The 72,089-nt window shown below is 45.3% G+C and overlaps 1 protein-coding gene across 1 annotated transcript; it reads left to right on the top strand.

Annotated features, from left to right (window-relative positions):
- The first annotated feature begins 42,362 nt into the window (after positions 1-42,362).
- LOC126547144 (uncharacterized) lies at positions 42,363-71,723 on the top strand. Its single transcript, XM_050195022.3, has 5 exons — positions 42,363-43,619; positions 50,633-50,857; positions 54,255-54,390; positions 70,611-70,740; positions 71,447-71,723. The coding sequence occupies exons 1-5, from the start codon at positions 43,132-43,134 to the stop codon at positions 71,530-71,532; spliced, it is 1,065 nt and encodes a 354-aa protein (XP_050050979.3). The 5' UTR covers positions 42,363-43,131; the 3' UTR covers positions 71,533-71,723.
- Positions 71,724-72,089: the final 366 nt, after the last annotated feature.

Below are 72,089 nucleotides of genomic sequence, written 5' to 3'. Positions count from 1 at the left end.
TCCGATCTTCTTCCTCTCTCTTCTCTCATCCTTCCGTAACAGGACCCCCGGGTAGCGAAGCGCTGTCTCGGCGCATGGCAGGCGAAGAATTGCGTGCGAAGTATGCCTTCAGCCACGAAACGTGCAGGATGTCGACAGGCGTCTGACTTGAGGATGCATCAAAGTGTAGCGGCGAAATCTCGTAATTGAGGTCGTTAATTTGGCGTAGGGCTTCATAAGGCCATGTGTAGCGAGAGAGAAGCTTCTGGGAGAGGCCAACCCGACGATATGGTGACCAGAGGAGCACCCAAGCACCTGCTGCCAACTTAACATCGCGATGGCAGTGGTCGTAATGCTCTTTGTGTATATGCTGTGAGGCTAATGAACGAGATTGGGCGACTTGACGTGCCATGTACGCGTGATCGACGAGTTCGCGAGCGTACTCAGTTGCAACACGTGGTACAGAAGGGAGGATGGTGTCAAACGGCAGTATGGGGTCGCGACCATACAAGAGATAAAAGGGTGAATATCCTGCTGTGTCATGTCCGGACGAGTTATACGCGAACGTCACGTAAGCCAGCCGGACGTCCCAGTCGCGGTGATCGTTGGAGACATACATCGACAGCATCTCTGTGATTGTTCGGTTGAGACGTTCCGTGAGACCGTTCGTCTGTGGGTGGTAGGCGGTGGAAAGGTTCTGCGCAGTGGCACAAGAGCTGAGGAGGTCGTCGACAACTCGAGACAAAAACGAGCGGCCGCAGTCTGTAAGTAACTGTCTAGGTGCACCGTGCTGGAGAATGGCGTTTGTGGAGGAGAAAATCGGCGACGTCAGTTGCGCAACTAGTCGGCAACGCCTTTGTTATCGCGTAGCGTGTCGCGTAATCAGTAGCGACGGCGATCCACTTGTTCCCTCTAGTCGTTGTCGGAAAAGGGCCAAGCAGGTCAAGGCGTACGCGAAAGAACGATTCAGAGGGAACTTCAATGGGATGGAGTCGTCCGACAGGTGCCAAGGGAGGTTTCTTCCGGCGCTGACACAAGTCGCAAGTTGGGACATAACTACGCACAGAGCGGTAGAGACCCGGCCAGATGAACCGCCGTCGTACGCGGTCGTATGTACGCAAAACTCCAAGGTGTCCCACCGTCGGTGCATCGTGAAGTTGTTCGAGAACGACGGGTCGCGGATGACGAGTAAGGACAAGCAGTAACTCAGGGCCGTCAGGGTTGATATTGCGGCGGTAGAGGATGCCGTCATGCAGCACGAACATGCCGCACGTGCCGTCGATGCTGCCAGATTGCACTCTGGAGATGATGGACTGTAAGGATGGGTCGCGTTGTTGTTCAGCGCGCACGTCGGTCATGTCAGTCAAAGCCATCACGCAGGTCACCGGATCATGCGCAACAGGATCGGAAGGATCCACAGGGTGACGCGAGAGGTAGTCAGCGTACTTGTGGAGGCGTCCAGTCTTGTAATGGACGCTAAGTGAAAATTCCTGGAGCCGCAAAGCCCAGCGACCAAGCCGTCCAGTCAGGTCCCGGAGTGAAGACAGCCAGCAGAGTGCGTGGTGGTCTGTGACGACCGAAAACGTGCGGCCGTACAAATATGGTCGGAACTTGGCGACAGCCCAAACTAAAGCCACTTACTCCCGCTCGGGGATGGAGTAATTTCTCTCGGCAGGTAACAGCAGGCGGCTGGCGTAAGCTATCACGCACTCGGTACCATTCTCGTGTTGGGCGAGAACAGCGCCGATGCCGTAGTGTGGACTTCGGTCGGTGCCGACGGATCAAAGTGGGCAAGTGGGCAAGAAACCCGATGAGAGCGGCGAACGCCTGAGGCTGCTCCGGGCCCCATGAGAATGGCGTGTTCTTCTTTAGAAGATCTGTCAAAGGCCGAGCAACGTCGGCGAAGTTTTTGGCGACACGGCGAAAGTAAGAACACAGGCCTACAAAGCAACGCACGTCAGAGGCAGAACGTGGCAAAGGGAAACTGCGTACGGCGCGAACTTCTCTCAGATCTGGTCGGGCACCGGATGCGTCAACGAAGTGTCCCAACACGGTGATCTGACGGCGCCGGAATTGACACTTCGTGGAGTTCAGTTGAAGGCCGGCTTTTCGGAAGACCGCAAGAATTGCAGCGAGTCGGGTAAGGTGACTGCCGAACGTGTGAGAAAAAACAACAACGTCATCGAGGTAACAAAGACAGGTGGTCCATTTGTAGCCCCGGAGAAGAGAGTCCCTCATACGTTCAAATGTCGCAGGAGCATTGCATAGGCCAAAGAGTATGATAAACTGATATAAGCCATCCGGCGTGATGAGGTCGTCTTCTCGCTGTCCATTTCATCAACTGAAATCTGCCAGTAGCCGGATCGAAGATCGATGGACGAGAAGTATTTAACTCCTTGCAAGCAGTCCAAGGCGTCATCGATGCGTGGTAGTGGGTACACGTCTTTTCGCGTGATCTCGTTCAAGTGGAGATAATCGACGCAATAACGCCAGGTACCATCTTTCTTTTTCAAAAGGACGACAGGCGAAGCCCAAGGGCTGGCTGATGGCTCGATGACCCCTTCGCGGAGCATTTTGTCCCGTTCTAATTGGATGACTCGATGTTGAGCATGCGTTACACGATAGGGACGTCGACGAATAAGATTCATATATCCAGTGTTTATATGGTGGTGAACAACAGATGTTTGGCCTAATGGCCTGTCGCCGAAATCAAAGATGTCACTGTACGATTCAAGCAGGAGTCGTATGTCCGTGGCCTGTGCAGAGGTGAGGTCAGGTGCAATCATTTTCGCGAAGTCATCCGATAAGGAACCAGTGCTGTGAGCTGCAATTGCGACTAATAAGCCAGTCTCGGCATTCAGACCCTCAATATCAAATTCGCGACCACTAGAAACGCTGGCCAAGAACATGCCGGCCGGAAGCACTTGAGGGCACAGGCTGAAATTAAGAAGCGGTAGAACGACGTTGTTATTTGTAACCGTGACCAACGTATGTGGAACAGCAACTGTCCGGTTCAAAAGCACGTCGACGATGGGGTGAAACACATTCACCGTCAGGAACCTGTGGCTGGGCGGTCAAAGTGACGTAAGTAACTGCTTCGGGTGACAGATGCACATCTTGAAGCGAGCACAAGCGCGGTGGGGCGGTACTCGGAGCATTGGCGAGTTGAGGCAGTTCTAACTGAAGAACGCCGGTCGCGCAGTCGATGGGAGCAGAATGAGTGGATAAAAAGTCCACTCCAAGGATAACGTCGTGAGGGCAGTTGTCGATCACAACAAAGAGAACAGAAGTAGGGCGGCCGGCTATAAATAAACGCGCTGGCCAGGTCAGTGAATTACACATTCTATGAACAACCAGCACGCCGCCGTCGGCCACAGGAAGCACTCGGGCAGTTGCTGGGGTGAGGACCTTCTTGAAACGTCTACATAGGCTAGCACTCATCACAGATACGGGGGCTCCAGTGTCGACGAGTGCTTGGACAGGTACGCCGTCTATTTTGACGTCAGTTACACTTCTCCCTGTGGGCACAGAAGATTTGCTGCAGTAGTCGGCAATGCAGCACCACCTCCGAAGGCTGCATTTCCTAGTTTTCCGAAAGGGTGCGGCCTAAAGCCACGGGGGACGAAAGGCGACGTGGCTGCGGCGAACGGGAAGATGGGCGACATGTTTGCGGTGAACGAGACTGGTGTCCGCGCGGCGACGGTGAGCGGCTGTACCACGTGTTCCAAGCAGAGTTGGCGGCGCTGTTAGACTCGGTGGTGGGCGAAACTTTGTGGCTATTTCCAACAAAACGCCTCTGGTTGGTCGGCGTGCGAGGTGTTGAGAGCCACGAGTTGCGACAGTATCGGGCGACAGGACCAATGCGGCGACAGGTGAAACATATCGGCTGGTCGCCCGCAGTTCTCCACTCAGTCGGGTTGCGATAACGTGGACAGACAGACAGACAGACAGACAGACAGACAGACAGACAGACACAGACAGACAGACAGACAGACAGACAGACAGACAGACAGACACAGACAGACAGACAGACAGACAGACAGACAGACAGACAGACAGACAGACAGACAGACAGACAGACAGACAGACAGACAGACAGACAGACGGACGGACGGACGGACGGACGGACGGACGGACGGACGGACGGACGGACGGACGGACAGGACTCCGTGGCGGGCGCCATCGCATTCAGTTCACGTCTAACGCTTCGCACCCCGTTCTCTGCTGCTGTGCGGGTTGATCTGCACACGTCGACGTTGCGGCAGTATTGGGAAGTCTGGCGAATGGTTGCAAGGCGCGTCGGCTTTTGGTCTGCTCGAATTGTCGGCACTCTTTAATGAGTGCGTCAACTGTAGAGCAGCTCTTGCACATGAGCAGATTAAACGTGTCGTCAGCAATGCCCTTAAGCACGTGCCCGATCTTCTCAGCTTCTGTTATGTCGTGGTCGGCTTTACGACAATGTGCCAGCACGTCCTGGATGTACGAGACGTAGGACTCCGTGGGGGATTGGGCACGGGAGGCCAGTTCCTCCTGGTTTGCGGCAATTTTACGGCCGGCTGGTTCGCCAAACAACTCTGTCAATTTTTCTTTGCATTGGTCCCAGCTGGTCAGCTCCTCTTCGTTGTTTTCGAACCAAACCTATGCCTGGCATCTTAGGTAGAACAACAGGTTAGCTAGCATAAGCGTAGAGTCCCATCCGTTGATTTCACTCACGCGTTCCTACATGGCCACCCACTCTTCAACGTCGGCCCCATCGGTCCCGCAGAATGTTCCGGGATCCTTGGGTTACACAACCACAACCGAAGGGGACAGCGACGTGGCAGCCGATGGTGATGTTGGAGGCGGCAACGACGTTGATCCCGCGTGCTCACCGTCATTCATGGGGTGGACGGTGATGCGACGTCCACTGCGGAGCTCCGTTTCCAGCCGTGGTACTCCGCACCTCTCGCCAATATGTTACGGGGATGTTGCGAGTATATAAAAACTATATATATATATATATATATATATATATATATATATATATATATATATATATATATATATATATATATATATATATATATATATATATGTAATAGAATTTATTGGCAGGAAAGACAGAGAGGTCGACCTGAGCTAGTGCGCTCTAGTCTGCTACTCTGCACTAGGGAAGAGGGAAGGGGAATGAAAGTACTGTGATGAATGATTATGATAAGAGAAGTGGTCAGTGCTTATGTATATGAGACAGTTGCCTTGCTAGAGCCACTCGTCAAGCTTGGTGTCCTGCAGAAGCTTCAACAACACTTTAGTTGCATGCACTGAAGTTGCAGTGTCAGGCCATGGGCCGAGGATAGCTTCCTCCGACAGTGGTTGCCTGCCAACGCTGGCTAGGAAACTAACGTCTTTCGCTCCAGCATATATGCTGGGCGATTGCACAGTATGTGTTCCAGTGTTTCAGGCACCTTGCAGTGTTCACATTCAGGGCTGTTCGATTTGCCGGTGAGGTGCGCGTAGCGACGGGTGAAAGCAACGCCCAGCAGACTTTTGTGTAGCAATGACGTTTTGCTCCGCGTAACCTTCGGGGGCAAACAGAATTTACCGTCTGGGTCGATCACGTGTAGACGTCTGTGTGTGTTGTTAACCTGGACTCTGTATGCCTCTGTAAGGTCCTGAATGAGTGCCTTGATATCATATATATATATATATATATATATATATATATATATATATATATATATATATATATATATATATATACACACATATATCACACAGTAGTGGTCAAGAAGCAACGCACGCAGCAGTGGGACACATTGTCTGGGCTGCAGGAGCGAGCGCAAATCGTGAGCTGTTGACGCCGGCTGAAACTGTATTTGCTGTGCCCATCGTGCGGTCCTTCCACCGGCCGTCCAACCTTAAGAGGAAGCTTTAGCTCGGGTGCTCCTATCTAAATATATGCAAAAGGATAATTCGTTTTTCTCGGCAACCACTGTACCAAATTTGACGAGATTTGTTGCATTTAAAAGAAAAACATCAAATGTAGTGACTGTTGGTTTCGAATTTTTGAGTTAGGTCGTCAATTTTTTAGTAAAAATTGGCAAAATTAAAAATTTCCAAAAAACAAAAATATCAGGTTTACAACTCTGTAACTCAACAAAGAATAATAATACAAGACTGTGAATTTTATCTAATAGTACATCCAAAGCGAACAAAATTGATATGTTACACATGAATATAAAAAAAAAATTTTAATATAGAAATGCAGCTTTTGCAGAACCCTTGTAACCAACGTAATAAATTCACGCAGTATGTAAAATGACATCGAATTTGTCCGCATTGAGTAGTCTAATGGATGCCGTTTACAGAACCGCGATATCTGTTCTTGATGTAGAGCTATGAATTTGTAAACTTCGTGCCTCTATTTTTTTTTCAAACTTCTGAATTTTTGAAAATCTTTTTAACAAAATTCAAGCGCTGAATAGAAATTCCGCTTCCGACAATCACCACAATTTAACTTTCTCTCTCGAATGCAACAAATTTAATTAAAATTGGTCCTGGGGTTATCTCAGAAAAACTTTTTGCGTTTTACATGTATTTGAATAGGCCGCGTCGGAATTTGGCCCGAGCTAAAGCTTCCTCTTAATAAACCCCCTTTAAATCTGCGTGTGTGCGTGTGTGCGTGTGTGCGTGTGTGCGTGTGTGCGTGTGTGCGTGCGTGCGTGTGTGCGTATGTGCGTGTGTGTGCGTATGTGCGTGTGTGTGCGTGTGCGCGTGTGTGTGTGTGTGCGCGTGTGTGTGTGCGCGTGTGTGTGTGCGCGCGTGTGTGTGTGTGTGTGTGTGTAGAATTGTTCACTGAAGAGGCGGTCTTAAGTAAGTATATACAAGGCCGCATAGTAGGAGACAGTTAAATTTCACAGCGGGATTCCCCTCACGCTACCAAGAGAGTGACCTCTCTTGGATAAGCCATGCGCCAAGCGAATTCAGTTAAACACCTTAGGGAGAAAGGTTCTATTTTCGGTTCCCACCTGCGGCAAGTTATTTTTTCATCCACTTTAATTTCCATTAATTTATCGTTTCTTTGTTTCATTTATTCGGCACAAGTAATTTCCCCTATGTTGTCCTTGGTGTCAGTGTTTGTCGGCTTCTTATGATATGACTAATAAAGATCGGGCCTCTCGGTTAACACCCTTTCTTCTCGTTTATTACATAACGGGGGTCTCGAATCCGGCAACATTGATGCCTTCAGATAGCATATGTGGGTTTTTTTACCAGTTGCCTTCACCCAAAAGATCACGTTCTCGTGACGCTTGCGGCAAAAAGGACGTTCCACGACCGCCGCCAAGGTCTGTGAGTGGTGGCGCTGGCTAACGCTCCCAGGCTTCTATATACTAGGACACATAAATACTCAAGAAAGTGGGTGGGAAATCGACGCCGTGGTAGCTCAATTAGAAGAGCATCGCACGCGAAATGCGAAGGTTGTGGGTTCGGTTCCCACCTGCGGCAAGTTGTGTTTTATCCACTTTAATTTCCATTAATTTATCGTTTCTTTGTTTCATTTATTAGGCACAAGTAATTTCCCCTATGTTGTCCTTGGTGTCAGTGTTCATTGGCTTCTTATGATATGAGAGAGATATACGTATTTTGTGCGTATTAAGTCGCCCTGCTGTAGCTATTAGCCCTGCCGAAGTGGCGAATGACTGCGCCGCTGACGCTTGCGCGGCCCGTGTGCCGTATCTAATTGTTGGTAATCATTGGTGCGTGCAATGATGAAGGCCGAGCAGGGATGGCTTCTAAATTCATGCGCGCTGTCTTCCTTCCCGGGCTGTCTTTCCGCGCCCCTCGTTTGTAGATCGCGTAGTCTAACAGACCGGCGTCATGACAGAGGCCGTCGTGTAGTGGACATCAAAATGGATAGATGGCGAGGATGAACCTAATCTTCGGAGTCGTGGTGACTCGTGCGGCTGTGCGAAGCGTTCGCTCCCGCGTTCTTCATAATGCTAGCGTTGTGACCGTGAGCGCTCGTTGTCATCCAGTGGGATATTTACAGGTTTACATGGTCCGTGCATTACACGGTGCTTATTATTTGAATTAGTAAGTGAATGGTTGCTACAATTTATATGGTCGATATACCTAACGTATGGACTCGTGTAAGGGCCGCACTTTCATGTCACCATTTTGACGAGCCTTACATGGGACCGGGACATTTGATCTAATTTTGCCAAATACGAGTATGAAATCCGCCGTAAACCTTTCGCGATTTCCGCGATCGCCTCCTCTCGCCATCTTGTAGCGATGCGCGAAAGTAGGCAGCGCTCGCAGATTCGCTGTTAAGCGTGATCGGAATCAGCGCTCCGAACTCGATTGCTTGTCGGTTGGATTAAAAAAAAAAAAATGGCTATCAAGTTGAGGGTGGGGCCTTTACACGCGTGCGGCCCTTACACGGATATATACCGTAAGAATCTTCCTTCGTGTAATTGTGTTATGCTTCGCTATCACTAATTATGCTCCGCCTTTCCGGCGAAACTGCAGCGTTTTTTTTTTAATCCGTGTATAAGTGTTGCTGCGTATCACTACTATTGATTCTGATTTTGAATAAATCATACTTGGCCTCATTTCGGTTATGGGGTGAATTAGATATATTTATGACCTAAGCATGCAAGTGGCGATGTTTAATTGTATCCTTAATAAATGTAACTTATTAGAACAGTTTTTTTTTCATGAGTTGTTAGCGTTATCTAGTGTAAAGAGAAGTAATACTGAGGCATATAATTCACGTGCATTTCACATGTCGTTGATAAAAGGCTGCCGAAGGGGTCACTGAAGTCACTGAAGGTAAAAAAAAGCACACAAAGCAATTTGAACCGAAGTGAATATAAAACATATCCATCCCCTAGGCATAAGCTATCCATGCAATTAGAAATAATTGGTAGTTTAATTGCAACTTGGCTGCCTCCTTCTCTTTAAAAAATGCAATAAACTTTGTATTGTGTATATATTTCAATATATTGTGTGTGCATGGTGTTTACAGTTCACAAAAAATACGTTGAAATGAAAACATGCGGATGTGGTAGCCACCGCTGGTGCTTTTAATGCGCTTGTCCTCCTGTTGTCAGGATTTCCAAAAATAAATCGAAAGCATGAATGAGATGCCGGGCACGTCCATACCAACAGTGATGCAGTAAGATTCTAGCCACAATAAAATTTTAAGTGACAAGGTAGGAGCAACTTGAAGGAAACCTCACAAATGATGGGGGTAATAAACTCTGGTAATGACACATAGGGGTGAGGGGGGTAGGCATCAGAGAGGGCTCGGGCTCCGGAGACCGCCCTCGCCCCCCCCCCCCCCCCAATAGTCGGCGTCTATGGCACTGTACTTTGTAAATTACCCCTGTATACCTTCAGCTTTCCAATAAATATTTTATTCGAACCGGCTGTTGCATTGCATGCACTTCATCTGCCGAAAATGCTTTGAAGTGCCCGATCCATGCCTTGTGCGTACGAAACCACGGCAGGGTTCTGTTTTTCTAATTGTACCGATTCAGGGTTAGTAACGGAAGAGCAGAGTTCTTGTGTTCCCAGTTTTTTTTTCTTTCTTTTTTATTATTACTACAGCGGGGAGCTATCGCCTACGTTCCAAGTTTGGAGCAAATGCGGAACGCGCGGGAGAAGTGTGCGGATATGACGGGGCGCTTGGTTGCGCAGAGTCAAAATAAACGGAACTCACTCACTCACTCACAAAATATATTTTTTGCTTTGCCGTCATTCAGACTCGCACTCACCGAAATCCTACTCAGCCAAACTCACTCGTACTCACTCACCCGAATCAGACTCAGGCAGGCGCCACTTAGGCTCACGGACATAAACTCATTCGGGCTCTTTCGGACTCACGTAATTACGGACACACTCATAAAAGAATGGCCGTTTAGGCCCGAAGAGTGACACACTGACTGCGGTAGCAAGGCTCAGCGTTGCGCTTGAACTTCTCGGAAGATGCTCTCACTATACGCGGGCCCGACTAATGCGGACGCGACATGCACATGTGCGACTAAATTCCTTGCACTCTTAAAAGGTTTAACACGCTGTGTAGGGCCTATAATGACATCGCGCAGGCGCCACTACATTGTCCGTAAAGAGCCGCGCCAGTAAAATTACATCACTTTCAGGTTTGAGCACTTATATTGTTTTACGCTTTCAATATTCAATAATCTGCGCAGGTGCAAGATAAAAGGCAGGCGCCGTGTATGCTATGTTTCATGACATTTGTTTGTGGGCTGCCACTCTAGAAATTCTTCGTGAAAATTTAGCCAGGAACGTAAGACCCGGTTTAAGCAACTTTAGTGGCTGAATAGTGTAGCAAAATTTATCTATTTATTTGCACAATAGTGCAGGCAGCAATGCCGCCCAAGCAGGAGAGGGTTTACAAAATATGGTTTTTCAATAGTTTTTTCAAAGGAAACATACGAAGTGCATTCAACAACAGGTTCCGGTAAATATCCCATTCTTCGCTCATAAACGAAAAAAAATGTTTTCTAAAACTATTTGTACCGCCAAAGTATGATTGAACTTGCTTTATAACGAAAAATACCCAATGACCTGTGTGGAGCCCGAGTAATACTTGTGGTATTTGCTAAATCTACTTGGGTGTGAAACGAGCAAAAAAGTTTGGTCTGGTGATTTTACGGCGAATGTGGAGCGGATCCAGTCCGAGTTTGCCTAACATACCAGAAAGTGATGATAACATTTCGTAATCTGGGCAACTAAACCATGCAGCCAGGCGCCGAATTCACTCTTGTTTGGCCCGTATAAGTGGCATGGATGAGCATTGAGCATACATATACCTAAAAAAAGTTGCAGTCACCTCACAGGCGAAGCATGAATTGCGATAGCAAATTATTAGACAGCTATACGAAGTAAGGATAGTAGATTTATCGAGCTTATACCTAGTAAACATTCGCTTACTAATAAATTAACAAGCACGATGTCACGCGCGCACACGCAAACTTGAACAAATCTCACTCGATAACTGCGAACAGTCGCTGTCAAAACGCTGGCGTGAGGAAGCGCTGCAGCAGCCGCCAGCGAATTGGCATGCGTTCTGCCTCTCGCTGCCACGCAAACTAAATGGCGAGAACATAGCGCACACGAAGCTATCAGCACTCGACGCACTCTGTTCCCCTCGCAGATCGCTTTCGAAATAGGGCCCGCGTTGCCGCGCATTGCGCAGCCGCCGCCGCAGTAGCACCCCTCCACCTCCCTGGTGCCTTGCGCGCGATGGAAGACGGCGCGCTTCCTCCCCGCCTTCCTTCCTTACGCGCGCGAGATCGACCCATCACCGTCGGCTAACCCTCGCGCACACTTTCACTCGCACATTAAGCATACGGCGCGTGGCCACGATTTTACCGCACTTGGGCTCTATGCGGAACATCACGGCCGCACCAACGGTGACGACGACGACGGAAATGGGCCTGGAGTGTCAACATCATTGCTATCGCAATAATATATGTGGAGCTGTACAGCGATGATAACGACGACGCCAAAAATTCGATTGGAGTGTGCCTATAATTGTTATTGCAATAATAACGGAATCATGGAATCAGACTCTATTAAATCTCATGGAATCGCCCACTTATTTGACTCTCACTCGCAGGCTTATCATTTATGCGAACTGCCAGCTTACTGAAAAATCACTGATACTGAGCAAGATCAAAGCTCGCCTCAAAGTCACGTTCGCACTCACGCCTACAAGCATGCACTGCCACGTACTCACTAGCACATTCTTCTGCTCACACTCGCACGTACTCATTCACGCTTATAATGATGTCCATTCACACTCATCAGCGATTGCTATTAATTAAACGAGGGTGTCAAACAGAAAATAAAAATATCTGGTCTGGTTCAACGCGCTCTCAATTTTTTTTTCCGGTTCAGTTCAAGTTCCACCAAAAATATAACTGTTCGCGAACCGGTTCGTCATAGTCCACTTTATCTAGCCTCATGGCGACCGGTTGCTCATTGCTGTAGACTTGTCCGCGTGGCACAGGCGCAAGTTATGTCAGGAGGAGGCAGAAATGAACTACCTGGTACATGGGAGAAAGCAAATGACATTTTTACGCGAATGTAAATTAATGACATTTAATTTGATACAGCCACTGGAGACTCAAGCGTGGAGGCAGTCATCTCAGAAGCCAATGAGTGTGCGGTGCTAGATCTAGAGTGTGCGGCACGCGGTTTGGCCCCTCGACGCGTGCATCTCTGCGCTCCCTCTTTCACGTGTTTGCTTTTTATTGTCATACGCGCGAACCGTGCAAAATAACTTTCCAGACGTATAAGCGCTCTCATTTAAGTATGTGTAAAGGGAAAATCTCACGGTCACAGCCGAATTATAAGGTCTTTCATTCATAAATATCACGTTGTAATTAAGAAATTGTCGTGAATGTACGCAACAATTAAAAAAAAACATTCTTAAGTCTGATATAGAGCATATGCATAGGAATAACAAACGATAAATCTTGAAGAAACGTGACGTAAACATATGTAGTATTGAATATGCAACGAAGCACTTTATTTTCTGTGTATCACAATGTACACAAATCGATTATGAAAAAAAAAATGAGAATACAATCAGCATGCAGCGTTGTCATCAAAAGCACACCTCAAAGTACGTCACAGAAAAATGAAATTTAGCTGAAAAGATCTGAAAAGCAATTAAAGTAACACTATTAGAATACTAACTATTCACTCGAATAACAACGCTTTTGCTGACGTTTTGAGGCATGCTCGGCAAGATATCATCGTATGAGAAATTGCAGGCGTCATACGTTCAGTGTAAAAAGGCCTAAAGTAACATGATGTCTGACCTAACTACGTCACACGAGAGCACTGCAGGAAATCTGACTCACCTCACCATTCTGTAAGTGCTAATCACGACACACCTTGCACAGAAACGTAAATGTGCACGTAGCACGGCCAGTGCACAACCGTGTGTCACCGACATTTGCTCACAGTCGCGCTCAACGCAAGCGCCGCATCCGCACAAGGCAACAACGCCGACACTCAGTGTAAGCAGAATGCGCGCGCCTTATAGAGAAAGAAAGTCGAGCATTTGCTGAAGAGGAACGCTCAACGGCCTTAACTTAACCGCCCAAAATTGGCGCTCGGCGTCGATCACGCTCGCTTCTTTCGACGGCGCCATAGGGCCTCTTCGCAAAGGTGAAGGGCGAAAGCGAAAGTAACGCTCGCATAGCGCCGAATGCTTTAAATTCCCCTGCGGGGCTTCCCACGTTTCCTTTTCAAGCTTCCTCCATCGGGCCGCGGAGGCGCAATGAGCAGACACAGTTTTAGGAGCCAAACGAGAAGCACCGGGCAGAAATGGGGATGGAAGCAGGCACTGAAGTTTAGACTGAGCATCGGTGGCGCAGCGATGGCTCCGGACTGACGATACAGGAGCGTTGGTAAAGCTTGTATATGCGAATGAGTTTGTGAGGGAATAGCAAAGTGCCGTGACCTTGAGCACGCAGCGTAGACCCTGGGCGGCCACGCGGTTCCGTGCTGGCTCTTTTTTATTGCAATAGCAGTTATATGGACACTTCTGGTGCATTTCTGCCGTCGCCGACGCCGTGATGTTCCGTATAAAGTCCAAGGGTGATAAGATTATCGCCGCGCGCCGTATGGTGTATAGCATACGGCATATAGGGCTACATTACTACTTGTATGTATCGTAAAAATTGAGTTCAGGTAGATGGCAACTAGTACACACACCGCACAGTTAAATCACCTTTTAAGCCGTACTTTTGGATGCGAGGGGAAACATAGTTTCATTGATATCCGAGTGCTTGGCGGTGTAAGAGGAATCAGAGCTCCGGATTGATTTTAGACGCAGCACTTCTTCCAGCATGTACTTCATCGAGCTCGCTGGCATTTTCGCGATGTGCGATCACAGAGCCATGAAGAGGGAACGCAACAACTGGTGGCAGTCCTCCTGCGGTGTTTTGACATTACACATGCGAGGTCGCTTCAACGCAAATAGATATGTCGTTGTTTCGGTACCTCATATGTTTTCTTGTCTATTGGGTAACTGGTGAGATGCTTGCTTTTGGCGGATTAGTATGATGCGATGCCGCTACGTTATGAGCTCCTGAAGTGGGTTTTAGATTGGGGAAAGCAGTCAAACAAGAGAGGCTGCGTGGATATCACCTGACTCCTCGCAACTCTGTCTCTTCCTTCTCCTTGTGCGATTTGAACACTGGCGTCATAGGTACGCGGATAAACGCATCCTTCGAATTCAGAACCGTTGCCCGCATAGCGCAGTTTCTATAAGTAGTTAACTAGTTACAGTACTCATGCAAAATGTTTTCGTGTTGCGCGCATGCTTTGAAGTCAAATGTATTCTTCCACACTTTTTACTCCATTGCTTCCGAAGCAATACTTGAAAAATGTCACTCACATTTGATGCGTAGTGCCAGCATATCTACATAGTTTGAAGCTTTCTTGTCTTGTGAATCTCTAGTTGATCGTGCCGGGACGATCAATACTTGAAGGGAACTTCAGGACCGCAGTGTCAAACGTCCGTGTGCCAGGACTCGTACTTCGGATTAAGAAGCGTGGGTGCGGCGAGTTGCTCTGCTAAAGTGATTAACGCCTATCGGTCTCGCAGACCCGCGTTATTGATATACACTTCCGACAACATAAGTGCTCTTTAGGTGCGAATTAGACATTGTGCAGAGACTGCAATCCCTTAACCACCTTGAAATTGAGAATGGCGTTGACTTAGGCTACTTCGTCTCGGAGCAGGCGGAAGTGGCAACAACTTGACAAAATCCGCCCGCCTAGGCGGCGAAACGAACTAAAAACCAGGTGGCGAGCCCGATCGGTCTCGGACCGATTTTTTTCGCCACGCCGAAACGGAAAGCCATTCCGCTTCACCGGAAGCTGCACTAGCATGTAAACATCCTGGCGTAAAATTTAACATCTTCCGTTGTTTACTGTCCATTTTTAGGAAGAACAACTAGCTAAAAGTATCAAAACTATGTCTTCTTCCTCTTCCATGGAAGGTAATGACGACATGCGCAGTTGCGCGGAATGATAGCTTTTAATAACTGATGGGTCAATGAATGAACGTATGTCTTGAAGGATGGATGGATGGATGGATGTGGATGGATGTGGATGGATGTTATGGGCGTCCCCTTTGGAATGGGGTGGTGGTTTGCACCACCAAGCTCTTGCTATTATACTGCCTAATGTCCTACCTAGGTTAAACAATAAAAAAAGAAAAAGAAAGCACTATGAAATCCCACAACCAAATTTGCTGATCCCCTATTGCGAACTGTGCTTTTGTACGTCTCCGTTTTTTGTCGTTTCCCTACTTTTCTTCCACCAATCCTCCAATCGCCTCTTACTCATGCTTACTGCGGACATGTTTACTTTTCCACTGCTCTCTCTGAACCCAAGGGCTTCAAGGAGGCCAGTGGTGCCTAAATCCACCGCTGGGTAGACGTCTTCAGATTCTAATAAAACATCAAGTAGTGTGCTGAACAGCGCCACCACGCGCACAAATGTACGCACACTAGCTGAATGTGGGCGAAAGCGGCAGTGGTTTCCGCTGCAGTGGCGAAACGCCTTGGACATGCGCGGAAAAGATTTTCCGCCCGCTTTGGCCACACGCTTGCCGCTTTCCAAGTGTAACGTATTCTGAATCATTTGTCGACACAGAGAACGACACTGCCACTTGCTAGTGAACTGGATCGACACCTGATTCCCTTAAAATTCACGCGACCCTCATCTGTACACCCGTGAGCAAAAGTATACGGACCAGGGATAGCGTGATAAAGCCAATTTTTTCCTCTGGCTGAGAATACAACTTGGAATCGAAGACTGCCGTCAAAACGTGGCATTGCGAACTTTCCATTGTACTCGTCAATTTCAGTTTATGCACGTTAATTACAAAAAATTCAGGTTTTTCGGCGACCCTGTGGTCTGTATACTTTTGCTCATGGGTGTACGTCAACCTTTCGACGCCAGGGTTCCTGTCGGCTCTCTTGACCGGCCAGCCCGACGGACCCATATCTCTTAGGAACCATTCATGTGTGAGATCAACAATTTATTTATTCTAAAAAACGAGTGACGTCATATATGTACTATTGCAATGGGGGAATACAGGTGATAAATACAACGCAAAGAAGGGAATCATGAGTTTTGCCTCATAGTATACAATGTTATACGGCTAGTGTGTGAATTTATGCGAACGCGTCTTCACAAGTAACTAACAAATAGAGGGAACATGTGAGAATTGCGCATCAAGTAAATAAACATGTGTCATCATGATCATCAGCCTGGTTACGCCCACTGTAGGGCAAGGACCTCTCCCATACTTCTCTAACTACCCCGGCCATGTGCTAATTCTGGCCATGTTATCCCTGCAAACTTGTTAATTTCATCCGCCCACCTAACTTTCTGCCGCCCCCTGCAACACTTCCCTTCCCTTGGAATCCTGTCCGTAACCCTTTGACCATCGGTTATCTTCCGTCCTCATTACATGTATATGCATCAGAAAAGCTACAAAGCGCACCGCACCTACAAATATAGAAAAGTTTCAGCCGTATGGCAGTGCATAATGGTTTGCGGAAAGTTATTCCACATTGTAATTGTTTGGAGGGAAAAAAACTTAAGCGCATCGCTGTAACAAAAGTACTCGCGAACCTTCATAGCAGGATCTCGACGCGCTGATGCGGAATGCGAGGATAATAGATAAGGGGTTTTTGTTCCCATGTTAAATATAATTCAGTTCTTGCGTTTTACGTGCAAAACGATATAATTATGACGTACGCCGTAGTGGGGGACTCCGCGTTAGTTTAGGCCACCTGGGGTTCTTTAACGTGCACCTAAATCTAAATACACGAACATTTTCGCATTTAATCGCCATTAAAATACGCCCACCACGGCAGGGATTGAACACGCGACCTCAGCAGTGCTGTATGCACCATAGCTCCTCGGTCATAGGCACTGGTTCCCGTTTTACTAGAGTATATTCGAACAAAACCTTTCAGGGGCAGGCGACCTTTCTCCAAGGCTTGACAGTCTATATTAAAGTTTATTGGGGACACCTTGCTACGATAGTCGTAGTCGCTGCTGATGAAACGAACGACGAACTCCTTAACAAGTCCGCGTGCGAGTGACAGCACAGTATACCGTGGTTCCCATGCTGCGCAGGCGTATTCTTTGATTGCCCGAATGTTATTAAAGTACAATAGCTTCGTTACGTGCGGTGGTGCCAGTCGAAAGTTGCGTCTGAGGAAATTAAGCATGCTGTTCGTCCTGGTTGCTATGTAATATGTATGCTTAGGACAGGTTAGGTTATCGGAAAAATAAGTGCCCATGTATTTGTGGTGTTGCACTTGTTATAGTGGAACTGGTGAAAACGTATTTCGAGATGACTAAAGAGCGTTCGCGATGAAGTGTAATGTAGTGACATTTGTTTTCTGTGTTCAAGCGCATTTGCCATTATGTGCAGCATTGATGCGCAGTCTAGATCATGCTTTCTGAAAGGGACATTCGACACATTCCTTATACATACATATCTAGATATCATGCAGTCATCTAGTTTAGACAGATTCTACAGTTAAGGTGTTGAGCAATATCAATGACATAAATTAAAGACAACAAAGGCGCTAGCACGGTTCATCTTAGGAACGTCTGCACCAACTTTTATTTCACCCGACCTGCTTCCGTTACTTATTACATGTTGTGCTTTCAATAGGTGAAGCGCCAATGGTGACGGTACACAAGAAGGAATACAGACAGGACAAGGCGGACAAGCGCCTTGTCCTGTCTGTATTCCTTCTTGTGTGTCGTCACTATTGGCCCTTCACCTATTGAAAGCTATGCACCAACTAGCCCCACAACGTGTTTTACTACATGTTGTGTTTTGCCTGATGGTGGTGGTGGTGGTGGTGAATTGTAGCAACAGGCGGGTTTAGCCTGGCGATCAAGGCCGGCAATTGCTCCGCCCGAGCGTCTCGCACAATGCCACTGAAGTGTTTCACCACATGTCCATCAAACCAGTCTCTCTTAAAAAATTGATAAGGAGACGTGAAGTTTCTTTGCGGGCTATAACTGATCCCTCCGGAAATATAAGGTGTTGCAGGCGCTCATACGGAAGGCCTTTTTTTTGCAAATTCTTCAGGAGAGCGTCCCTTTGAACTTGGAATTGCTGGCAGGACCACAAAACGTGCTCGATGTCTCCTGTCTCGTTGCACGCCGTACAGTTCGGAGAATTGATTCGTCCCGTCTTAAATAACCAGGCCGGTGTACTAGCAGATCCTGTCCTTATTCGATATAGAAGTGAGGCTTCTTCTCGGTGCAATCTCTTGGTTACGCAGGGCATATGCGGTGGAACCCAAAGCGACGCAAAGTGATTTCGAATGTCAGATTTTCGCAATTGATTACTCTTTGGAGCGTTGATTTTGGGAGGATGATAGAGTGCTGCGTATGCAAGCGCATCAGCTTTTTCGTTTCCTGAGATACCAATGTGGGAGGGAATCCACTGAAACTTTACTGTGAAGCCTTTGTTATTGAGTTCTTTCACGATGGCTAGTGATTTGCGCGGGAACTTGAGGGATGGCAGACCACGGTATACTTGTTGTAACGCGGCCTTTGAGTCCGTAAGGACAACCACATTCTGCGGAGGCAAAGTCTTTAGTTTGCGCAGAGCAGAAGCTATTGCTACGCCTTCCAAATATATTCACAAATCCATTGAAGAGCTAGGAGATCAATACAAAGAAAAGATAACTTATAGCAGGACTGCTGGCACATAGTCAGAAGCTTTTCTAAAATTTAAGAAGATGGAATTAACTTACAAGTCTTAACAAAATTAAGAAAAAAAATGTCATCACAAAGTTCAAATAATTGTGTTGTGCAAGATAATCCATAGCGAAAGAAATTTGCTGGTTTCATTGCCTCGCGAGTCCAGATGAGGAGATTTGATGAAGGGAGATCGATAGAATAGTGTGTCCACTTCATGGGCGCAATATTTCGCAATTTTTCGCTGACTTGGTTCCGTCACGATACCTTCTGTCGTGTCGCTGAAGGTCAAAGCCTTCGAGGCCAATCTTGAGATGCAGGGTATAGCGAGAGCAAACTTTATTGATATGAAGCTTATGTCGATGCCTGGATAGGCTCGTAAACACGCCATCAAATAAAATTTATAAAAAAACAGACAAAAAAGAAGAAAAAGGCAGCATAGATTCATGTAACCTATACAAGCTTTATCTCGTTTGCGTGTCGTAAACCACACCCGCTGCTTTAAACATCCGGAGGGCTCGCGATGACCCATGAACAGTGGAAGTTTGAGAGAAAAGAAAATTGGTGGTGTATCCATGCTCTGGAGATTATTGGCAACATTAATGCGATTTTATCAATCTCTCTCTTATGATGTGCGTGTAATTGGTGTTCATACGTTTTGTATGCTATGATGGTTATTATTAAGAGCGGCACATACCCAGTGACACATATCCAGCGACCCAAATTGCCGTCAGAGAGATTCGTTGAAGAGCTGCACACACCCCCGTGGCACAAAGCCCCGCCCGCAAGCCGACGTCAAATTGGTTCATTGAAGAGCTGCACGTACCCAGCGGCTCATATCCAGCTACCCAAGTTGGCGGGAAAGAAAAACGGTTAGATGCGGACGTAAATAGAAAGATAGCGGAAAGTGCGTGAAGGGTACTCTAAATAGAAACAATTTCAGGGTCTATGGAGGCGCCTCTTTTTCCCCTCTAAATCGAAAATTGTCTTCGCTTTCAGCCAGCTATTACAAGTTGAACAGCAGGATAACGAATACCATTGGCAGCTTTTTGCCAACGCCGGTACATGAGTCGCCGCTTTAGCGAGCTGCTCAGACGCATCCTGTTTTGCCTGTTTGTTCACCGTTTTGCTCTATCGCGTCTGACTTTCACTTTCTGCCTCCACGTTGCGTCGGTGTCGTTCCCCTTATGTTCGCCTTGTCACCGGGTGCAAAGCGTTGTCGCATGCACAGAAGTGCGGGTGTGGCGGCTCACCTGAAGAGAGCTTGTTTACTGGGCGCGGCGCCTCTCACGTCATTTTCCGCCATACAGCACTGCGGTGTCATCTGTTGTCTCCTTTTTATTTCCTGCCGCTGGCGTCTTCCTCTCGCCTTTCGCGGCCTGTTTCGTCAAGTGGAATACGACGCGCACGTCTTCTACAGCGATGCTGAGTTTTGGCGCCTTCAAATGTGCCCGCGTATCGAACGCTTTGCAACGAAATAACCCACAGAGAAACCGGGCGTCAACGGAAAATAAATATCTCTCCTTTGCCCGTGCCTTCTTTCCCCTGGAGTGAATAGAGCGCTCGTTGAAGCCGCAATAGCAACCACAAGCACGAAACAAAAAATGAAAAAAGAAGCGTGGGACTCAGGTAGGCAAAGAAAGGTAGGGTGGAGAAAAGTACTTTACCTGCACACGCCGACGCGGTGCAACAAACTTTTGCTTTTTTTTTTTGCTTCTTTTCATCTCTTTCGGGATGCAAATCGTTCTGGCATCTATTTTCCCCGTGAATTCGAAGCCGTGTGCGCAAAAGACGATGCTCGAGCGGAGTGGAATTCCAGAGCGAAGCGGGCGTTTCGCCCGTGGAAGACGTTTGGCGCCCGCGCCGTTTCGTCATTTCATCGCCCCAGGTTCTTCAGAGCATGAGGCGCATCGCATCGCTCCGTTCTGACCGACGCACGACTGCGCGGTCTTGTTTTCTTGCTTTTAATTTTCGCCATTCACGAGCTCTCTACTTGGAAAACGGCGTCCGCCATTATATAGCCGCTTCTATAAAGTCATAACTTGTGCACCACGTTGGGAGAAAGAGAAGGAAAAGAAGAAACACATTCTCATGCAGTCTTCTTTTGTTATTTTGTTTGCTGGCTTCTGCGTGTTACCAGCGCCCAAATTGGACCCCAAAAGCCAGCGTCAGTCACGTCATGTAAAGGTGGCTTCATGGTGTTAACGCAGGTCTTTTATTCCGAAAGCAGCTGCTGACCGCTGTCTGCTTTCGGCCACTCACGTTAACAACGCCGCGCACTACCAAACTGGGGTCGAATTCACTAAGCGAACTTACGAACACATTTTGACCGTGAGAAAAATTTTACGAAAGAAGTGTATTCAGAAACTTAAAACTGTTCGCAAGATCAGCAAGCTTGCCAGGCCCGCCGCTGCAAGGACGAGCGCTCTAGTCGAAAAAATTCGTATATGAGAGGCCAGCACTGGTGCGAACTTGTGTACTTCCGCCAATGGTAAGCGTAAGCCGATGCACAAAACCTAAACAGCCGTTGCAGATGACGATTTAAGAAGAAATTTCTACAATAAGGGTGCAGCTGTCTAAAGAACATAATTATGTCTACCTGCGCAACTCGAGCTGACGCGTATAAGTGTTGGAACGCGCTGTTGCGGCTGATTGGTCAGAGACCACAACTGATGGCCGAAGATTGCACGTGCTTAATCTTTGTGGCGCGCTATGATTTGTCATTTCAAAATTGCATTGAGATGTTTCAGTGCATAATTGTATCGAGCGTGTGCTGCTGTCGAAACTAGTAACATTAATGCTGTGCGGAGAACTTCTGCCTAATGTCTGATAGCCTGAATTTTCATACTGACACTCAATTGGTTGTTAGCAAATAGAAGTGCTGTGTCCGTCCATGACAACCGTGTGGTTTGTTTTTGATGTGTTTTGAGCAATTCTATCGTTTTTTTTTTTTGTATTTTACAGTTTGAGGTTTCTTTCGCTCATAGTGTGAGGGTGATTATCTTTTGCAACGCTTTGAGGCTATAATTCTCCATGCGAGAGGAAACAATGAAAAAACGCCTAAACGTTTCTAATTATCAAAACTTGTTGCTTCTGCACATTTCGCTGTCCTCTTACATGCTCATAGTTTCAATTCGGCACTAAGTCAAAGCGACGTAGTGTCTGTGACCATGGTTTTGCTCGTTCTGTGGCCTGCGGTGTGAACCAGCGTATGCGTACGACAGATACCACTCCTGCCCAAGATATAAGGCACGAGGTCAATAGGATGACATAAAAAAAAAAAAGAAACGGCGAATAAGATGACGTACCACCATTGATACGAAAATCATGACGATTGCTTGAACAAGAGTGATGCTGTGAAATAAACTATACACGTCAGGAACGAAGCGAACAATTGTCGCATGAGTCCGCACGCACGCACGCACGCACGCACGCACGCACGCACGCAAGCAAGCAAGCAAGCAGCACACACACACACACACACACACACGCACGCACGCACACGCACGCACGCACGCACACGCACGCACGCACACGCACGCACACGCACGCACACGCACGCACACGCACGCACACGCACGCAGACGCACGCACACGCACACGCACACACACGCACGCACGCACGCACACACGCACACACGCACACACACACACGCACACACACACACACGCACACACACACACACGCACACACGCACACACACACACACACACACACACTCACTCACTCACTCACTCACTCACTCACTCACTCACTCACTCACTCACTCACTCACACATGTACACTCACAGAGAGAGAGAGAGAGGTTTATATAACCGCACTGATCAGCATCCCTGGAGACACTCCTTTTTTGGTAAAAAAAGCGCGCAACATAGTGCTCATAAAGACGCCACTAAGTTTTTTTTTTGCATGCACAAAGACAGTAAGAGACAACAGGCCATGGGAAGACCAGACGACGAAAAAAAGCGACCAGCAGACAACCACAGAGAAAGAAATTCAACAAGAAGGGACGCTCGGCGAAGACTGGCAACAGGAAATACGTCACGCTATATAGTATTAATGCTGTCGGTTAGCTGCCGCGAGCATCGGAAAAAAAGAATGTGAAATGAAGTTAAAAGACATTTATTTATTTGATTTTTTATTCGTTCCTGCTAAACCTAAAAAGTTGTGTGTGTATATACAAGCTAACGGCACTCCAGACGCTCCACCGAAGCGAGCGAGGCCGGCTGCGCATGTGAAGTGCGCCTTTTCGGCAACCCGTCTCTGTTTTCTGTTTTTATGTTTTTATTTTTGATGTGGCCTGGTTCGATAGGCTCCCGGCGTGTGCTTGCGTTCTTTCTGCACTTCGACATGGCACCACTACACTATTAGACTACGGCAAGGTGAGAAATTTTGCATGACAGTCTGCGACGCATTTCAGGCAATTTAGGCTTACTGCATGGAGTTACAGAACCGAGACTTGTGACGCAGCGAAAAACAGCTCCGCCGTCCTGGCGCAGTTCATTTGAGTTAATGACTCGTACTGGAAGATGTTTGGGACGCTTTCTATGGGTCTCAACATTATTGTGGCTTATTTCGATAGTTTTTGGGCACGCTCGCCGCACCCGGCTTTAGGTAGCAGTTAGCGAAAAGCAGCTCGGCCGCGTGACGCAGTTAGTTTCGGGTGCACTGAATCTTACTGGGACAAGTTCGTGGCGCTTTCTCTTGTCCTCAACATTATTGTAACGAATTTCGTTATTTCTTGAGATTCGTTTGAAGCTTGCACGACGCGCCAGGCGTTGTGACGTAATTAGCAAAAAGCAGCTCGGCCGTGGTGACATAGTTCGGCATGTACTGAATCTTAGGGGGAGAAGCTTGTGACGATTTTTATGGCACTGCAACAACACATACCTTCTTTTGGTACTCACGCTTGTCGAAAACGCGAAGAGCGATTGCCAAGAATGATAACATGGGAGTGTGTTGCTTGCGCCGGCAGGACGCGTAAAAGATAACGCCGAGGAGCTCAAGAACTTGACATTTCTGTCTTCTGAGCAACTGAAAATAGCCTTTTCACGCACGAATTTGTCTTGAGTGCGAGTAGAAGGCATCCTGCGAGCGTCTAAAATGGTCTGGCTGAGAGCCTGTGTTGTGGTCAAATCTCTGTGCGTAGCGTGTCATTGCGTCGGCTGCGGCCATATTGTGTCGGAAATGCGCAATAGCACGTGTATTGGTGTTTTAAGGTGCAGGGAATAATGCCCGGGTATGGGAGGATGCTTGGAAATCGGATGTTTCCATCATATTTTCTGGTATTGTATGGGATGTTGGGTATCTTCTACGCCATGTCTGTAAAAGCGAATTGCTTTCGTTAGTAATACAGCTCATTCACCACCTTCGCACGTTTCGCCTTCACACGCAGTTTTCCTATAAGGTCTAAATACCAAAATGACACATGCTTGTAATGTTTTTTTTTTTTCAGCTGATGCCATCCGGCGGAGCTTCGTGCGATAACTACTGCTGCTTACCTGGTGCCACAACATTGGATGAATGCACCAAAAGACCGAGACAAGCATTTATAGAGCAAAATAAACATTTCCTCATTTCACAAGGTGTCTTGCGCGTCTACTTTATGAAATCGCGCGTGGTACAGGTGCAATGGAGACTTGTAAAGATCATTCCCAATCATTTTTACTACATAACAAAACGATGCTTCACGGATATCGCGAGTGGTTAAGCAGGAGAAGCAGATATATATATGTATATTTATTTATTTATTGGTACCTCAAATGCCCCATTGAAGGGGTATTACATGGTGGGGTGGAATTTCAGCCGTACATTGCTTCTACGGACGATCTGAATGGCAATGAGTCGATCTGATCAACGATGGCGTTTGGCAGGTCGTTCCAGTCCCTTGCTGTATGGACGAAAAATGATGACAGATGCGCAGAAGTGCGGGTAGGGGGAGGATAGACGGCCTTCCCGTGGTTTGTGCGATTGGAAATGCGATGTGCGGGGCTCAGAATGGAGTTCAGAGATGGATGATAAAAGAATTTATGAAACAGACAGTCTAGAAATTTTCCGGCGGTTCGCTAAAGTTGTGAGATGAGCATTACGTTTTAGTTCAGTTACACTTACATGATAGGAATAGGCTGAGAAAATGAAACGAGCTGAGCGATTTTGTACAGATTCGAGAGTAGTGGAAAGGTTATTTTGATGAGGGTCCCAGATCGCGCATGCATATTCTAATTTGGGACGGATAAGTGTTAAGTAAGCAAGGGATTTCACTGATGGGGGTGCTAGTCGCAGGGTTCGTCGAAAGTAACCAAGGACGCTATTTGCCTCGTTAGTAAACTGTGATATATGAAAAGACCAATCTAGATCAGGCGTCGCCTGCAACACCTTATATTTCCCGAGGGATCAGTTATAGCCCGCAAAGAAACTTCGTCTCCTCATCGAATTCTTAAGAGAGACTGGTTTGATGGACATATGGTGAAACCCTTCAGCGGTATTGTGCGAGACGCTCGGGCGGAGCAATTGCCGGCCTTGATCGCCAGGCTAAACCCGCCTGTTGCTACAATCCACCACCACCACCACCACCACCACATTAAATGGATGCCTAAATACTTGTAAGTTGATACTGAAACGATTTCTGCATTCCCGATTAGATATCTTGAAGATGGTTGTGAGTGACGTCGGTGAAATGATAGAAGAGATGTTTTTTTTTTAACATTTAAGGACATTAGCCATGAATTACACCAGGTTAGTACGTGCTGAATGTCAGACTGAAGAAACAAAATGTCATCGGTGTTAGTAATAGGCCGGTAGATAACGCAATCATCAGCGAATATGCGAGAGAGAGAGAGAGTGAAGGGAAGAAGGAAAGAAGGAAAGGCAGGGAGGTTAACCAGACTGAGTCCAGTTTGCTACCCTACACGTGGGGGAAAAGGGAGTGAAAGAGAGAGAGAGAGAGAACTTAGGTGTAGGATGTCTTTAGTCGGGCACTCAAGTCTGTTGCCTTCAGGTAGGGAAAAAACGCTCGAACTGCTTTGTGGGCTAATGAACTGTGAGGCCAGGCTCCCAAGATCTTCGCTTCCGTAAATGGCCTGTTATCCAGTCTATTCAAGGCACACTGGAGAGTCTCACGTTGCTTATCGAAGCGAGAACAGTGGCACAGAAGATGAGTGATGGTCTCTTCGCACTTGCACTTAGCGCACATTGGTGAATCCGCCATTCCAATACGATAGCTGATGGAGTTAGTTAATGCTACTCCTACCCAAAGCCGACACAGCAGTGTTGCGTCACGTCGTGGAAGGTTCGCTGGTAATTAAAGATTCAGTGATGGGTCGAGGCTGTATAAACGACACTTAGAATTCTGTGGTTTATGCCAGTAACTTAACGTGATCGTACGAGTGAGACTGAGAAGCTCTCTTGCAGCGTCGACTCTCGATAAAGGTATAAGGAGTGTCGGTGAGCCAGCCTGGGCACGTCGGGCAGCGTCATCGGCGAGGTGATTACCAACGACGTCACAATGTCCCGGCAGCCACTGAAATATGATATCATGTCCTCGTTCAGAAGCGCAATGGCAGGTTTCGTTGATTTGTGACACCAGCTGTTCAATATTCCCACGTCGTAAACTTCACAAGCTCTTGACGGCTGCTTTCGAATCACAAAATCACAAAGCGAATATGCGAATGTTAGAGCATATGTTAGCAGGCAAATCATTAATATATATGAGAAAAAGAAGGGGGCCCAAGACGGTGCCCTGAGGTACCCCAGATATATCAGGAGGAATAAGAAGATGAACATTTATTAGCAAAGGCAAACTGCTGCCGATTAGTGAGAAAGCTGCATATCCAATTAAGAACATGTTCGGTAAGATTGAGACGAGAAAGTTTTAGGACTAGTCGTTTGTGAGGAACATTGTCAAAAGTTTTTCAAACTCTAGGAAAAAAGCGTATATATATATATATATATATATATATATATATATATATATATATATATATATATATATATATATATACACGCAGGAAAGCGACGACGAACTTTTTCGAACACTTATTTACTAAACGCTTTCGGCTGGCGGACCAGCCTTCGTCAGAGTACAGTGACGCTGTACTCTGTTCCCTGTACTCTGACGAAGGCTGGTCCACCAGCAAAAAACGTTTCGTAAATAAGTCTTTCAAGAAGTTCGTAGTCTCTTTCCTGCGTATGTTACGTCGGGTCCTGCGTGCTGAACTTTGAAGAAACACAATATATATATATATATATATATATATATATATATATATATATATATATATATATATATATATATATATATCCGCACCGGTCAGCGCAGCCGGCGTAACGCGTGCGACGAAACGCGCGTGCCCATAAGCGATACTGGAAGTCTGGTTCAGGTAATAGTGCCGGAGGCTTGGTGCTCTACAGTCGATTCGGCCGCAGAGCTATATGGGAGTGTCCGCTCTTGTTGCTGTCACCAATAAACTCCTATCATCATCATCATGAGACAACAGTCATCGTCATCTTAGGATTGGCTGAAGATGCTTATTCTGAGCCCCAGACTAACATCAGTCCTGCGCGAAATGACGTCACTCACGTCTTTCAGTCACTTCGTGCGATATTCTTTCTATAGTTTCCTCCTATTACTTAAGAAACCCTTCATAGGCGGTTGTGAATTCAGCGAAATAATTTTCTTCCAGCCGGCGATGGTACTACACTGCTCTGCGACTACTGCGCAGTACTAAGGTCAACATAACGGCATGAAAAAGCCGATCACAGTGGCCTGGTATCGCGAAATGAACAATGTGAAGCATGCACGACGCTAAGCGCGGTCACTAAAACGCGTCGTATCAGCAAGGTCAGCATCTACGTCGCTCAAATTATGCGGCCTTCTGCGCTCTCCCAGCGGCGCAAAGTTCGATGACTTAATTCCCTGCGTTTGGACGAAGCTACGGCATTTATGTGTAATTAGTGGTGCAAGTGCATATCGTATGGATTATACCGAAGGATTGAACGAACTTCACATCAAGGCCGTGGTGCTTGCAGCATACGCCTGGAAACTCTATAATTGCTTCATTTATGTATAACATCCATATTTACGTTCAGGCACAGCTCACGTATTCGCAACTTCTCAGGCTTTGATTCTGACTCAGTGATAATTCCGGCTTCACACGTTTTAGTTACCCGCAAGAAAAGTGAAAAAAAATACTTATCGAGAAAATTGTCAGGCAAAGAGACACGATCTCTCCAATTATATTTATTGTACGCTTAGAAGAAGTATTCAAAATATTAGACTGGGAAGGATTAAGGGCGGTGATCAACGGCGAATATACCAACAACCTTCAGCCTGCCGATTAATTTATAGGCCGTGTAATTCATAGGGCAGATAATCGGTGATACAACCAGTACAGAGTGTGTGCTGGGGGAAAGGAAGCGCTGTCGAGGACAGCATAAAATTAGGTTGGGTCATGAAATCGGGAAATTTGCAGGCGTAACTTGGAATCATCTAGCACAGGCCACGGGTAATTAGAGATCGCTGGTAGAGGCCTTCGTCCTGCAGTGAACCTAAACGTACGCCGATGACGTTTTACAGCATCCAAAACTCGTCCGGCATTTTGACGGACCGTTACTATTACGCAGCAGCTTGCTTCGTACTACGAGGCCGCATTCGCACGCTTACAGAACGGTGTCGGGCACCGCTTGGACATACCATACTGATGAACGTACGGGCGCTGGGCCCCTTGCCTTGTGGCCATACGAACTATATATTATAGAGATTTTCTTATTGCAGTAAGTATTATCGAAACAAAGACATTTAGTCGCTTTGTAGTACAGTGGTGGTGGTGGTGATGTATACAGGCGCGGTAGCCTGGCAGACCTTGCCGGCAATTGATCCGACTGAGCGTCTCTTTCTTCTCCAAATTAAGACAGGCCTGTCTCTCGCAGAAATGTGAGAATAATGCGTAACACTTCCACTGCAGTTCTTTTGACGGCAGTGCGGTGAACGGGCGAGCGCGGTTCCGCTTGTCGGCACTGTAGCAGACGCCCGGAAAAGGAAGCTGTCGAATGGGGGTGTGCAGTGATTTGGCCGTAAGAATACAGCCTCAAATGCATATACATGATGTGCGGTCGTGCTGTCAGTTGACCGCGCTTCTTTCATTTGCTGTCGTTTAATCCGAGTTTTGCTTCCTCCTCGCTTTCTTACGACGTCATAAGTGCGCTGCCACTTCGGTTGCACCCTTATCTCAGCGTAAGAACTTTTTGACTAGGAAAGTGCGTGCGAACAGCGCAGCTTAGTGAATTCCGCCCCTGATATTCTGCGACAGCCACAGCACAGTGCGACGTGTTACTTTCAGAAATAGTTTGCATAAAAGCTTTTCTTCACAAAATACTTTCGAATGTCTCGGACTCCAAGAAAACAATGAGAGATGTTCTACCAAATTTTCTAGTTTCCCTCTTACTTTCTTCTCCCTACTAGATTGATGCATCACTTTTGCCTTAGAGAGAGAGAGAGAGAGAGAGACTCTTTATTAGAAAAACAGAGAATTTTGCCGGCGCGTATACAACTGCTGGCATGCTACTCTGTATAGGGACGGGGAATGGGAATAAACGATTCCAGAGGAGAGTGAAAGAAAAAGAGAATAAGAATAAATATGAAATGTGCAAGTGCACCTGATCCTAATATTTACAGTTGACATAGCAGGTAAATTTAGGCTTTTGTATATGAAACGTTCAATCTTTCAAGCTTTCCTATTAGACCAATTTCTGACAGGTATTTGAACAATAAATTCAAAACGCGTCGCTGTTTTGAAGGGCCGGGCATTGGACCTAAGAGGCTGGGTAATATTAACGGATCGTATCATATCATGTACATTTGTTGCTCAGAAAATTGTCTCTCGTCGCGGTACGCAGGGCATTCTAGTAATATGTGCTTCATTGTCTCTAAGTTGCCACAGTTATCACAATAGGGGTTAGTGGTAAGCCCTATGCGGTACAGATAATTGTTCGTGTATGCCACGTTCAGTCGAAGACGATGGTACAATGTCTATAAGTGTCGAGGAAGTGGTCGGGGAACTTTCGGTCTCATTTTTGGGTCAATGTAACAGAGGAAGTTATCTTGGTGAAGCGGCAGATTCCAGATGCGGTCTATTTCTTGATAGGCATATTTTCTTGCCATGTTTGAAGCGTCAGCTTTTGTAAAAAATGTTCTTTTGAAATTGCGGTATTGATAACTAACGTGAGCCAATCGCAGCTATAGGCAAAGGCACTTTTGACCTTGGAAAGGGGCATTCTGCCTTCGTTCCCTGTGGGAACTCCTCCCCAGTATGCTCCACACCTTATCCTTCCAAAGTAATGATATTAGAAAAGTAGTCCCTTGTCGCCTCTCTGTTGTGGGGTTGTTCACAGAATTACTTTCTACCTTTGTTCTCGCGTTCCTTCAAGCTCCCTTCAATTATAGTTCGTTGCAACCATTCTGTTTTCTCTACATACGGAGCGTGCTGTTTTTGCTATGAATTGGCCGCGCATTTATTGTAACCCAATTGATTTAGCCATGACAGAAAAAAACAAATCATTTTCTGGGCGTTTAAATTTTGTAATATAAAAATTGGTGTGCCAGCTAGTCTCCCAAACGACTCCCTATGGCAATGCGGGATGGTATTGAAGGAGTATTGACATGACATTCTTTAGTTTCGTTCTGTTTTTTTTATTTTTTTTCATTAAAGTCCTGCACGTCGAAACCCTGAAAGAAATTAATACAGACAAGGCTCAGAGTGCCCTCAATAATTTTCTATAATAGGTTTTCTAATAAAGCGTTTTGCTTGTGCTTCCTATGTGAGGTGCATGGAACATTACGTCATAATGCGGAAGGTGGTCACGCGGGAACAGAACTTCGCGACATTTTGACGCTCGCTGCTGCTCGCTCATTCATGCGCAATGCCCCTACCCGTTGCGCTGCTGGATGTAGCTGCATAACAGAAGACCAAGCGAAGCTGGAGCGAGTGCGAAAAGTTCACGAAGTTCTGCTCCCCCGTGACCTTCTTCCACGTTATGACGTAATGATCCCTACGCCTCCTATAGGAAGCACAAGCGCGACTGTAGTAGTAGTAGGAAACCTATTATCGTTAGTAGGAAACCTATTATAGTAAATTATTTAGTGCACTCTGAGGCTGGCTACTATTTTTCTAACGTTTCAAGGTCTATGAACGTGACTGAACGAAAAAAAGAGTTAAAGGTCGGTAATTTCATCTCAATATACGTCTTCAATGGGAGCGCTAATCCATTCTTTAGCACATTTTGGGGACAGTTAACCCGAAAGTGGTTTCTCTTAAGTAGACATCTCGATTCGTGCTGGCGCACTGGCCTTGGCGTTCCGCTGCTAAGCTCGAAGGCGCGGGGTCGAATCCCTGCCGCAGCCGCCGCATTTCGATAAGGGGCGAAATGCAAAGACGTCCCTGTGTCATTCATTGGGTCCACGTTAAAGAACCCCGGTTGGTCAAAATTATTGCGGAGTCCCCCATTCGGGCGTACCTCATAATCATATCGTGGTTAGGTACGTAAAGCCCCAGAATAGTTATTATTACTATTATTATTATTGTGCTAAGCCGCCATCCCTTCACTACTGCTCGGCTTCAATTTCGCAATTGCAACGTGCGCCCGAAAGTGAATAATTAAAAAAAGTTATGTAGTGAATGTGTCTAATTAACTATCTAGATATTGATATTTTTCATTCAAGTCAAATCAAATCAAATCAAGTTTATTCATTACAAAAAAAAAGGAAACGGTTACATTCTTGTTTTGCAGACGAGAGTCCCAAAGTCGGAGACTGTTACCGGCACCCCCGGTGGCTAAGAATAAGAAAAAAGAAAGATTACATAGGTGGCAGGACCGAAATAAAATTTACAAAATGTACACTGAGAGAAACAAAGAGGTGAAGTGCAACAACAGAAACCCTGATCAGGACTGCAATGTACAGCATTACTATCAACAATAAATACAAAATCGGCGTACAACAGAACCTTTAAATTATGTAAAGAAGAAACATGACGAAAGTAGAAATATCAGTGTGCTAAAAATGTACATACAAAAATTTCAACAGACACAAAAAGCAAGAGAATACATAAAAAGGAGCATTTATAAACAAAACGTCTAAAGGCAACGGCAAGCATGTTAATAGCAAAACATAGGGAAAACAGTGATAAGAATAAATAAATAAAACATTTGCTACCATAATTGCGTCAATGCGTTGAAAGCAAATCTTTCAGGGATTTTTGAAGGCATAGAACGAAGTGAGTGATCTTATGTTTGATGGTAAGCGATTCCATAAATATATGCCAGAAAAAGATGACGTTAGTTTACCATAATTAGCACGAACATGAGGCAATAAAAATTGCTGTTAAGGGCAAACCTAATTCTACTGTAGTTATGTAAATCATTTAAGTCAACGAATTCGTAAAGCAATTGGTTGTAAAGTAACTTGAAAAAGAATATTGTTAAGCTATATTGAAACAAGTTCACAGTCGTTAAAATGAAGTTCTGACAGAGCAAAATGGATGCATTTGACTGTCGAGGACTGCTAGTAAGGATATGAATGGCTTGATTTTGTAAATGCTGAACTGATGACAGGTGATATGTGAACATGTTACCCCAGGCAGCGATTCCATAGCCAAGATGGCTATGAATAAAGCAAAGTGATAAAAGAGCCTTGTGTTAAAATAGGGCGCGTGCTTTTATTAGAGTGCGAATGCCAAATGCCTTTTTTTTTCTTTATATTGGCAATGTGGGAGTCGAATTTGAGGTTAGCGTCCAGGAGAACACCGAGGAATCGAACCAAGTCACCGGCTTGAATTTGATGAGCACCAAGTGTTAACGCTAGTGTAGAAGTTAGGACCCTGTGACCACTATTGAATATTATATATTTAGTTTCCTCGGGATTAATAATTAGGTAATTACAGCGACACCATTATATAACGTCAGTTAGCGCAGCATTTAACTTTGATGTTAATGAGATTAATGACGTGTCTGATAATGATAAGGTGGTGTCGTCGGCGTATAAAACGCAGTGAGATGAATGTGAAAGGTCGGGTAGGTCATTAATGTAAATGATAAATAGTAATGGACCGAGAATGGACCCCTGTGGTTCACCTAGGTTAATTATATTTGTTTGAGAAAGGGTGCCAGCTACAGAAACCACGTACTGCCTATCCAACAAATAGCTTTTTATAGAGTTAAAGTGGGATTAGTAATACCGTAGGCTTCAAGTTTGGTAAACAAAATGCTGTGATTAATCATGTCAAGAGCTTTGGTGAAATATAAAAAGACAGAGCCAACGAATTTACCACAATCTATAGACTTCTTAATAAAATCGGTTAAAGAGAGCAATGCTAAGCTAGTAGAACTTCCGGAACGAAAACCGAACTGACAGGGAATAATTATATTACATTTTTCAGGGTAGTTATTTAAACGTTTAACCAATAAATGTTCAATAATTTTACCTAAAGCAGTAAGAATAGATATTGGTCTGTAGTTAGAAATGAGGTCTTTGGCACCCTTCTTAAATACGGGAGTAAGCTTAGCCTTATTTAGAGATAGAGGAAAAGTGCCGGATTCAAAATTGCGATTAGTTATGATACATATTGGTTCAGAAATAATATTAGCAACTAACTTTAAATGGTGTGCGCAAGTGTTATCTAAACCAGAGGTTGTGTTTTTCAGGCTACAGTTTGTTAAATACACCTCTCGAGCAGTAACAGGGGAAAGAAAAAAATAGTGAGGTGATCTAGACAAGGTTGGCTGAGTGACTGTGTTGTTATTTATTTGTGACAGAGCAAAATAATCTCTAAAGCCATTGGCAACATGAGTGTGCTCTTGGTATGTTGTACCATTCAGGTTAATTTTGGAGCATTGTTCAGGTGCAGAAGATTTATTAATAAATTCGTTCAGAAGCTTCCATTGTTTCTTTTTTCGATTATTGCTGTTTATTAAATTCATTTTCAAAATAGCACCTTTTAGCCTGTTTAAGTAGCGTGTTAAGAATATAACAATATTTTTTTATAACGCAGGGCCAAATTAGAGTTAAAAGGTTGCCTTTTAGTTTTTCTGTATAGGTTATCTTTCTTCCTTAAGCTAGTTAGTAATGCGGACGTCATCCACGGGTTGCAGGCATACTTATATTTCTTCTTACACCTAACGGTCCGGGTGCGCATTGAAACGGCATGTAAAACAACGTAGACAATTTATCAACTGCTACTGCCGGATCTTCCAACAGATTGACCTGAGTCCAATTAGTATTGGTAATGGTACCAATAAATGTATCTTGGTTAAACACTGATGTACTGAAAGAAACGTTGGTGATTGGCACTAGACTGTTAAACTTAACAAAATGGGAAAATGATCGGTTATATTAGTACGCACTACTCCCGACACAAAGAGTAGTGTGTCGGGAGTTCTTGTTTTCGAACGATAACTTGGTAAATATGACGGGCAGAGCAAGTAGGAAATCTGTGACGGAAAATGATTCAGCTTCGAACTTCGAAAACAGCCGGTTTACACGTGTGAATGAAAACAAAAAAAAAAATATACAAAGAATCCGAAGGTAATCGTGTATGCGCGTCAATCATTGTAAACATGCACCACTGTACACGTCCCGGGTGCATCATTTGTTCAACAGTGTTATCGAAAGACGGCAGACATAAGCTTCGTCGCATGATTTAACTTCAGCATCTTCAATGATTTCGCGCATGCTGTGGGTTACCGAACAGGGCATATGCTACTGATTAAGATCGCTGGCTATCAGCTGCGCTAGGTCAGTGGTTGTGGCGTTGAGCTGCTGGCCATGCTGTCGAGGGTTCGATACTGGCGGCTGCATTCCGACTGAGAACGAGGACGAAAACGCCTGTGTAGGTGCATTAGGTGCCACCGCAGGTAATAAAAATAACTCTGGAGTCTCCCACTACGACGTGCCTCGTAATCTGATCGTGGTGTAAACTTTTATCATTGGCTTTTGCATGCTCTCTTGCGAAATCTGACTTGCAGAAGGAGGCTTATTCCCCGTGTGATAGTAGCAGATAATTCACTTCAGATTGTGCAAAAATGAGAATATAACTGAAATGAAAATAAAAGTTATATTGCATGAGAAGTATAGCGGCAATCACCAAGCTTTAGAATTCTTACGCAAACCGCAGGTCAGCTAAAATTAATGATACAATGGTGCCCCCTTTCTGCCGAACTACTTGAATTGAAAACATTCTGCGCTTAGCCACTCCCTGTTCCTTCTTGCACCCTTTATCGGGGCGCGCGCTGTTAGTACTATAATGTGCCGCTTACACGCGTGTTCCTGTGGTGGAGAAGATGTTGGCAGGTGTTTAATTACATTCGTGATACAGACTGGTCAACCATTACTTTTATGAAAGTAAGGCGCTTGACGGCCGTCTACTGGATACGGCTTTGTTATCGCATCACATAGGTTGAGAGCAGCGAAGCATTATGTTCGCACGTTAATTATCGATTTCTTGCTTGAATGAGGTGTAAAAATATGGGTAACAACCGAATTCAATTGGCGCACCGATTCAGGCGGCCTGCACCAAACTTGTCTTTCCGCATCCTGGTCGTTGCGGAAGTTGGCCGGCACATCGAAAGAGGCCCCGTCAGGTAGTTCCGCTTCATCTTCTGCAGTAGCTGGCGTTATGATACGTCGGAGAAGGTTATGCTGCCTGTCTCTTTAGACGATTTCCGCGCCAGTAAAGTCGCTACGACTCGAACTGAAGTTACGCTTGACCATAAACAGCGATAAAGCGCAGACCACATTTTCGAGTACTACCATGTGCAAACTCCATGACTCGAGATCAGTAAACGTGATGTGTGTAGAAAGGTTAGATTCTATTCTGAAGAATTGCTGGCTCTCCCGTAATCGAGAGTAGATGTAAGCATGAAATAGCAACCGGCCAATCAGATTGCTTGGAGGTGACACTAGCCACAATCTTAAAATGGATGTAGTGCATGTTCGCAACGGCACACCCCACCACACTGCACCACACCGCACCACGCCATACTGTGCACCAGTCCATGTGGACGCTGCCCAGCTAGAAGAATAAAATCGCCTGAAGGAAGAGCCACGTAGCGCCACGTTGTCTATCGAGGCAACGCAAAACCTGCGCCGTGGAACTCACGGACCGCTGGCGTTCAAACGAGCACAGGCAACCCTGTTCCTGCGCGAAAAGATGACAATGAAGTATACGGTGCCCTGCCTTTGCCTTTTGAACGTCGCTATTTGAAATGACAAATAAAATTTCAGCGTACTAGAAGAGACAGCTTGAGTGGTTTTGTGAACAAAGATTAGGAATAACTCGGAAGCAATCTTTTTTGTAACTTATTTGGGCAGTAACTAGCGTATGCAATGCGGTCCTATGCAAAGGGCTGGGGGCCAGAAACCACACTTAAGTTTTGACTGGTCGCCCGGTTGATCTTGTTTTGTTCTCGCAACTTACCCGGGTGTTCTCGTTTTAGTTCCCGGACAAGGGAACTGGTTCCATGAGGCTGCTTAAGAAAAATATATTTATTACAATGCATTGCGGGAACCTGATTTCATAACTCGATACCATCTGTTCGCATCATTGTACAAATCCCGCCCGTCAACTGTGGCGCTACCAATGGTAGAAGAAATAAAAAAGAATCATGTTTGCAAGATTAATTGTGCTGTTGGGCTAGGCGGTTTCACATAGGGCTATTTTTCAGTGTCAGAAACGGGACAACCACATAGACGAGACAAGACACATTGCTTTGTCTTGTCTCATCTGTATCGTTGTTGTGTATGTGTTTTTTTTTTGCGCTGGAAAATAGCACAAAGGAAGATGTCTGTATAAGTAGCCAGGTTAGTGACTTGTATTTCTTGCTTCCGACACGCACGCTGAGCTAAGTGATGCACAGAGACAGAGCCGAGTGCTTCTTGACGTGTAGCTCGTAGCTGGTGGTACGGCGCAATTAATTAGCAATGCTACGCATGTCTACGTTACTTCGTCTTGTACACTATTTTTCATGTGTCTTCTACTGGGAGTTCCGCACGCTTAATAACAGTCGAAAATGCTTTGGTCTCGCAAAAATGTAGGCCAAGCAAGCTTGGCTCCTACTGCTTGATTTGTCTGAAGAAGTTGTGGATGAAAAATAGTATAAGGGCAAAAATTCAAAAGAGGTCAATAAAGATTTTGTCAGAGTTACTTATAGCAGCGCACCTTACCGCGTGCAGTGACCATCCTGCAGTGACCACAGGATGGTAAGAACTCGAATTAGCCTAGACTTGAGGAGGGAACGGAAGAAACTGGTACATTAGAAGCCGATCAATGAGTTAGCGGTAAGAGGGAAAATAGAGGACTTCCAGATCAAGCTACAGAACAGGTATTCGGCTTTAACTCAGGAAGAGGAAATTAGTGTTGAAGCAATGAACGACAATCTTGTGGGCATCATTAAGGAATGTGCAATAGAAGTCGGCGGTAACTCTGTTAGACAGGATACCAGTAAGCTGTCGCAGGAGACGAAAGATCTGATCAAGAAACGCCAATGTATGAAAGCCTCTAACCCTACAGCCAGAATAGAACTGGCAGAACTTTCGAAGTTAATCAACAAGCGTAAGACAGCTGACATAAGAAAGTATAATATGGATAGAATTGAACATGCACTCAGGAACGGAGGAAGCCTAAAAGCAGTGAAGAAGAAACTAGGAATTGGCAAGAATCAGATGTATGCGTTAAGAGACAAAGCCGGCAATATCATTACTAATATGGATGAGATAGTTCAGGTGGCTGAGGAGTTCTATAGAGATTTATACAGTACGAGTGGAACCCACGATGATAATAGCAGAGAGAATAGTCTAGAGGAATTCGAAATCCCACAAGTAACGCCGGAAGAAGTAAGGAAAGCCTTGGGAGCTATGCAAAGGGGGAAGGCAGCTGGGGAGGATCAGGTAACAGCAGATTTGTTGAAGGACGGTGGGCAGATTGTTCTAGAAAAACTGGCCACCCTGTATACACAATGCCTCATGACCTCGAGCGTACCGGAATCTTGGAAGAACGCTAACATAATCCTAATCCATAAGAAAGGGGACGCCAAAGACTTGAAAAATTATAGACCGATCAGCTTACTGTCCGTTGCCTACAAAGTATTTACTAAGGTAATTGCAAATAGAATCAGGAACACCTTAGACTTCCGTCAACCAAAGGACCAGGCAGGATTCCGTAAAGGCTACTCAACAATAGATCATATTCACACTATCAATCAGGTGATAGAGAAATGTGCGGAATATAACCAACCACTATATGTAGCTTTCATTGATTATGAGAAAGCGTTTGATTCAGTCGAAACCTCAGCAGTCATGGAGGCATTGCGGAATCAGGGTGTAGACGAGCCGTACGTAAAAATACTGAAAGATATCTATAGCGGCTCCACAGCCACTGTAGTCCTCCATAAAGAAAGCAACAAAATCCCTATAAAGAAAGGCGTCAGGCAGGGAGATACGATCTCTCCAATGCTATTCACAGCATGTTTACAGGAGGTATTCAGAGACCTGGATTGGGAAGAATTGGGGATAAGAGTAAATGGAGAATACCTTAGTAACTTGCGCTTCGCTGATGATATTGCTTTGCTTAGTAACTCAGGGGACCAACTGCAATGCATGCTCACTGACCTGGAGAGGCAGAGCAGAAAGGTGGGACTAAAAATTAATCTGCAGAAAACTAAAGTAATGTTTAACAGTCTCGGAAGGGAACAGCAGTTTACGATAGGTAGCGAGGCACTGGAAGTGGTAAGGGAATACATCTACTTAGGACAGGTAGTGAGTGCTGATCCGGATCATGAGAGTGAAATAATCAGAAGAATAAGAATGGGCTGGGGTGCGTTTGGCAGGCATTCTGAGATCATGAACAGCAGGTTGCCATTGTCCCTCAAGAGAAAAGTTTATAACAGCTGTGTCTTACCAGTACTCACGTACGGGGCAGAAACCTGGAGGCTTACGAAAAGGGTTCTACTTAAATTGAGGACGACGCAACGGGCTATGGAAAGAAGAATGATAGGTGTAACATTAAGGGATAAGAAAAGAGCAGATTGGGTGAGGGAACAAACGCGCGTTAATGACATCTTAGTTGAAATCAAGAAAAAGAAATGGGCATGGGCAGGACATGTAATGAGGAGGGAAGATAACCGATGGTCATTAAGGGTTACGGACTGGATTCCGAGGGAAGGGAAGCGTAGCAGGGGGCGACAGAAAGTTAGGTGGGCAGATGAGATTAGGAAGTTTGGAGGGTCAACATGGCCACAATTAGCACATGACCGGGGCAGTTGGAGAAGTATGGGAGAGGCCTTTGCCCTGCAGTGGGCGTAACCAGGCTGATGATGATGATGATGACTTATAGCACCAAATCTTCTAAACAATGCCACTAAGACTTACGCCGATGTTCGTAAAACAGTAATCAGAGGACCGTCATATGTGATGCTATCGAGAGTGAGCCACCATATTCATTTGTAACTGACACCTCTATGGCCTCGCTCCCACTGAAAACAAGCGAGGTTAAAATGGGAGGCTAAAAGACAGGATGCTTCTAATGCACTTGATAAATATATTGCGCGGTTGGCGAAGAGCAAACAGTCCGAGAGTCTGTTGTGATTATGGCTGATGACAAAGAAGGCAGGTAACTTACGCGGAGCTAAAGCAACCGTCCACGATTCGACGTGAGAGTGCAAGAGGGAGATCAACTTTATTTTACAGACGGCTGGTACGTGCCCCCATCCATTCCCCACTCGTGGGTAACCTGGACCACTCCGCTGGAACAGCTCAGCCTTGTGCTCTGGTGACTCATCGTGCCTAACGTTCATCACATCCTCGGAATTAGCCGATTTCAGCTTGAATGACGAGCGTGAAGTCAGGTAGACGAATTCAAAAGACCAATTCAGGAACGATGACACTACGCCGTCGCCTGCGCATTTTTTCCCCCCACAGAAACCAAACCGAAGCATCAGTCGCAATCACAGTCTGTGCTTGAAGTTGGACGAGGTCGTCGTCCAGAAGATCGCCTAGGCACTGAGAGGGAAATTTTCGGCTTTATCTAGAAAGACATCATCAAGTTCCTTGTTAGTGTGGTCATTCAATGTTACCCTCGTGGACGGGGGCCTTCAAGTGCGCCAAGGTCGTTTCCACGAAAATCACTTTTGGGCAATGCAAACGACTTCAAATATTCGGCAGGCTCGTGAATGAAATGAATGAAATTTTACTTCGCGCTGCTATACCCTCACAGTTTATGAAGTCTCAAAAGACGGGTGTAGAGACTCTCCTTCTAGGAAAACAAGGGACAAAATTTTGGATTATCTAGATTCGCAGGAAAACAAAACGCGGCTGAATCGGGTGAACACGTATTTGGCAAGTCATATGGAGGATATCCTTATGCAATCAGTAGCAATTGTCACTGAATACCCACAGCATGAAAAACAGTGCATACCTCCTTAAGTGCAATGTGCTAAATGTGCGGATGACAGTAAAGTTTTTTGTTGCATATAAAGCCCAGATATTGCCATTTTGCATTTGAGGAAGAACTTCTCAGTCAGGCACTTAAATTTGTACAGGAAATGCTATAGGAAGAACTAGGGGCGCACTTTTGCTGAAATTAAGAGGCAGGTTACTTGCACAAAACAATGCTTTGAGAGTACTAAGATGATAAGACTGGAAAATTTGTCATAGCTGGTACACTTCACCTAACCGAGCAAAAAAATTCAGGGTCCTTGGCGCATACGTACTTCTGCACATCATGTTGTGAAAGAACCAAACTTGGTATAATAATAAATAACAGTGGGCTTATGTAACTGAAGCAGACCTGCCTGATGAGTTCACCTCACGGTTAGATCTCCGCTTCCGCCTTGTTAACTTCAAGTAGGCAAAACAGTTTACAGTCCAGGACAAATCCCATCCTAGGAACACGCGAGTCAGCACCCAATCATGGTAACACATGCCTGCTTCTCGCTGCTTTTCACTTCTTTTATTCTCGCCTTCCCTCGATGGAGATCTTGTTATAACTACTGAAAATGTGCCACCAATGTGTCAGCTCCTCAGTGCAGTGCCAAACTTAGGAAACCCGGTTAGTGGCGACGCACCACGCATATCATGTTTTTTTCGAGAAGTCCACGCACTCCGCCTTACCCGACGTCCTGCTGCAACTTTCAGCTGATTGGTTCGGCAGTTTTGCGACTTCAGCCATAGAGCTGAAAAACTCAGCATCCCTAGCGACTAAACCGAAACAGTCACTTTTCGAGAGAGACAGAGAGAGAGAGAGAGAGAGAAAGCACCTTTAGTGAGCATAAGGATGTCTTGATTTGCAGGAGTGGTTTCCTCTTCACGGGAATCCTTGCGTCGTCTTGGCTGCGACCGCCCTCTCAACCGACATGATCTGGCCCGAGAGGCGGGAGCTGGGCAGCAGCGTCTCCCACTGTTCTTGGGGGTGGGGTGTAGGGGGTAGAGGAGGCATGTCTGGGCCTTGTTTGCAATCTATGAGAATGTGCCGGAGTGTTCCTAGCTTTTCGCTGTATTTACGTTATTCGTCATATTGTGTACGAAACATGAGCTGAACGCTTCCTTCGGTGCGAGAACGTGTTGGTTTGCACCAATCTGAGTATTTCTTGCGTCTTCGTGAGCTGTGGATGCGGTGGTGGGAGTGTTCTACAGTTGAGTATGTAGTGTCGAGTGATTTCTTGGTATGTTGCTAGTATAATGAGCTTCTCCTGGGCCTGGTGGATAATTTCTCGGGCCATTTGCGACCGTCTTTTGGCGACCACGTCAGTCATGTGGCCTTCGTGGCTCGCTGGTGCGAATGTTAGTTTTGACATTTATTAATAATGCAGTGCAATGATCAGAAAAAGCCTTTAACATTACCTATCCCTTGAACAAATTTCCGTAGATCGCAGTTGTGTCCGTGCCGTGCTTACTTGAAGTAGCACGGAATGAAAGTGGTCATTGCCACATTTTCTTCCATTTATTGAAGTGTTGGAGCAAAAAAAACAAAAAAAAGAAAAAGAAAACAAGCAGGACAAGGGGAGGGGGGAGGAGTTAATTAAAGCCCACTGCGACGGTGGCTACAGCAGGAACGCTACAAAATTCATACCGAGAATTCGCGAAGGTGCATATAAAATATGGTACATGACTAATGGCGCTGTCACCCATGTTTTCTGTTATTTTAGACGAAACCGGTAATTCAGAAGGGTGGTTTGCTGGGCAAGTTGGCAATGCATCCTTGACTTAGGCAGCGCGAACTAACGCAGAGTGTTTTCTTTCCCTCCGTCTGTGTTAGGTCGCACTGCCTGCAGCACAAGTTACAGTGAAACAAAAATAATGTGGTGCCTTCAAATGTCTTCTTTCCACGCTACTATCTCTGATCCTAGAGCTTCTAATAATATATTGAACTTAAAGTGACCTTCACGATTACCCTTCAGCTACAGTTTTGCTCTTCCTTATTGCGAAGACCCTGCGCTTATGATGTATTTATTATTTCAGCGCCTTAGTTTGGATGTTCTTTGACATCATTTTTTTTCCGGGTAGCTTCACCTTGCTTCTGTGAACAGCGAAGCTCGCGTTTGTTTGTTCTCCCTGCGGAGGGTAGATAGCAAATCCGCCGTAGCTCTAATCGCCTCTTTCAGCTCTGCGCTCCGGCCCACTAAGACGTTCGTAAGGTTTCGACTCACGGACACGCGCACGCATGTACGCTGCCGCATCGGAAGTGGCAAGAGCATGCGCTGCACTGGATGCGTGCATCGCCCCGCCCTTTCACAAGCGACTGCGGAGGACCGAGGAGCCTGCTGCTTCCCTTGACCCGTCAGCGCTTGACGTCGTCCCGTCGTCGTTGTCCGTTCGTTCTTTGCAAAAGCGGCTTTTCGTCTCTCGCAGGTCCGCTCCAATTTGAGTTCTGAGCTGCTCTTTAGACAAAAACGTTCTGGCAGGCAACACCTGGGGAGTTCAGGTGGAACTTTTGGCGCCCACTGGGTGAGTGCAGCGAAATCCCCATTAGCGAAAGGTAGGTCGCGTCACTTCTGGGGCGTTACTTTTTGTCTTGCGTAAGGAAGTGGCTAACGCTAACGTCTAGGTGCTTCGCTTTCTTAGTGTGCTTCTCCATCGAGAATTGCTGAGGGAATCCACTTTTCGGGGCGACACCATTGCACTACTTTTTTTTCTTTTTTCTCTAGGAGACAACAAATCTTTTTTTTTTTTTCATTAGGAAACGGGGTCGCGTGACGCGTGATTCGTCGCAGACTAAAGCTGACAGAAAAAAAAATCAAGCAAAGCACGTTCTATAAGCGTTGCCTGGTAGTGATTAGTCGCGAGTGCAGAAGAAGTGCCAGACAGTTGTAGCCCTCGGCAGTTTGTCATCGTGATGCAGCTCCAGAAAAAAGCCCTCCTGAAAAGAGCCCCTCATAAAAAACTGCTGGACTACGAAGCCAGGTTCATGGAGCTTCACAGCAAAGCCTTGGCACTCGGGCTGTCTCCAAAGGAGCTGTGTGAACTGCCTAGCGTAAAACGACTTCAGCGTGTAGGCACATCTCCCTGTCTCTTAGCGCGGCTGCTCGGCCAGCTCGCTGACTTCATCCGAAACGCGAAGCCATCTTGCCGGTGTGTGAGGTTCCTGCTTGCGTTACTCGTGGTTGGAGTGGTCTTTCAGTTTTGGCGCTACAGTCTTCTTTCCCAAAAAGGCTGGGTCTCTTTATTCGTCGAGACGCACAAGCTTGAATCCGAGCCGTGCGTCGTGGACATGCCGGCTAAAATTCAGAACGGCATGATGCCACCTGTCGACTGCGACATCTGCAAGGACCTCAAGAAGATTTCTAGAAGGTCATCACTGAGCCAATACGACTTCGAGACAAAGCAAGTATCCCGCTTATTACACTTCTGTATTTTTTTATTCAACTAAAATCTGTCAAAACCTTCGTGGCAGAAAATTATAGCATGCAGGCATTTGTGGCGTTTTTCTTTGATCGTCGTGCATTCTCTTAATGAACGTTGCATGCTGTCATGATATTTATTATCATATCTGTGCTCATGCCCTAATGATAATCTCCTTGAAGAACCTACATTGACACTACTATTTATGCCGCAGACGAGCTCGAAAAATGATTTTACGAATCGTAGAAATACGCCGTGTTCATTTCACTACGGGTGAGGAGAGGGGAAAGAAGGATAAATCGGAACAACTAACCAGCGACCTTAAAAGTGTGCGGGGATTCCGGCCACGGCGGCCGCATTCCGATGGGGGCGGAATGCGAAAACACCCATGTACTTAGATTTAGGTGCACGTTAAAGAACCCGAGGTGGTCGAAATTTCCGCAGTCCTCCATTACGGCGTGCCTCATAATCAGAAAGTGGTTTAGGCGCGTAAAACCCCATAATTTTTTTTTTTTTTTTGAAGTGTGCTGGACGCTTAGTGGTCTTCGATGAAGCTTGCATGCGCATGCGCAGATATCTCGGAAAATTCAAGACTGTGCAAGGATACAACAGCTGTGTTAAGTCCGCAATGATAATCTTTGTCTCCGCGTCAAGAAAAGGAAGCCTCTAAAGATACTTCCGACGTACTTTATAAAAAAATATGTCGGATGGACCCGCTAAGTTTTCTTATGTACACGTTTCACGTACTATCGCGCTCAGTATGAGCGACAAAGCGAAACGCGTGGCAAAGCCGTCGTGCGTTGTAGCTCGTACTGAGCGCGATAGTACCTTGCTGATTTCCCGGAAAATACTTCGAAATACGATAAATTTCCCTCGCATTGTACGTCACTGTCGCCTGTACGCCGTAATTTACGCCAATATACAGTCTCTTCGAAACGCCTCTAAATGCCGTGCTGACACTGAGTGTCGTTCAAGTACGCTACTGCCCTTGATTCCTACAAATGCTTGCGCAGGCCGCATATACGGCTTATACGACTACATGAGGCAGCATAAAAATACAAGTATATGTCGACATGGCCGAATACGCTTTTATATTTGTATCCCTCCGCCTAATATGACGCCCCGTTCGATGCCAATCCCTAGGTTTCCTATCCGCTGTCCCATCAATGTAAACATAGCGACGTATGCTTGAAACACTGTTCCATGAAAGAAAGAAAGAAAGAAAGAAAGAAAGAAAGAAAGAAAGAAAGAAAGAAAGAAAGAAAGAAAGAAAGAAAGAAAGAAAGAAAGAAAGAAAGAAAATGGGAATAGGTAATCAAATATGAGGTGCGAAGCAAGCAATACGACGAGGACCACTGTCGCGCCGGTTCACGAGCAACAGCTGCATGCGACGCGAAACGTAGTTAGCGACAACTTATAGTAGCAGTGTTGACGCGTTGCGTCCGTCACTTATGGCTAGTTAACGTGTCCGATAATTAATGGCTGCTTCGCTGCTTCTACTTCGACGTGCTCGAAATTCAGGAACCTACTGCAAACAGCTGCGACACTACCGCTTTTGCATCTATTGCTCAATCGTATTGGTATCAGAGATCGAGCAAGGTCCATCTAAATCGCTCGCGCAGCTTGGAACGAAAATTGTGCCAAAATCTGTTGCAAGAGATGTCAGGTAGTGACCCGCGATTGAAGAACGACAAGGTGAGGGGGGTGCCAACACTGAAACTAGAAAACCCTTGTGAAAAATAAATGTTCGAAAACTGTTAATCAAGATACGGTCATGCGAATAAATATTTCGTTTCAAATATTTTTGCTGTAATACAATAACAAGTATATAGTCTTTTTTTTTCTAAATGCCGGCCACGGCGGCCGCATTTCGATGGGGGCGAAATGCGAAAACACCCGTGTACTTAGATTTAGGTGCACGTTAAAGAACCCCAGGTGGTCGAAATTTCCGGAGTCCTCCACTACGGCGTGCCTCATAATCAGAAAGTGGTCTTGGCACGTAAAACCCCATAATTTAATTTTAATAGTTTTTTCTATTTCACAATTATTCGTTCCTGGTTTCCTGGTGGCCCCTACGAACCAGTGATCCTGGCGTAAGACTAGACAAGGCTGTACAAGCCAGCTGCTATGTCGCGTGGAATGGCATTGCTCACTTGAACACGGCGGTTTCGTCCTAGTTTTTTTTTTCATTTTCATGTGTGTTTGTTCAAAGTGTGGCGTGCACTTCACTTCAAATTTTGCGTAGCCTAGCGCATGGCACATGGCATTCATTGGCGAAAGGTGTGAGTGCAGCGTTTTTTTTTTTTTTTTATCGTGCAAGTTCACGCTGCGGCATCCGACGCGCTGTGTCTCGTCGTGACGATAAACGCGGAACGCTCCGCGAAGTAACGCTGCGCTATGTTTCTTCACTCTCCGTAACACGTGGCTCTGAGTGTCCGACGACCAGCATAATTAGTAAGTCGAATGTTTTCTAAACGATAATGCGGGGCAATGTTGACTTATAACTGTTGGACATGAATACATGGTGTCCCACGTAATTGCAAATGATTCTGTGAAAAGGTTTCGCATATATTGCTAAAGATTAGGACTGTGTGCTGGCCATAGTACTTTTAATCCATTGAAACATACCTTTTGTTTGGTGAGTTATACTGGTTTCATTATTCTAGACGAACAAAAGTGAAGTTGCTTTTGAAACTTTTGTGGCAGTGTCATTTATGTCCATCGTATTCGCTCAGCTTCGTAAGGAACCTACTGGAGCAATTTCCGTTAATTAGAGCCTAATTATGGTCATATTAAGATACATCCCACTCCTATAGTTTATTACAGCGACCAATTTAGGCCCCTTTACAGCCACGTCACATCAACTTCATAGAGCTCATCACGTCCCTGCGCACTCATTAACACTGACATGGCGCTCTTTGACCATACCTGGCCCTGCACCACTAAACACCAAACATTCATTCATACTCCTATAGTTTAATGGCATGCTGGTGCTTCAGCTGAGGCGAGTCACAAGCTCACCTCAGCTTCAAAAGGAAAATATCTGCTGGTGTAGCGGTCAAAATGCCGAACGCTGAAAGAATTTAAACATTCGCGCCAAGCAGCATAAGACGTTGACGTCACTGCCATTTCCGCATGTGATGTCTCCTTTATTCTTATTTTTTGCTTGCTGTGAGTTGTCCCCCCTGATACGCAGATGGTGATGGTTGTAACGAGCTGCCATTTTCTTGACCTGTGGGCTTCTATAAAAGCTTCGCTACCAGTTTACATATACCTTGGATGGAGCGTGGGAACTCCGTGCTCAGCTCATTGATTAATCAATGAGACATACGGGGACCGAATACACATCTGTACCGATGGTTTGGTCTCACCTACCAGCTCTTCAGGTGCCGTTGTCATTCCGGCTGCGAAAACCACGATCAAATTCAAATTGTCTCACATGACAACATCGACCGCGGCATCTCTTGCTGCCCTGCGTGCTGCTGCCAAATGTCTCCTGCAAGAGACACCTCAGAAATGGGTCATTTTTTTGCAACTCTAAGGCAGCACTTCAGAGTCTGCATTTTTCCTAATATCATAATACTCATGAGCAGCTGACATAAGAAATAAGGGAAGATCACCATCAAGCTATCGCTAAAGGGCATGAAATTGTATTCCAGTAGCTACCTGGACATACCGGCGTTGCTGGTAATGACCTAGTCGACGAAGCCGCCCGGTCTGCCCATCTGGATGCCCAACCAGTTCCAATCCCCTTATCAAGAACCGACGCTGCAAGAAAGCTTTATATGGTGGCTAAAGCTACGACACACAAATACGGTTCTTCTCCTAACCTCCCGAAGTGTCTTCATAGGCTGGATCCATCCTTAAAGCTACAAGTGCCATCAAAAATTTTCCGCTCTGAGGCGACAGTATTGTGCCGTCTCTGGCTCGGGGTGACATTTACGAAGACCTACTCATTCCGCATTGGAAGGGGGGATACGCCGATTTGCGACTCTTGCGGAACCACAGAAACGATTGAACGCATCATATGTATTTGTCCCCAATACGACGTCGAGCGTGAAGTTCTCCAGACAGCACTGAACCAGCTGTACTCTAGACCATTTTCCGTAATGAAGATCCTTGGACCCTGGCCGCACGCGTCGATGGCACAAAAAGCCACGAAAGCGCTCTTGAAATGCCTCAAGTCGACAGGTCTTGGGAACCGTGTGTAGACTCTGCGAACTTTTCACTGGGCGGGAAACTGTGCTCTCTCTCTCTTCATCCCCATACCCCCTTCCCCTAGTGCAGGGTAGCAAACTGGACGTGCATCTGGTTAACCTCCCTGCCTTTCCTGTCTTCAATTTATCTTTCTCTCTCTCTCCGTGCTCAGCTCACAGTTAAAACTACTCGGCTTGCTATAGGCACTCCCTTTATGAACAAGAGACACCATAGCAGCATATTCCCAGGAACCTAATGAAATAACTTTTATTGCTTTGAAAGCGTATATCAGAGCTATGAAACTAGGAACAGAGATTTTGATGCAAGCATTACTTACGCTACATCGTGTTGCAGCCCCAGCGGGAGTGAGCTCGGGTCAAGTGGTCAAGTAAACGGCGCACGTGAAACGTCACATGAAACGTCACATGAAACGTCACGGACATGCCCTCGCAACTCATCGCCAGCTTTATCCGCCAGCTAGATCATAATTTGATGCCGGGTACACGAAAATTACGAACGTTGTATATAGGTTATCGATGTCATAAGACACATTTATAATTGGAAGCATTATCGTGTTATCTTGCTCTAGTCATTCCGTGGGCTATCCGCCATCACAATTAAGAGGACAGGGAGCATAAATGGCTAGAAGCACAGACCGAAAATAGGCACGTCTGTTGGGTTGCTCTGAGGTCCACACATTAGCATGCAGGCTCCTGTGGCGGCTACGGTCAAGCGCTCGTGACGACGTTATTTTTACGTCAGCCAGCAGCGGGCAGCCAGCGCGGTCCGTCTCCGTGCTCCTCGCTGTCGCAGCGCGATAGCTGCCCGCTGCTGGCTGACGTAAGCCGAACGTCACCTCAAGGGGCGCGACTTTGCGCTAGCTGCAGCTTCCCAGTTTCGTTTTCGCGCGCTCTGATAGCCGGAAGTCGTCTTGCCGCAGTTCCGCGGGTAATCGCACTTGTCCAGATCCAAATGTTTTTATGGTTGGTACGGAGAGCCCGCTTCAATTTCCCACTTGCAATGAGCCGGCTGAAATGAAAGGTTTGAACGTTAATTTAATATTTTTGTTAATTAGCGACTAATTATTACGCATCACCAGTCATGCCGTGGTCGCTACCACTGACGGCATGTGTCCAACGGAACTTTTATTTCAGAACGGCTATTTTTATATATTAATTAAAGCCCTCGTATAAACACCCGGTATTTAAGGCTACATAACATTTGCGCCGCCTTGACACATCCTTTCTGGGGGATTGGCCAAGAATGGGCACATACCAATATCGCTTACGCAGTGGCGAAGTTATCTATACGGGAGCATGCCTGCACCGGGTTGGCTTAGCGGCTATGGTGTTGGGCTGCTAAGCACGAGGTGGTGAATTTGATTCCCGGTCTTGGTAGCCTCATTTCAATGGAAGTAAAAAGAAAAAAACACTCATGTGTCGTGCATTAAGTACATGTTTAAGAAACCCCAGAGGTCAAATTATTCCGGGGTTCCCCACCGCGGCCTACCTCATAATCATATCGTGCTTTTAGCACGTAACACCCTCGAACTTAATTAAACATTTTTCGGGCACATACATAGTGGCCCAAGCTAGTAGACGACTTGGGTCACTGGGCGTATCAAAAAGGTTAGATACCGCAAACTGGATGAAGTTCCCCAAGGAATGCTAGTCACACTAAAAAGCTTCTTTAGAGTATCCGCTTAATTCAGTTTTCCTCGATCAATCAATCGATTATGCACCCATTCAGTGGTAGACCGATGGCTCAAGCTAGGGAGTGGGGACACAGTAGGGTTTTTAAATATGTTGAGTAATACAGAGAATACCCAGCACACACGACCTACATTTGTCGGTCGCAAGCAACGGAGATAGTATTCACGCTGCTACATTTGCAACATTCACAAGACGAAAATATAGTGGGCTTATTATTGATATTTCTAACGTTTTTGTCTTCGTATATGTGAGCAAGCTGAAAACACTAATGACATATCCTTCTTCTTTTTTTTTTTGCTGCATCAAACTTTTAAAGATTGCCTGTGGCAAATAGAACAATTTGAATTTTTAACCCTTCAGCTAAATGATCAGGCGGTCATTGCTTCTACGAGAAATCAAACAGCTTCATTAATAATTAACATAATTAAAAGCATTCTCTGTTAACTAATTACGTTAGGGCGCATATTTCAATCTATGAATTGTAGCTAGTGAGTTTGCAAGGCATGTAGACTTGGAACGAATCCTGAGGATGGCACCGGTTTCGTCGTATGCGCCGTCAAACCTGTTAAATATGCTGTTGTTCCATTTTTTTCTTTTTAGGAAAACCTGTCTCATGCATTGAAGCATAAAATTAACTGGAACGCCAATGCCTTTTGCCGGACACTTTTAAATTCAATATTTCGAAACTGGTGTTGTCCTGAGAGTTCGTTCCAAGCGGAACTCACCGGCTACAATTCGTAGATTGAACATGTGCTGCAAAGTACTTAATTTAAAGGTTTAATCAGGGAATTAGTGTAATTATGCAAGTTATTTAATTTAAAAAATCTTTTCTCGTGAAAGTAATGGCCACCACACCGAGTAACTTAGCTGAAATTGAGAATTCTGCTATCTGCCGCAGGCAAGTTTTAAACATTCGGTGCAGCTAAAGAATACCTGGTATATGTGACACATTGACCGAATTATTCGTCGTTTGTGAATGTATGCATTTTGTCATTTCTATGCTTTAAAGTATGTTGTCACAACATTGTTGCACCGATATTAGACAATACGGCCATATACAATGCAGTTTTCTATTTTCTATTCCAGATACGCTTACACTGGTATACCCGTCGTCGTCAGTGACGGGGCTTCTAACTGGACCGCACTTAAGTCATTCTCGCTCAGCTTTTTCGAGAATGTCTACCAGAATTCGGCCTTGAAAACGTCTAGAAATGCTTGCCAGTTTTTCCCTTACAAAACTGAGTTCAAAAGCCTCGAAGAAGTTTTTAGCATGTCGGATGAACGGTCACGACTTCCATGGTACATTGGTTGGTAAGAATGCAAACTCTGTGGTTCCCTCATATATATATATATATATATATATATATATATATATATATATATATATATATATATATATATATTTGCTTTTTTACTCGATAAGATTCCATTTTCTAATGCTCAGAGGCAACAAGTTGCTTAGAGCTGAACGCCATTTTATTACGAATATGCGTGCAGACCTGGGGCCCTATAACGTAAAGCTATTCCAATCTCTCTTTAATCCAATCTCCCGACGCCACATTTATGTAACCGCCGACGCATGTACTGGGCATTAACCCGCAGCATTGTTTGAACAACCCAATCAAACGCTCTTCTGATTTATAGGATGCCATGAGCGAATATCAACTCTACCTTGACAGATTCTTCTTATCTAATTGGCTGACAAGAGACGAGGAGCAAGCTGAAGTGCAGAGGGTTTCTGTGAGGCCGAGCCGGCGCAGTGTAAGTAGATATCCGGATGGAGGAGGGTGGTGCCGGCCTCTTCGATCGGCCGGCTTCCCCTTGCTTAGCTACTCGCCCTGGTGGCTCAGCGGCTATGGTGTTGCGCTGCTAAGCACGAGGTCGCGGGATCTAATCCCGGCCGTGGCGGCCGCATTTAGATGGGGGCGAAATGAAAAAAAAAAAGAAAAGAACGCCGGTGTCCCGAGTATTGGAGGCACGTTAAAGATACCCAGGTGGTCAGAATTAATCTGGAGTCCCCCACTATGGCGTGCCTCATAATAAAATCATGATTTTGGCACCTAAACTCCCAGCGGCGTGCGACGTAGGTTAAAAATGCCGCTAAAACGGATCCTCAGTGAAAACGATTTGGCTGAGCGATGTCGTATGCGTGTCGGAAGGGCTCAACAACGATATACTGACACGTAAGGAGCTTTATTTTCGCAAAATTATTCATTCTCCCCTGCAGCTCCGAGCAGCCAGGGCCAGAGCTCTCAGCGGGCAGCGAGCTTCTATTCCTTTTGAAATGGGAAGTCTTCGCCTATTCCAAAAAAATTGCTTTGTGCGGCATATCAATAAATATTTAATGCGTACACAGCACTTTCACGGGATGAATTTTCGCGGTTTTTCGAAGTCGCGTGACAGACAGGCTTAGTGTGTGCAGCCCTAAACCTTTCGACCAATAGAAAAGGGCTGATGGCGAAAAAGGCGTAAAATAGGAAATAATTATTTTTTGTTCGGTCTAGTCATGCATAAACAGTGTACACGTCATAGTAGATGGAGAATTCTCGCGGTTTTCGTAACGTGATGTGACAGAAACGCGAAGTGGGGTTGGACGGAAAAAATTTTGGCGAATCGTGCAGGGCTATTTGGAGCAATGGAATAGAAACAGTTTGGAATAGCTTTACGTAATAGCGCCCCTAGTGAGAACTTCTGCACAATGACAATATCTCTTAGCATTGTTGCTGAGTGTGGGGGCACGGGATTGCGTATTGGCTGCAGTAGACACATTTCGATGAGGATGGATTGCAATGAAGCTATTGTAGTCCTTCCAGTGCGCAATGAAGGGCCCCATGGGGTCAACATTTACGGAGGGCCCTTCACTACAGCTTTGCTCATAGCCTGAGTATCGTTCTGGTACGCTGAATCTCGTGGCAACTTGAAAATGAGGAATTGCATGTGTGAATTTGTGTCTGAGCAGGCAAAGTGTCTGGAAAGCCGAGTAAGAAAGAAATATGTGGTAGTTCCAGCTGAGGTTATTGGTTAATGTAACGCCTAGATATCGGTATTCGCTAACCCGGGTAAGTGGCTGAGATGCAAGGCTGTACGCAAACAATGGCTTATTAATTTATTTCGTGGTTTTAATGAAGGCTCTTCTGCATCGGTGAAGATCCATATTCTAACGAGCGCACCAAGAATTAATGTTGTGAAGGCTGTAATTTAATGTGACTTGGTCTTGAGGGCAAGCAATTTCGGTTAACAGCAAACAGTCGTCAGCAAACAAATTACTTTTTAAAGGTTGATTAACAGTGTCAACAATGTCATTAATATCTATGTTAAATAACAGCGACTATAATACACTACCCTGAGGAACACCAGAATTTAAGGGAAGTTCATTAGAAGAGTAAGTATCAAAAACAACGTGGTGACAGCGGTTAGTAAGGTAAGACGCAATCTAATTTATAATATACGTGGTTAAATAGAGAAGTTCAAGTATTTTATTACCTTTGAGTGTGTAACGAGGTTAAATGCTTTTTTTTAATACAAAAATAATTGGCATTGATTTGTCCAGATTTGTCCAGTATGCTTTCGAAATCATGAATAACAGCAGTTAAATGCGTTACAGTAGAAGAGCCCTTTCGGAAACAGCGCTGGAGGAGTGGCAAAATGTCTGTGTCCCAGAAACTTGTTAATTTTATTAGCTTATATATGCTCTGAAGCTTTACAAGAGGAGGTAAGTGATATAGGATGATAGCTTACTATCAGTGTGGACTCGCCTCTTTTTAGTACTGGGACAACACGGGCCGTAAGCCAGTCTCTAGGAAGCACAGCTGAAGACATAGATGCATAAAAAACAACTAAGAAGTGGAATAATATTTGAGCGTATCTATGAAGAAATGCATTGGGTTTAGTGTCTGGCCAAAGACTTGATTTCGTTTTTTATATTTAGAAGCCTAGAAAAAACGCCAGGCAATGAACTATATCATATTCATCATTGTGTGTGATGCGATCAGAAAGTGGGAGATCTAACGAGTTAAAAAAAATATTGTTGAAATACCTGTTGAAGAGTTCCGCAATACAATAAAATTTTCGTCATGCACAATCTGGTCGACTGGTTTGCGCTTTCTGTGAAGAAAGCGCCAAAACTTCTTAGGAGCAGTCCGAATGAAGTTCGGCAACGTATGCTGAAAGTAGCGTAGTTTGGCATTACTGGCTGCTAGGTTTAATTTTTTTTTTTTTGAAACGTAGCAACTGTGACACGAGAAATACTTTGTCATTTTAAGCACTTGACTTTCTTTTTGATGTGCAAGACTTTGCGCGGCATCCAAAGAGTAGCTTTAGACGTTTCCTTAGTTTTGTTAGGGACGAAGTTATTGATGCAGTAAGTACAAATATTCTTAAACTCGTTCCAAAGCTTAACAGTGTCATGCCCTTTGAAGCTACTAAGATGCAAGTTCAAATAGCCTAGTACGCTTTCGTCCCTGGCACGTGAAAAATCTTTGAAAGTAACAACATTCCTTTGATTCATTCGTAACTACGTGTCGAACTAATCATCGAAATGTCGACCGATAACCGATATACACATATCGATTATCGAACGATAATCGATATGTGTATCACGAGCCGACAATAATAAGAATTTTAGACAAAGATCCAAAAGTCATGTGCATCTTACGTTTCGTTTAGTTCCTAGAATTTACTAAGCCGAAAATTCGTTTTCTTTTTCCAGGAGCAATTGCAACCCAAGTGTGGCTAATGTTCTCCGAAAGCACTACCAAGTACCGTACTTTCTGCCGTCGCATTCGGAGGGGTCTACGCTCGACTGGATCTTTATGGGCAGCCCAGGTTATGGGGCTCATATGCACGTGAGTACAAGACACATGTTGAGTTCTGAGCATTAATTGTTGAACGGTGTTATATTTATCTTTGTTGAAATTAAAATAAGATTTCGTCACTTTACAGTGATGACGCGGCTGCTCATTTTCGAATAATACTTGTAGTAGTAGTAGTAGTAGTAGTAGTAGTAGTAGTAGTAGTAGTAGTAGTAGTAGTAGTAGTAGTAGTAGTCGTAGTAGTAGTAGTAGTAGTAGTCGTAGTAGTAGTAGTAGTAGTAGTAGTAGTAGTAATTACATGAATTTTACTTCGAATACTTACCATACTTATTAGTCAGCGCGAAAACAATGGAAGACACAGAGTTAGAAGAACACAGGACGAGCGCTGTCTAACTACTGAAATTTCTTGAAAGAGATGTTCGAAAAAGAAAACATGGATAAACCAACTACCTGCATGCGCAGGAAATCTAAGTCACGTGGAATTAGTTACTGAGCAAGTGCGTTCCACAATCTAACAAAATGACAGATGGCTCAGATACACAATCATCGTGCAACCTTTCTCTATGGAAGGCTTCAGCAAGTTCACGAACCCTTATGTCTTTGTGCCTGATGATGTCAGTTTTTTTTTTTTTTAAGACAGATTTGCACCCACAAGATCTGCAATGCGCTGAAAGATGAGAGGTCGGCGTTCCTTTTAAAGTATTCTTATGCTGACGCAGGCGCTCATTGATGCAGTTGCCCGTGTGCCCAGTGTTAGTTTTTCCGCAAGGGAGAGCAATTCAATAACTACGCCTACGGGGTTGGAAACAGGGTTTTCAATGATTCACAAAGCAACAAGAACAGTTGATCCACTTGCGTTCCTCTCAATGGCAGCACAAGCCTTACCTACTTTACGCTTAGCCGAAAAAAAAAACATCCACGTCAAAAGCTTTAGCTATCTCCATAACACGATGGGACAGTCTATGAACATATGGCATGACAGCAAATCTACTACTAGGGCTCGTGAACTTGCTGAAGCCTTCCATGTAGAAAGGTTACGCGTTGATTGTGTATCTGAGCCATCTGTCGTTTTTCTAGATTGTGAAATGCACTTGCTGAGTAACTATTTCCACATTACTTATATTTACTGCACACGCAGGTAGTTGGTTTATTTGTGTTTTCTTTTTCGAGCATCTTGTTCAATAAATTTGAGTTAGACAGTGCTCGTCTTGCGTCCTTGTATCTCTTTGTCTTCCGTTGTTTTCCCGCTGATTAATAAGTATGCATCCTTTCCAATTCGATCATCCTTCTACCTTGCTGCAATAACTACCAGGTGGACTAAACATATTCCCCGGGGGGCCTCCTTTGTTTAAGGTGCAGGCATCACTTTTTCGGTCACTAGTATCCACAAATACCTATGTTCCTGCCTTTCAAAAAGTCAGCTATCCATTAGAGGAGCTAGCCAGGCACTTACAGCGATGAAAACCCATGTAGAACCGAAAGGCCACTGACCAAGTGGAATGCTTTCTTCACATCAGTTAATACCGCAACAGCAATGTTCCTACATCTCATATACCGGGTGTTTCAGTGAACACTTTCAAAAATTCTTGAAAATAGCCTGTGGCAGATAGCTTAATTCTAGTCCTTGAGCTGGTCTAGTCGAAGAGGAGGAGATTACTTACACAATAAATTGAAATGCATAATCGACTAATCAGCAAAAAAGCAAAATTAAGTTTTCAACTAATTACCTTAGAGCAGATATTGCAATTTACAAATTCTAGCCGTGGATTTCGCAAGGCGGATCAACAGATTCACAGTATGAAACCAGTTTCGAGATATTAATTCCCGAACTTCGCGAAGAAATACGTTGGCGGTCCAGTTACTTTAGTGCTTCAATGCATAAAACGACGCTTCGTTAAGAAAGTAAGTGGAATGACAGTGCGTTTTTACCGCAAGTTTGATGGCACATAGCTCGAAAATAGTGTCACCAGCACATTTTTTTTTCAACTGAATATTCCTTCCACTTTCATCGTCTACAGTTTGTAAATTGCAATATGCGTCATAAAGCAATTATTTCAGAACTTAATTAATGCATTTTTGTTAACAAGTGGATTATCCGTTTTAATTTATCGTGCAAGTAATGTCCGCATCTACTAGTCCCCCAGCTCAAGGACTAGAATTGTGCTATCCGCCACAGGCAATGTTTAAGAATTTTTTAGTGTTCGCTGAAACACCCAGTATGTTTAAGCAAACTCAAAGAAGAAATTAATTGTGCACCTCCGCTTTCTAAAACCAGCCATTTAAACTGCAAGGCCTTTGCTGGAGTCTATTTACCTGTACATACTTATACAAGTTCTGTTCACTTAAAAAACACCGCTGATTAGACTGACCCGAGGGAACAGCCAAGCGACAGCGGCGTTTTTCAAGGGGTACAGCGTTAGCAATCCTCGGACACGTGCAAGTACTTTCTCCTACAACTTGTTGAAGATGTCAACGATATTGGATGTCTTTTCCTGAGGTATTTTAAGTATGTTTCTGACGTAGCACAGGAGTTGGTGGTGACTCCAGATGACATAGAGACCTCCAAGCGTTCTACACCTTCCAGTTTTGAAGAATTTCATTCGCGAAAAAGGGTGCGAATAAGTTCGTTGAAGAAACCCAGTAACTCTTCTTGCCACATGTAATTCAAGGTGCTCAATGAGAATGAATTAGCGGTCACTAAAACATGCCCGTGATTTCATGGCGATGCCTCCTGCTCGATTTTATGCCACTCCTGTCATCCACCGTTCACGGTCAGCTGATCCCATGGATAACGTAGGTGCAGCGTCGCTCTGACCAATGAGGGAGCGGCGAAAGGAATACCATCGCAGAAGGCATCGCTGCAAAGTCACGGCCCATGTCTCATAATCTATGCGCCAACTGGCACAGCGCACAAGGGGCAGAGGAGACAACTGGCGTAGTCTAGCCCTCGTAAATGTGTGGCAGAACTGTCACTGATCACCACACTGCCATATCTCTCTACAGGGTGTTTCAGCTAACTTGGGCCAAGTGCTAAAAAAAGAAACGTAGGCGCTACCTATGTCGAATTGCCGCAGTATTGTTCTGAGCCATATGGAGCGCGTCGTGATATTTTTTTCAGTCCGCCAAGCTTGCTAACTAATAAAGATTGCTTAATAACTTTTTAAATATTAACGCTAGCGGAAGACCTTCAATACAAAAATTGTAGCGCTTGTTCGGAAACATCGAATTACTTCATCTATGGTAAGATAACTGTCCTGTTTAGTTTTTTTTTCAGCCTTTGTTTACAGTTCACGAAATTTAAAAAATACCACGTCACTGCCGGCTAACGCGCCGCGTTTTTAGTGCCATCAAACGTAAGTTGAACGAATTAGCAAAGACTGCTCCGCGCACTGAGATCGATTGAACAGGCTGTCGGTGACTGCGATGGACCGGAGGTAGCCTGGCTTTTATCTCCGTCTTTCATCACACTGTCATTCTCGCCCCCTCCATCCTCTTTCTTTATTGGTCCGAAAAGAAAAGAAAAAAAAATGCCTGCGCTAGCCCAAATGCTGCCTCCGTCCCCATATCACATTCGAACGTGGCGGCTACTTTTTTGTTGAAGACCTTCTTAAAACGGCACGCCCCTTTTGTCACTTAACGCACACCGCAGTCACAGGCAGCCTGTTCAATCGATCGCTGTGCACGGAGCAGCTTTTGCCAGTTCCTACAACTTACATTTGAGGGCACTAAAAGTGCGGCGCTTTAGCCGCTAGTCACGTGGTATTTTTTTTTTCAATTTCGCGCACTTTAAATAAAGGCTAGAAAAAAATTAAACTGGGCAGTTATCTTAGCATAGACGAAATAAACTAATGTTTCTGAACAAGCGCTACAACTTTTCTATTGACGAACTTTCGCTAGTGCTAATATTTAAACAGTGAATTAAGCAATCTTCGTTAATTACCCAGCTTGGCGGAGTGAAAATAATATCATCACGTTCTCCATATGGCACAGAGCAATACTGCGGCAAATAGACACCCGTAGTGCCTATGTGGCAAATAGACACCCGTAGTGCCTATGTTTCGTTTTTTTTAATAGTTGGCCCAACTTAGCTTAAACGCTGTATATTGATGCGAAAGCTTCAAATGGCGCATTGAGTAAAAAAACCGGCGTCTGTAGCAGCGAAACGACACCTAAATTCCCATTGGCTGCGACGCCACGTCACGTGTGCGCCTCGATGGAGCAGAGCGGGCGAAAGGGAACACCTGCTGGTGCGCTGGGGCGCCATGTGTTGAGTGAGGGGAGATCGCATCGCCATGGCGGCACGTCACCCTCGCTCTTACTAGCCTGTGTTATCCGCGCGTTCCTTGCCTGCGTTCTAACTTCGCCTCGGTAATCGATATAAATAAATTAACGTTTAAAAAACCGAATAAATTCCAAAGGAACAGCGTTGGCGGCAGTGAGTTTCGAACCAACGCAGCACGCTAAGAAGCCGATTGCCTTACCCACTGGGCTAAACCAGCGCCTCTTAGATAGCCGGCCTGTGCGCTCTACTTTATCGCATCATGATGCTTGGACAGAAATCCCCATTGCCAAGCCCGGTGTGACGATAGCGGGGACGTCACAATCACCGCGGCTCACTCGGGATCCTTCCAATAGATTCTATGGCAGCCGGGCAAGGTAGCATGACGTTACGGATCGAAGTGTACCGGATTTGTGTTATCTAGGAGGCGTTGGGCCAGCGTCTCAACGCGTTGGCTTGCCTGCGAGGAGTTCATAATTCGAAGGACTGCTCAGCGGCGCTCATTTGGACATTAATGCTTTCGCATTCACAAATCATCAGAAGTGCTTAGGTGTCTACGGGTTTCTTAATAGTGAAGTGGTATATGTCTAGCCGATTCGTTCGTCCGTCCTTCCGTCCGTCCATCCGTCCGTCCGTCGGTCGGTCGCCTGTACGCTGAAAACTCCACCGGCGCAACCCCATGCGCATGAGCGGAAAAAAAAGAGAGAAAAAAAAAGGCACGCAATTAGCCAACACCACCTAGATGGCACACGGCCTGTTTACTCCCGCCCATAACGTCATGCAATCTGGCCCGAAATTTCCACACTCTAAGAACAGTTTACACCCTTGGGCGTCCCCCTTCTGCCACACAACGATAATCGTCATCTGCCTTGATGCGTTTCCTTTCTTGAAAACGCCGCGCCCGCTACTTTCCTGTCGGGAATGCTATCATGCTGATAACGCGCATGCCGTTCGTTACTGGAAAGTACCGGGCTCGCAGCGTTAAAGCAAGGAAACGCATCAAGGCAGATGACGATTATCGTTGTGTGGCAGAAGGGGCACTCCAAAGGGTGTAAACTCTTCTTAGAGTGCATTCACAAGGCTGGCGTGATGAAAGCGGTGACGTCAAAATCCCTGTTGCCAACTCTGGAGCATCCCCATTAGATTCTATGGCAGACGGGCCAGGTAACATGACGTCATGTATCGGAGGGAAAAGGCCTTGTGTTATCTAGATGGTGTTGGATCAGCTGCGCCAGCAGTGACGTCATTGCTATCTGTCGCAGCCGAGTGCGCACGCAGTAGCTTCAATCAGGCTCCGAAATGGGTAGGCCGCACGTCATACGTACTCCTGAGGAGCACGAAGCTTTAGGTCAGCAACGCTGCCAGCAGACCCGCGAACGAGCTCGTCTACGCCGTGCCGATGCTGCAGCCCGGGCACAAGCAGCAACGGCGTATCGAAGATCCGGCAGACTACCAAGCCGACGTTTAATGAACCGTCGGGATTAACCCCATGATAAACATCGGGGTCGCACGTTTCAGCTTCGCTGGTTAAGCATTACGCAGTGCTTGGGTGGTGATTTTTTTTTCCAAATACCCTTCTCGAGAATCCGTTCGGCTATTCTCTAAGGTGATCAAATGACCACAAGTCAGGACTGGTCCTCATGATCTTTCAAATAAATGCACGAAGGACAGATTTGTGATTCCTGATGTAGCTTTTACTTTAGGGCAACTTACGGTGTCAACAACTTCTTGAATTGAATTTTGCAGGCTACGAACTTCAGCATACGGGAATGGGTGAAGAACGCAAGGCAATAAGGGACGTAGCGCTTGATACATAAAGCTCTGCTATGAATCAAAGTGCATGATGATGTGTAGGTGATGTAGTTTGACAATTGCCCAGTACAGCTACACTGCGAAACGAGATTCCTGAAGTGTGCCCTGATATATCGAATGCCGCTGGCGTTCCACTGAGCGGGCTTCCAAAGCACTTATTCATTCGACGAACTATTATGATTTGCGGCAAGTTATCACTGCAGTGTGTGCATTTACACAAAATAACAACGCTCATATCGAGAACGTCTTCTCAGAGTGAAAAACACACCGAATTGCTTTCAACGCTTAACGAAGAGAATGGTTCACCGTCTCTTGTTGAGATGATTAAGTCTGTTGCACATGCGCTTTGCCACAGCCTTTACCTTGGCCAGCGACACCTCCCTATGACAGTTAAACGTGGCTCTGATGGCTTCTAGAGCCTTGGCGTTAAAGTCTTCAGCAGGTAACACAGAAAAACCCCCTTCTTTATCGGCAGGAATTACACACAGCGAATTGTCCACGAGTGAAGAGGCCACCCGAGTCACCGAAATCCTCGCGTTCGGTTGCTTGCACCTTTGTAGTACATCGACACCTTCCGATACGATACGGCCTACCTCGCGGTCTGGGACAAGCCTTCAGACATCTCGAACGTAGGACAAAAGTTCTCTGGGGGGCCTTTTGGTTTGGACGGCAAACTTCAGCCCGAGAGATAGGACCTCTCGAATCTTTTCAGGCAAAGCGACAGACTCTGGAATATGGACGAGGTTCTGCGGGGCCGACCGCTTCTTTTGTGGCTGCTGTTCTCGGAGTCTACGTAGTTGTTGCTGCCATAGGAATTCAGTTGTCTGGTCCGCCAACCGAAAGTACTCGCGATGCAGACCATTAGCTGTGAAGCGCCCTGCACCGCTCTGAAGTTGTACCGAAAGGTACTGCCTGTAGAGTCGCGCTTGGTGGTGGTGGATGCAAGCCTCTTGAGGATCAATGCACGATTGTTTCCCGTGGCAGCACGCAGCTCATCCGGGAAATATCTGAAGCGCAGATGATCGCGAAATTGCGTGACACGTGTGTTAGCTTCCCGTCTCTGGCTCTCACAGAAAAAGAATTAAGTTTCTTGGACGCGGCATCACATGACTCGTAACCATGTTACATGAATTCGCAGTTCATTTCCTTGTAAGCGCATGCGCGATCTACGCTGCCTGCCATGTATAAAACCGACGCAGTGGCACAATAAACTTAGTTGAAAGTTTGCGCTTGGTGTGTCGTCTTTTCTCACGTCCGTGTCGTTCTTTTGTCGCGCAATATCATTTAAGTAAGGGATTACCAACTTGCCCGGAATGCTGCTCTCATTAACTTTTTTCTGCATTTTTGAAGCTTTTGAAGCTTCACGGCTGCAAAGCTTCCACTACCTTCCTCGTACTCGAATAAAGGCGCTTGGTCAGCTTCTCACTGAACGCCAAGCTCGCCTATGCCTGCAGATTGAACTAGTGCCATAGCCGGCTCGTGCTGTACCAGGTATTCCGATAGCCATCAACAGGGGAAGAATGCAGCGACAAGCTCTCCCCAGAGGCAGCGCGAATACATGCGCCAGCGAATCACCTCGTCCATTCCTTACTATATGCACGTTTCCGCCTAAGCTTTGTTCAGGCACGCGCGTGTCCTGTAACCTGGGTGTGAAGATGGTGATCGTGTGATACAAAGGATATACTTGTCTATAGGAAGATTAGACGCAGCCTTTGCGCTGCACCTTCTAAGTTGTGCGCGAGGAGGTTCTCTGAACATTAGGCTAGCCCTTCTTCATTTTTTCTTCAGTGTTTCCGCAATACCTAGCTTTTGTTTACGCTTGGAGCTGTCTTCCTCGCTACCACACTTGCCGATGGCGGCTTTTCGTATATGTGGAGCGCGATAGCACCGTATGGGTCTGTTGCTGAATCACTTGAATCACTAGGGCGCCTTCATGTAGTACTTGCGGGATTTATGAGTGGCTACTTTCTGGGGGCGTGGAAGAATGGAAAGCAGGCACTGCATACTTTTTTTCTGGAAGCAGCTTTTGCAGCATTTCTCACTGTCACTGACTATAATAAAGTATGCAGCGTTTTAGACAAGCTGTTTTAAAGTAGTAGGATGTCAAATCACCAGTGAATTTTCTGCGGGGGACCTGGCTAAAATCGACTAGGTGTTCTAGCCTGAGCGAAAACTCCAACTGCAATAATTTCTCAAAATATTTTTACGTACACTGTTGAAACAACAATAAATAAAAGCGACCACTGTGGAGAAAAATGAACTTACACTCACCATTACTGGAAGGTTAAAATCAAAACAACGGCCACTCCAGAACATGTGCGAAAAGTTGAAGTGTTGTTTTCGCCGCTATTGTTGTTTAAGAACTGTGGAACTCGGCACATGAAAGCTTTATTTCGATACTTCCTTTACAGAATTCTTTTTTCGCAAACACCCCAGTATGCCAAACACTGACAAACTTGTGGGATATTTGCGAAGTCGATGCTTGGCAGGTGCCGGAAAGCACCCTGCCGAAATCATATCGATCCAATTGATCGAGTTCGTAGGGCCGGATAAAGGAAGAGTATGAAAAATAGGAGTAACAGACGGTACTGTGGACTTGTCACTTGCAGTGGAGCATATGTACTTCCACTTATTTTAATTAAAAGGAATGTGCTTTCTCACTCCGTCTGCTCTACTGCGCCGCCGCTACTGCGTGTCCGCCTCCCACCTTCGCTGCTTCATCTCCTATAAAAAAGGAAGAACGAACTACTATAATAGCCAAGTGTGCACAGGGGAATCATGGTGAGAATTCTAAAATATGAAGCCGAATTTGATTGAGTTCCACAATACATATTCGATCAACACTTTGCTATCGCAAAGAACTATTATTTCGGACTTCCATTTGCGTTTGCACCTTACGAATACCTAATTATTTCGCATTTAGACCCCTTCAAATCCTTTGCAGTCTACACTGCATCAAACAGGAGCTACCCTTGATTGTTTTTTTCTTTCATATCTTTATTTCTTCCTTTCGCCTTCTTCGTTCCTTCTTCCGTGATAGCATGCGAACTCAAAGTCGATACAGATAGTGAAAACATCACTACTAGTCATCATCATCTCCTCCCATTTATACAAAGGTATGACGTTGCGCTAATTCCTTCAAAAGGCTGGAGTGATCGCCTTTCTTGGCTGTCGACTTCTCTTCAGTCGTACATAACCACTCCGCTCTCTCTCTCTCTCTCTCTCGTCCTGCCATAGCTTCAGCAATATGCCTTAGCAAGTAATGAATTGGACGTCAATTCACCGCTTTGCTTCATCTCATTTCGACGAGAAAGCTTCAGCAGTAAAATATCCGTATCGCTAAAATAGCACCAAGGTCTCGAGTGATTGCTTTTCATTAACTGTTTTTTACATGATTTACACGGATAGTGCCCGGCCAGGAAAATTAGTTTCAGGCAGGCATTTTCTTGCATCGTTACAAGCACAGGTAAATCAGTCTTGCATTGTCTGCTTTAGAGCGCAGGCATCAACGGAGGCGGCGTATCCGAGCGAACGAGCACAGCGAAAGATGAAAGAGCGAACGCGGAGCGGGAGATGAAAGACACGAGCCACAGACGGCAGAGACCAAGGAAAGTAGCTCCTTCAGTGACGTGCGCGCGGCAAGATGTTGTCATGCGGACCCACCCGACCTCTCGATGCGTACTCGTATCTGGTGTCAGCCGGACCGTTCGTTTCGTACTATCGTCTGCTCGCGTCAGCTCTCGTTCGCGCTTGCTTGGATTGCCATGGTTTGCGATTGTTTTGTGACCTGATTGTATGCGCGACGTGAACTGTGTATACTTTCTGGAAGCCGCGCGGCACCAGCGATTGCACTGGAACCTTCGACGAGTCATGTATAAAAGCCGACGCGCTTCACCCGCAGTTCAGATTTTCGACGATCTCTCAAATTATTTGCCTCAATATATTGCGAAATGAAAACACGTATAGAGCTGCGCTCAAATTTAGCATTAGGGAGTATCGTAATCGTCAGTGATATTTTTACTTATGGCTTTCTTTTAAGCCTTCTAGGTGCTACTAACAGGGGCCCGCCTCAGTAGCTCGGTGGTGGTGGCGTTCTGCTGCTGGCCACGAGGTCGCGGGTTCGATTGCCGACTGCGGTGGTCGGATTTCATTGGGAAAGAAATGTAAAAACACTAGTGTACTTACGTTAAGGTGCACGTTAAAGAATCCAGGTGGTCAAAATTAATCTGAAGCCCTCCACTGCCGCGTCTCTCATAGCCTCAGCGTTGCCTTAGGACGTTAACCCCGTCAATCAATCAATACTATTCGCAGGGGCTCAGCACTGGGGTTTTCTTTTTCTGAGCACAAAATCACAGGATCAATTGCAGACCAGAAGCGCAAGTAAAGTTGTACGTGATTCTGGAGTAAAGAACCCAAGGTAGTCCGAATTAAAGTACGGCATCGCTCGTAGGCTCATAACATACAGTGTACCACCCGTTGGACTGGCAGGGTCGAAAGTTTACAGCAATGTGGTTTCTGTGAAAAAGTCAAATATCAGCCCAGCTTCTGCTTGAAGTCATTAAAACAGTACAACGCTGTGTTGGTCGTGTGCACTGTGCATGTGGCAATAGCAAATTTGAAATCCAAGCAGCGTGCCCAGGCTCCGGAAATATACTGGGGTCGAATGCATAAAGGTTCGTTCTTGTAACTGATATCTTCTATTGACTGGCCGCCTTCGCTAATAATATGCCCAGTATCAGGATTTGCTGGAAATCGTTCTTACGGGCGCTTCCAGCGCGAGAGGTTTTTGTCAATACGCCCCCCCCCCCCCCCCCTTCTTTCTTTTTAGAAGCGACATCCCTTCAACTTCTGAACCTGCCTGGCGATGAAAAATCTGTTCTCCCTTTCATTGCTTACGTTGTAATCAAAATAAACTCCAGGTTATTCGCATTTTCTCGCTTTCTATATATATATATATATATATATATATATATATAAACAGTGCCTTTATTTTTTTTTTATTTTTTTTTTTTTTTTTTTGTGCAGAACTTCATACGCAGCAGGCAATTTCGAGGCTAGGCGAATTCATTTCCCACCGTGGAAGTCTGTTGCTTCTAAGCACACAAAAATACTGTTCTCCAGCACTCATGCTCATCACAGTGTTCAAATTTCATTTGCCAAATTTGTTTTATAGAGCGGACAAATGAGATTTAGCTTGTACTGGTTATGCGCAACAGGTGGGTAGGATTAAATGGGGTCCAACTCGCGATGTTGGAAGCAGTGCGGCAGCGGCGGCTCTTTATCACTTATAGAAAAAGTGTACCTTTTCGTAAAGAAATAAATATATAAAAATGAAAAATAATAAGAAAGAAGATATTTTAGCACTTGCCAATGCTAACACAAGAAAGAAACAAAATGGAACAACAACAAACGAGAGCTAGTGACTGGACAGGGGCATGAAATCGTCCCTAATATTTCGAACACGTGTCAGAACTATTAAAAGAGTCTTTCATTGTTATGAAAGCTCTCCCTTCAACGCCACTAACCGGCCATGCATGGTCCAAGTGTTCTCCCAAGTGGCAGTTGATTTTCTTGCAGCGCCCTAAATTTGTAGCCTTTCCTGCACATACAGGCGACAGTTCAGCAACACGTGGACTATGTCCTCTTCCGCTGTTTCACACGCACACGCTGTGCAGCTTACAGACACTCCTTTAAAGGGAGTGTGCTTATTGTAGGCAAAAGTAAGACGAAAATGGCCAAGTAAGGTTCGCACACTTCGTGGTGACTTCACATATCCATAGAACTTCATTCAGGGTCTACGGTATAAAGTATGGGTCTTTCCACCCATTCATCGAACCATACCCCCGAGCATGTTGTCACTTGGAGTCTATGTGCTATGTTTTTTAACGTCAGGACTGAACTTGTTTGTACACAAGTTTCGCTAATTCGTCCGTTGGTTAATTTCAAAATATTTCAGTATGACTGGGAAACCACTGAAACGCAATTTCGTAACCGCAAGTTCCCGCAGCAGGCGTAAACGTTTTTAAACAGGTCCTGTCATCTAGTACCGTGTACATAAGGAGCATATATTATCGATAATCGCATTTCCCAGTGTTACAGTCATTCCTTCAAAACAATATGCGGAGCTAAGGTATTCCATTACTTGCAAGGACGTAATATTCACTTTGTGTTTTCGTAACAAGTAATGAAATTTTCTTACACCCTTACACTAAACTATATTGCGTGCCTTGTACGGGGCATGTTGGCTTCGGTTGATTATACCATCTAAAATATCGATGTATCATTTATGTACAGCAAATGTCATCCCCGCGATCGTGCTGAATTGAGCTGGTTGGTCCATGACAAAGGGGGTGAAAACAGCGCGAAGGACAGGCCGAAAGCAGAGACGACGTGCACAGCGCTGCTTATATATATATCAGCCTATTTTATGTCCACTGCAGGACGAAGGCCTCTCCCTACGATCTCCATTTACCCCTGCCCTGCGCCAATCGATTCCAGCTAGCGCCTGCAAATTTCCTAATTTCATCACCCTACCTAGTCTTCTGCCGTCCTCAACTGCGCTTCCTTTCTCTTGGCACCCATTCTGGAACCCTAATGGTCCGCCGGTTATCTAACCTAAGCATTACATGACCTGCCCAGCTCCTCCATTTCTTTCTCTTAATATCAATTGGAATATCGGCTGTCCCTGTTTGCTCTCTGATCCACACTGCTAACTTCTTGTATCTTAACGTTATGCCTAACAATCTTCGTTCCATCGCTCTTTGCGTCGTCATTATCTTGTTTTCGAGCTTCTTTGTCAGTCTCTAAGTTTTTGCCCCATATATCAGCCCCAGTAGGATGCATTGATTGTACACCTTTCTTTTAATGATTATGGTAAGCTTCCAGTCAGGATCTGAAAATGTCTGCCGAATGCATTCCAACCTATTTTTATTCATCTGCAAATTTCGTTCTCGTGATCAGGCTCCCCTGTGAGTAATTGACCTAGGCAAATGATGTCCTTCACAGACTGTAGAGGCTGACTGGCGGTCCTGAACTCTTGGTCCCTTGCCCGTCTATTGATCACTATCTTTGTCTTCTACATATTAATCTTCAAACCCCCGCTTATACTCTCTGTGTTAACGTCCTAAATCATTTGTTGTAACTCGTCCCCAGTGTTGCTGAACAGGAGAATGTCATTTGCAAATCGAAGGTTGCTGAGATATTCGTCGTTGATCCTTACTACTAAGCCTTCCCAGTTTGATAGATTGAATACTTCTTCTAACCACGCAGTGAATAGCATTGGAGAGATTGTGTATCCTTGTCTGACACCTTTCTTTATAGGTATCTTCCTATTTGTGGGAAATTAAGGTAACTGTGAAATCTGTGTAGATACCTTGCAAGATATTTACGTAAGCGTCCTGTAATACTTGTTCGCGTGATGCCTCTATCAATACTGGTATCTCTACTGAATCAAAAGCCTTTTCGTAATCTATGAAAGCCATAGAGAGAGGCTGATTGTACTCCGCGGATTTCTGGATTACCTGATTGATGGTGTCATCACTTGATCCATTGTCGAGTATCCCTTCCTGAAACCTGTCTGTTCCCTTGGTTGACTAAAGTCCAGTGTTGCCCTTATTCTACTGGAAGATTTCTTGTTGAATATTTTATATAATACTGGGAATAAGCTAATGGGCCTACTATTTTTCAATTCTTTAACGTCTCCCTTTTTGTGGATTAGTATAATTTTGGCATTCTTCCAGTTCTCTCGTAGCCTTGAAGTCGATAGACAGTTCCTATAAAGGGCCGCCAGTTTTTCAAGCATTATGTCTCCTACATCTTTGATTAGATCGACTGGTAGTCCAACTTCTTTTGCCGCTTTTCCCCGTTTAATGTCTTGCAAGACGCTTCTAACTTTTTCGCTAGTTATAGAAGGAGCCTCTGTAACCTGCTCATTACTACTTCGAATGGAGGTATCATGGCTGCTTTGGGTACGGTGCAGGTCAGTATAGAATTCTTCCGCTGCCTTTACTATATCTTCTAGATTGCTGATGATACTACCCTGCTTATCTTTCAGTGCATACATCTTGGTTTGGCCGATGCCAAGTTTCGTTCTCACTGATTTCAGGCTGCGTCCATTTTTTACTGCTTCCTCAGTCTTTCTCACGTTATAATTTTGAATATCCCTTATTTTCTCCTTGTTGATTAGTTTTGACAGTTCCGCGAATTCTATATGATCTCTTGAGTTGGGCACTTTCATTCTTTCATTCTTTATTAAGTCCTTTATTACTTGGGAAAGCTTACCTACTGGTGGCCTTGGTGCCTTACCTCCCACTTGAATTGCTGCCTCTGAAGTCACCCTAGTTACGGTTTCATTCATTATCTCTATGTCATCTTCATCTTTCTGTTCTAAGGCTGCATATTTGTTTGCAAGTGCGAACCTGAATTGGTCTTCTTTTACCCTTACTGCGTTTAGGTTGGCCTGTTCTTGGCCAATTTCACTCTTTCTCTCTGCCAGCATCTCTCCTCTTGCGTTCCTAGAATCGACGCTGTAGTTGCCAATTGCTTGTTCACCAGCATACATTGAAATCACCCATGACTACAGTGTACTGAGTGTGCACTTTTCGCATCGCTAATTGAACATCTGCATAAAAGTGTTCTATTTCTTCATCAACGTCACTGGAGGTTGGAGCGCAAGTTTGTACTATCTTTATTCTATACCTCCTATTCAGCTTTATTACAACGACTGCTACCCTCCCATTCATGCTGTCGAATTCGTGAATGTTGCCCGCTATGTCCTTATGGATTAGGAATCCTACCCCGTATTGCTTCTTATCTAGAAGACCTCTATAGCAGAGGACGTGGCCATTTGTCATATATATATATACATATATATATATATATATATATGTATTCTTCTTCATCGCCTGTACTGCGATGAAGAAGAGGACAACGCGAGTATGCATGAGCGTTTTTGTCAAGGCGCAATGAAGAAGTCGCAGTTGCGCTCTTTATTAAAAAGGCGACCTGCCCCTGTTCCTCCTGAATAGTTACCTACGACCCCTGTTCTTGACATTGCGACAATATATATTTCATAGCAATGTAGGGACACAGAGAGCGCGCTTAAACATGAATCACATCATGTTCGTGTATTAGGAAAGCTTCATGTATTTCTCGAGCACGTCACTCTGAGTAGCGTCTCAGGAGCGTACACTTTTTCAAATTATGGTGTGCAGCTCCAGTTTCTGCAGTGGTCTGCCAGGTGAATTGAGACTGAGTCTCTGAGCGAGTAAGCGTGTTCTCGTAAACGATTATTAGTACATCGGCCAGTTTGCCCTATGTAGCAGCGCCTGCATAAAAACAGTACCTTACGTATGCCTTTGCATGTGCAGTCAGTAATAGATCGTGCATGTTTCTTGTCACATTCGCGCTTTTTTGTACCTTCTTTGTTCATTCTACAACAAAGAGCGAAATATTTATTGCGTGCAGTGGATACAACATTTATTCAATTTTTTTCTGCAATCTTTTTTGGCCTATAGGAAATGTTGTGGGGATCGCGGCCTAACTAGAATAGTCATGGTTTGAATTATTACTGTCCTCACTGTCTTTTTGCTGTCTCATAGTGGCTAATAACCATTCCGCTGTGGAGGTTGACAACGGTGTCGGATAGCCAGTATGCTGTAGTCCCTGCTCTTGGCGTAGAAAGATTTAACGATGACAAGATCGGTTCATGGCTGCCTTCAGATACGAATGAGTGATGCTTCGTTTAACGAGACTTGAATGGGTGGATGAATAAGATAAAATGCTTTTGCACGACCGAGGTTCATAGGCCAGCACACTTGGTCTAACCTAGAGTTCAGTTACATGTCCAAGAACCGCAACTTGTGTACGTCGGTTGTGTACGCCGCTCATAGCGCTGTGTGCGTCGTCTCTCCTTTCGTGCTGTCCTTCGCGCTGCTTTTACCCCCTTCGTCATCCCTATATACCTACGAGCACTTGCGATGGGAAACATTCTTGCACAATCATGTACGTAGATAGGGTAGACCTATATGTCAATTTTCTCTTGAGCAGTAGCTCAATTAATTATAAGAAAGCTTGTCTTTTTGAGAAACATTTGCGCTTTTGCAAGCATTTTCATCGTTTCCTCTTCTCTTTCCGGTTCACCTCGCCTCTGTGCTCCGTGAAGATCGATCATGTCGGCAAACCGTCTTGGCAAGCGCAGATTAAGGGCAAAAAACTCTGGACCCTGAAGCCCGTCCCGGAGTGTTATTCGACATGCCACGAGCTCCAAGTAATCGTACATCCGGGTGAAATATGTGAGCCCTTTCACCTTTGTCGTTTGTGAATTTGGTATTTTGCGTTGTGCCTGCCTGCGCTTTTATACAAATATAGAGCTTCTTTCAGAGGCACAAGCTTTTACTTGGGCTCCATTTGCGCTATGTCTACTGAGCAGAACTAAATCCGCAGTTTGAAGAATGATCGTGTCAACTTTTTGATGCCTGTATGCTTGGATTAAAGGCCAATGCTCTTTCCATTCATGGGGCACAAATTAGTGTTAAATACATGGTTATGCGCAGTGTTAACAAAGACGACATTGATAAATGCGATAAAAAACAGGAAAATCATTACAAATCGTGATATTCTGTACGCACAATGTACCGCAAACGAAACCTATTCTTTCTTTTTTTTTTTTGAATGGCGCTGCCGCTAAGAACTGAAATAACTTCACTGCTTGAATATGCAGCCGAAATTTGAGAAGTTCACCATGGAACCCGATGAGCGAAATAGACGCAGAACGTTCTCTTTTACAAGCTGTACACCTTGATCAAAAGAAACCTCAAGTTCTTTCTTTTCCTTTGGATTGTGCAGTCCGGTATTCCCAAAACATGTGTTTTGGAATGCAGAACAGTATTACACGGTGTGAATTCGGGTAGAAAAACATTTGTGTTTATGCCATATAGCCGTTTTATGGTGCCTGTAGTTTCCTTTTTCCATTTCTTGCTCTCTCTCTCTCTCTTTCAGTTGTTGTGGATTCCAACCTGTGGTACCACAAGACAGAGATTATCGGCAATGAACTAAGCATCGCGATCGGTTCGGAGTACGACTAATGTGATCACCGTATCCTCTTCTGCTTCTTTGTGGCCTAGTAAATATTCATTCGAATAAAGAGAATCTGGGAGGTCAAAATGGGAAGCATAATCTGCACCTTAGGTGTCTATCATTGCTGTGGGAAATTCCTTTCCTTTATGAGCTACCTCTTCTGAACGCCCTTCTTGAAATACATAATCTTTCGGATGGCGGGCCGGCATTATAAAAATTGAAAGGGGCGGAAAGGTGCTCCCATTGATATTCACAGTGGAAAATTGAAGTAAACACGTACACAAAGAAACAAGCGATATGGGCGGTACATCAACTGACCTTGATCGCATTGTCGCAAATGTGTGCGCATAGACAAACATTTGTGCACAAGCGAGGTGGAAAAAGACCATTGTGTCCAATATCTAAATAGAAGAGATATCTACGTCATAAGAAAGTCTGCTAAATAAGAATACCACCACACGCGCGCGATAGCATTCATTCAAGTACTGCAAATCTTTTTGTGACAATGCCACTGACGGAGTGCTTACACATTTGTAGTGGTTTTTGCGCATAGAAAGAAAGCGCT

The sequence above is a fragment of the Dermacentor andersoni genome, chromosome 1 (genome assembly GCF_023375885.2).
Source record: "Dermacentor andersoni chromosome 1, qqDerAnde1_hic_scaffold, whole genome shotgun sequence".
Lineage (NCBI taxonomy): Eukaryota > Metazoa > Arthropoda > Arachnida > Ixodida > Ixodidae > Dermacentor > Dermacentor andersoni.
This window is presented reverse-complemented; position numbering and strand designations above follow the sequence as displayed.

Excerpts from the sequence above, each read along its gene's own strand:
- LOC126547144 (XM_050195022.3), top strand. The coding sequence starts at position 43,132 with ATGCAGCTCCAGAAAAAAGCCCTCCTGAAAAGAGCCCCTCATAAAAAA. Across the intron at positions 50,858-54,254 it reads CTTCCATGGTACATTGGTTG|GAGCAATTGCAACCCAAGTG; the intron begins GTAAGAATGCAA and ends TTCTTTTTCCAG. Across the intron at positions 54,391-70,610 it reads GTTATGGGGCTCATATGCAC|ATCGATCATGTCGGCAAACC; the intron begins GTGAGTACAAGA and ends TGCTCCGTGAAG.